The sequence below is a fragment of the Protopterus annectens genome, chromosome 3.part1 (assembly GCF_019279795.1).
Source record: "Protopterus annectens isolate FY-2018-M chromosome 3.part1, PAN1.0, whole genome shotgun sequence".
NCBI classification, from domain to species: Eukaryota; Metazoa; Chordata; order Ceratodontiformes; family Protopteridae; genus Protopterus; species Protopterus annectens.
The window spans coordinates 542,844,253-542,916,341 of NC_056732.1; positions in this window are offsets into that span (position 1 = coordinate 542,844,253).

The window sequence follows — 72,089 nt, forward strand, 5'->3', positions numbered from 1 at the left end:
AGCATTGTTGAGGTGGTTGCCACCCACACAATGGATGAAAAGTGCGCAGCTAAGGTCCCAGGGCACAATAGTAGACGACTGTCGTTTATCCATCTTCATCTGTAAAGTATCTACATGCATATGTCTGATAAGATAGTCTATTGCTGCAATGTAGTAATGAACAGATTTGCATAATCTCTAGTATTGTAAGTTTGTACTGTTGATGTACTGAAATGCTGCTCCCACCCTGTACCGATGCCACAGGTGTGGCTACTGACATTACATCTCTCACACATCTATGTAGGTCCCTCTGGTATACAACTGGGACAGCAGCATGTAGCTGGTGAATATGGAGTTGTTTTGTTCAGGTTTGCCAATACTCCGGCCATGTTATGGCCATGGTATTTGCCATGCATACATTTAACACACCTACCCATAATGCATGCTGTACATCTTCATTTATTGTTGCTGTTAACTGCACTGCATCGCAGTGGTCACCATGGTGGCATATCTGAAGGGCATGTAAGAGTCCTGCAGTATACCTAACAATCTGTCAATGCAAGATGTGTGGCCAGAGATGAACATAATGGTGGGACAAATGGCCTACAGTAGGGAGATGTCTGAAACATTACCCTCATACAGTGGCTGCAACAGTGTATACACCACTGTTACAATGGCAACTGTTCCTGATCTAAACAACGGCTATCACAATACCATATTCCACACCTTTTCCACCCTGTAATGTGATCCTAACATGAGCAATGAATGTGTAATATGGAATCCTATGTTAGGACAACAAATATGGGAAATACATACCTTAACAAACCACACACAAGCAGCTAATACTCCAAAAACTCCAACCAATATGAAAAAAATGAAGCAGCAGCTTAGGAAAATACCAAACTTTAATAGCACCAGCAGTAAGCACTTTCGTCTCTCCACTTATTCATTCAACAGAGACTTCTTAGGGCCAGCAGATGCAACCGCGGCTTGCACACATCTTACAAACCATGGAATGGATCCCATATCTAAAAGTTAGCACTCAGGAGTGGGAGAAGTAGCCTTACCTCACCATTGCATATACCATGGCAAACAGTGCAGACAGTCATGTATATGTGTATGAAGTATGGGACAACATTAATGTAGAAAATAAACAGATGCCCATCCAAGACAGATGACAACACATGTTGCAAACTGGTCATGGAGGCAGTCCAGAAACATGCAGCAACACTGAGGGACTTGCAGGTATGTCTAGCAAGTACGGCCTGTGCAGTACCTGTGTCGACAATCACCTGGATCTGCATAAGTGTAGCCTATGGGTTAGGGTAATCAGACAGAAGAGTTGTTCCACAGGAAACATCATCCAGGGCTCTCTACAGGTAGCATATTCATAGCATCAAGTCTCCCAAAGGCATGTGTTGTGATGTGTAATGTACTGAGACCAAGGCTGAAACCTACAGACAGTATTAATAAAGATATGTGTGGTGCACAGGCAACACCTCAAGCGACCTCAGGCCCACCATCCCCATTTTTACCTTGCTGGTGCCAGTGTACACCTTTAGGTTTGCTGTTCATTAGCAGGAACTAGGCTGGTAGACATGGCATTCTGAATTTGGAACACTGAAAAATAACACTCATGTGTGGCCCATGGTTGTCAACCATCTGCAGTAAGGCTGAGGATGGGGAGGGTTGTCATTCTGAAACACAATAGTGAACTGAAGCATACATCCAAAGCTCAATAAGAATGGCTGTATCTGAACACAGTCAAGGTCATAAATTGTGCCAGACATAACGCTGACTCCACAGCAATAGTGAAGGCACTCTGTGACCTCCAAGGGCTGTGCACATGAGCTGACCTTGCAATCCGGCAGAGTTGGAGGGACATTTGTAGGGCGGAGTGACCAAATAATGGGAAGCGAAGATGGGCCATGCTAGTATACCCCTTCCAGGAATAGTGACTGCTGTAGTTCACTTAACAGGTGCTGCAAGAAACCATTGTGTTAAGGGTGTGCACACTTATGCAACCCACAAATTGTATGCATCTCATTCAGCATCTGCATGACTGACACATTTGTTTGATACTGCATTTGATTGCATAGGTCATATGTCACATATCAGGTGTGTGTAATGTTAACATATGCAGTATTGTGGTCCCATTGCATATCATGGAAGAGGCTGGCATGTCAACAAGGGTGTGCACACTCCTCATATCCACATTAAGGTTTGAAGGTTGTCAGTGTAATCGGATTTTATTGCTCATACATGCACTGCTGATGAGATCTGCAAATCAGAGGTCAGGCATTAGCTAATGACATCATCAGTCCTCATATCATCCCAGGTATGTGTCAGTCAAATACATACGGGTTGTGAGCATCAGGCTAAACATAACTGCCAGACATAAACACATTCTGCAATGGTGTGTACACTTGTCTGGTATGGTGCACAGTACATGCCAGGGTGCAGTACAGGTGCACAGCAATAATGTGTACATGGGTGTAGTGTGTTCCAGGGGAAGGGGCATCACCTACTAACACAATTCATGCATTACAGAGATGTATAATGTTGGTAACAAGGATTGAGTATAGCTGTAGTACATGCTGTTGAGTGCCATATGTCATGCATGTTGACTGTTGGGTAATGAGAGGTCTGCGTAATATCTTTGTGTCACCTCACCTGTAAGTGTGTGTGTGTGTGTGTGTGTGTGTGTGTGTGTGTGTGTGTGTGTGTGTGTGTGTGTGTGAGTGTGTGTAGAGGTAAGCAATAATGTACAGGTCTTAAATTACTTTTGTTTTCCCCTCATAGGTGGTGAGGTGGGTCAGGGTCCCTCCTGCAGGCAAACTGATGTCACCGTCCATGACTCTGACAATGATGAAAGGTATGGTGAGGCACAGGCAGGGTTGTCTGGGGCTAAAGCTGTGCCATCAGTTGACATCCCATTTTTATCCACCCCATCCCCGCACACAGTCACAATGCCCATACATACCCTATCACCAGTGGCCATAGATGAGGGACACTTGATGGGTGGTGGCATGGGACAGGACAGTGTGGGAACTATGGCAAGTGTGTCTATACACAGTAGCCATAGCCAGATGACCAGCAAGGAACCACACAGGCAGATGTACATGGGTAGTCGTAGAAGGGCTGCTGGCCATCATGTCCCTGGCAGAAGTGCCACAGCAGGTGTCACCAGCCGCATGTTTTGGGACATCATGGAGGCACAGGCATATATGGAATGTTACACCAGACAGAGTCTGAGGCTCCAGAAGGCTACTCATTCTGCTGTACTTGGCAACATCCATTATATTGCAGGTGCCCACTGTTATTTTGCAGAGGTCCTGGATAGATGGTTGGGTGAGATGGTGGGAATCCTTGACCGTGTGGTGTCTGTGTTAGAGCATGTGGTGGGAGTAGGGCATCAGCCATGTGGACTTAGGTCAGCAACACCAACAGGTGGAGGTCTACGTGGACGTGCAACAATTCACAGCCACTCCCGTAGTGGCAGTACCAGTACCAGCACTGCAGGGGGGGCTGCTGTCCACACCACAATGCAGCATGCCATGTGCACGTGGTCCTGGCTGGTCCCAACAGGGATGCGGATCCAGTGGACAATTTTCATCATCATGGAAGAAGACCATATCTGGGCTTATACCTGGTAGTGCCTGTGGAACCCCTGGCAATCACAGTTCCCATGTCCATGGCTGGACACAATGAACTGTAAACCTTGCCCTGTATGGTCTGCAGCTGTTCAACAAACTTCTCTATAGGGCAGCCACATGGCAGAATTGTGTGCATATAGACACACAGACACACACACACACACACACACACACACACACACACACACACACACACACACACACACACACACACACACACACACACACACATATCACCAACACAGCTAGGGCACCTCCATACCTACACACATCACATCTGCACAGCCCAATTGATAAAGAACCCCCTAACACACACACACACATGATGTCAACCAAACAGCTCAGCCTAGACCTCTGGCAAACCCACAACACACCCTGTGCATATGATGATACCTGTGTCACATCCCTGTCATCCATACCATCGATGCAGGCACATGCTAATATGGTTCTGATGCACAGGGTGAATGTACTAAGGTTTAGCAATGTAATGCTGTTTAACGTGTTTTCAGCTGGAATGTTTAATGCTTACATGTCAGGGTGAGTAGCTGTCCAGCCATGATGCGTTACAGCTGTTATTAACACTGACTGATTGTGGTCTGCATAATACATTAATTTTGTGTTGTAGGTGTCTGATGTGTCAGCAGGATGTTGGTCTACTGACCTTTCCTACAAAGGGTATGGTGCTGTGGTGACACACTGACTGTCATATCCTGGGTAATGCTGAACACAAGTAACAGGTCTGTATGACAGTTACTGCATGTGCCACATGGCTGATAGGTCTGAAGGGTGTATACAGGTGAGTGAATGGTGGCTGATGTCAGCATCTCTTCTACAGTGGACAATGGTAAATGTACTGGGTGGCACACACCAAACATTTATGAATAACACACACACACAGAGGCTTTGGTATTGATGCAATACACAGAGAATACTGTACACATGGATGCACTTAATTTTGCAGTGAACTCATTTTGGCCTATGTAATTCCACCAAGACCAAATAACCAAAACATCACATCAGTAAATAATCAGTCTGCCAGTTCAATGTCATTGACATGGTGCTGGCAGGGTATATGTCCTCTTCCCCAATGTAGTGCAGTCCTGGAGTTGGTAAACATAGGTGTGCTGGTGTGGGTGGCACAGACCCCCACTCTGGAGGGTGCTGAGTGGGGTAGTACCACACATAGTGTGATTAACAACTACTTAACCTGTTAACATAAACTGTACAGTATAGCAGCAGACTAAGTTGGGGGATATGCACAACAATTACCCCAATGTGGGTGGCTGTGCCCACAACAACCATACCCAACTATATATACCAACTTCAGTATCGCTGAATACCGCTGAACTAACCAGATTGTGTCAGACTGTCCATGTTTATTGGTCATATTTCTGCTGTATTCCACAGGATCATTACTGTGATTTGTGTTATACTTTACTATGATGATCTTATAATGTCTGTCAGTAATTGATGGCGTACATGTCATTATCAGAAGTGACTTCCTACACATGTCTGTTGACACAACCCCTGTTACTGTAGCAACATTCTACATTTATACCTGCAATACTTACATTACATTCCCTTGCACTAAGAGGTTGTGACTTATGGTGCTGAGGTATGACTCCATTACATGTTATGGGCATACGTTATATATAGTGCAGTTATCGTACACTGGGAAAGGGGGCATTTACATATCCACTACTAGTTTTGATGGAATGAATTTCCACATGATTATTCCTTTGAAATGTTACCTTTTGTCAGTTACATCTTGGATAAATGATCTCCTGGGACATGTGTTTTCTAAAACTGAAGTAGATCTCTTCACATACACACACACTTACTTGGCAACACTGAGAGTAGAACCCCTACCTAGGTACTTATTGCTACAAATGTGTTTGGCCTTAATTGCACACAACACAGAACTTTTAGGATGAGGTGTGTCCAGAGTTTCTTGTTAAGTGAAGAGCATCACCAGGCCTTGTACAGTATGGTAATAGGGGATGTACTGACATACACATTGACAAACACATAACAGTCATAGGCACATCTGACAGACCTGGGTTTAGCAGAGCTAACAATCTTGTCAGTGAGTCCATTCTGTTACAGAGAATTTGCACACAGCACATGCATCATTGGGCTGGATAGTGTAATCAGTTACCTGTATGGTTGATGGTGACAGCGGTCCTCATACAGTGGAACTTGGGATATGTACTGTGGGTACCATGGTGTAAAGACAGTATACCCAGCATCCACACCCCACATTGGATATTGTACTCACTGAAACCCATGATAATGCTCTGACATACCCATAATCACACATTGACCAGGACTGCAATACAATCCCTTGTCTATCTAATCAGTGCTACTACAGGGATATGCAATTATTGCACATGCCACAGGGATAGTAGGGTAAGGGTTTGTCATGACTCTCCTAATGTCAGCAACATCACTATCCCTTATAATGTATGGCAAGGTTTATTGTATTTGGAGAATGTGACCTCAGAATGCTGTCTCCCACAAATATACTCACTCACACATATACACATACTTGCTAGGGCTCAGAGGGTAACCCACGCCTATCTACCCATTTGTAGAACAGTGCTATGCTGGTACTGCAAGCTCCACATAGCCCATAGGATGAAGAATGTAACAAGGTACATTTAACGTCGATTACTGCAGCAGCCATTTCTAAGTATGGCAATGGGAGGTGTAGTGGGTGAAAAGGCCTTCAGGGTATTGTCAACTACAAGTTTACAAACACATAGACACTGTTATTTTCAGTAATACACACTGACACATTTGTCAGTACTGTTGTCCATAGGCGCAGGTGTTCCTAGGTGTGGACCAGGCTAATGTCCATGGAGAGATGAGAAGAGTAGGGCATGTGGGTACACTGGTATCATGCCACCTGACATTTGTCAGCAGGCCATCTGTCAACCGATACCACTTGAGTGATCCCCAGGGTGACAGTTAAATTCAACATCCAGTCATCTGGTTTTCTCTTGCAGAGGGCCAGTGAGGTGCTACAATTGACATGTCTTCTTCTTCTTCTTTCGGCTTTTCCCGGTTAGGGGTCGCCACAGCGGATCACCTCTCTGCTCATGATTGGCAGTGGAGTTTTACAATGTCGAATTGCCAGCCCGGCGCCCAACCTTCCATGGAAGGCACACACACACACTCACACCTAGGGCCAATTTAGAGTGTCCAATCCACCTGCAGCATGTCTTTGGGATGTGGGAGGAAACCGGAGCACCCGGAGGAAACCCACGCAACCACAGGGAGGACATGCACCCCAGCTGAGGATCGAACCAGAGAACCTCTTGCTGTGAGGCGATAATGCTAACCACTGCACCACCATGGCTGCCCCTACAATTGATGTGTATGCAACATATATTACATAACATGGCCAGTGTCTGGGTTAGAGACCTGTACCCAAACATGTTCTGTTGACTGTGGTAGTTTGCTTGAGGTATCCATGGCATGTGGTGCATACAGGGTGGGTTTCCTAGCTGTGGCATTCATAACACAGCTGGGCAGACATGTCAGTGTCAGTGATTCATAGATTGCCTGTAAGCAGCCAAGATGGAATCCTGACATCTGCACATCTGTACAGAGGGCAGGCAGAAATCAGCTAGCCAACAGGTTATGCATTAGGATGAATGTTTTGACAGATAGACATCTGACACTGATAGGTATGCCATTACTACATGACAGCAGCCCTCAATGACATGTCCTAAACACATAGTAGTCTACAGTTAATATCCACATATCAGATCAATATCCAGTAGCAGATACTTAATAACATACAGCTCACACACTAAAACACGATAGCCAGTACTCAGAGTCCAGTTTTGCATGCAGGGGTGTATAGTTCCAGTACTACAATCTGCAATCTACTCTTACTTGGAAAAGCACTGTTAAAAGTAGTAAAGTAGTGATACAATACATGCAAGTGTGACTGCATATAACCTGGGATAATACCCATGTGTGAAATGCATACAAAGAGAAAAGATTGTTGTACTAGCCATGTATGCTCAGCTGTCCCATACAGTATACACACACCCCTTGCTACTGTAATGACAGCACATAGAAGCATGTTATGTACATGGAATTAAATACACTTATTAAATATGTCATTATCCTGCTATTTTATGAGACTGGAATGTGATCACTGGTTACCAGGGCTGAGCTATGCTTAGCAGGTGTAAGCATTGCTTAAATGTAAATGCTAAGCACATTTTCGCACTGGTAAGAGAAGCCTACACGGTGTAAGCGCTTATTTGTTTAACAGTACATTAGCAGCACTTCCCATTGCGCAAACCCACACAAACCCGCTTAAAGCTGCTCAAAACTGCCTTAACCACTCTGTATCCAACAGTCTTTGTTCTGCCTGTAACAAAATAAACAGCCCTTGCAGTTCTTGAACCCAGGACCTTGTGCACTATAGTCACAGCAGTTAACCTCTAAGCCATCAGAGCTGTGAAGATGTTGGTTATTTTTTCAAATATATCCTTCAGTATGCATACTGAATAGAAGTGAACAACTGCTTTGACTACTACAATTGTTTAGTAGTTGTAAGTGAAAATTGTGTTGAATCAGTCATGTTTTTATATCTAAATATACGCATATCAGATAAATATGGTGGGATACATCTGGGAAGGTATATACAACACTCATGTTTACACATAACAAGGATGTATATATATATATATATATATATATATATATATATATATATATAAATAACAAAAAACGGAAAAAAACAAATGATAAAAACTTGTATAAATTAGAAAACTTCCCCAATGTGATGCAGCAAACTGTGAGCAAATTCTTCAATTCTTCAGCTATCATTCAATAAGAAACAAATAATCCAACAGCGAACTAATAAAACACAAGTATTTAATGAATGTAAGCTTTCACGGATTCAGTGTTCCGCTTCATCAGACATCAAGAACAGAAAGTCAGTATGTTTAAATACCTTCTCACTTAGTTCATAGTCAGTCAAACAATTAAACAATTAAGTACTGAATTAATTAAGAAGTTGCTTACCAAATACTAACCAGTCAATATATAAAGCTATAAAACACTATTAAATGCTTTTAAAGTTAAAAGTTGAAAAGAGTTAAAAATTATTTCATACATACAGTTTCAAATACATGAGTTATACTACAAATAATCATTTAAGTCTTCTCTTGAGAATAGGTTGGAGAGAGACAGTTTCATTTAAGCCTCTCCCTCGATGAGCTCCCAATCTAAGAATCCAATGTACTTCCATTCTCTCAGTCTCAGTGCTGATGTCTCCTTGTGTTAAGTTGTCATGGACAACCTGTAAAATCTGAAATAAAAATGTATGTTCCTTTCCCATATTTAAAGTGTGTTTTGCTATAGCACTATAATCATCCTTTCTATTAGTGCAATAAATATGGTCTCTGATCCTCTCTCTAAGGGATCTATTGGTCTTACCAATGTAATATTTAAAACAAGTTTGACAGTGTGCTACATAAACTATGTTTCTAGTATGGCAATTACCCGTATCTCTCAATGTCCATAAATTACCTGTATCTGGGTGTTTAAAGAAACGTGAAGAATCAATATACATGCATTGAGCACAAGTGCCACATTTCTTAGTACCCATATTGGTAATATCAACAGTATTATGTGTGTATTGTTTATTGCAAAGTCGTTGTTTAAGGGACTGTTTATTACTGTATACAAATCTAGGGTGACAGCCCAATAAATCTTTAGTTTGTTGGTCAACCAATAATATGTGCCAATTGTGTGACACTGCTTCCTCAACTGTATGCACGTTCATAGAGTATGGAAGGATGATATTTATATTGTTATGATGATATGCATCTTCCTTTCTGTGGTCTTCACCACTACCTCTGTGTGAGAAATATGGTTTCGCATGGGTTGACCGTAGGGCTAAGGCTTGGGAACATGAATAGTCAAGTTCCTCTTTACAGTAGCCTCTTTGCATAAAATCATGTTTAAGGGTTTCGATCTCACCTAGTAGCGTCTGTTCATCACAACATAATCTGGAAAGTCGCATTGCCTGTCCCTTTACAATATTTCTAAAAAGATTATCATTATGCATACTGTCTCTATGTAGGAATGATGGTTTATAGCAGGGCTTCCTATAAATCTTTGTTTGCCATTTACCATCATTCAAAGAGATAGTAACATCCAGAAAATTTATGGATGAAAAAGATATTTCATGAGTAAACTTTAAGAAAGTAGATGTAGAGTTGATGTATGTTAAAAACTGTTGTAATTCATCATTGTTATCCTTCCATACAATAAGAAGATCATCCACAAATCGTCTGTAGAATAATATCTGCAGATGATTACAGAGATATTCCTGTTCCCAAGCCACCATGACCAAGTTGGCATAAGTATTTGCACAACTGGTGCCCATGGCGACTCCATTCCTCTGCCTATATATTTTATCCATAAATGTGAATACATTGTTTTCTAGTACCAATTCAAAAAGAAAACACAGTAGATCCACTTTGATATAGTTGTTATTGTTCTCTAGAAGTAATCCCTTGACCATTGAAATCCCCCTGTCATTAGGAATACTGGTAAACAAGGACTTAACATCCATTGTTAGCAGTATCAAATCATCAGAGTTATCAAGTTGTGTTGTAAAAGCATACAAATCTTTCAAAAAGTGCTCAGTATCCCTGAGCACATATTTATAACAGGATAGGATGTTTTTCAACTCATGGTCTAAGTAGATAGAGATGGGTTCTGTAACCCATCCCGCTCCAGCCACAATCGGTCTAAATTTAGGCTGCAGGGGGTCCTTGTGGATCTTTGGTAGGCCATGTATCCTCGGTAAAGAGGGAGACTTAACCAAAAAATAATGTAGCAACTCTTTAGTAATAATGCCCATGTTAAAACATTCATTTAAATTAGAAAAAACTTGATTTTGTATATCTGTTATCACATTTAGGTCAATCAATTCATACTCATAGGTTTGTAACATATCAGACATAGTAAGCACATAATAGTTAGTGTCCAGTATAACAACAGGGCCACCCTTATCTGCTGGTCATATCGTAATGGCCTCATTCCGTTGCAAACTAGTCAAAGCTGCCCTCTCATTCTTAGTTAGATTAAAGTCTTTGTTCGATCTATCATATAAGTCATCATATAGACTGTTCTCAAATGCTTTTAAGAAGACATCCAAATGTGAAGGCATTTGTGGGGTAAATAAACTTTTCCTCTTGTACTGTTCATTAACAGTCACATTCTGGTTGCCTAACATTAATTTCAAAGACAAGTTCCGAAAAACATTCTAATTGCCAAATCAGCTTCACCATAATCAATATTAGTTGTGGGGATAAATGTCAACCCCTTATTAAGTACTTTGAGTTCATCGTCAGTCAAAACATATTGAGATATGTTCCAAATTAAATTCCCTGTTGCCACATCTTTTTTATAGTACGTACCTGCATCTGATCTGGACCCTCTTTCCTTTTTTGTCCTTTCTGGACTTCTAGATCTACCGATTTCTTCCTCCCCATTCTTATCGGGAGTGGTACCGCTGGAAAAACCTGCGGTTTGAGTTTATCTAGTTGTATTTTTCCCTTAAACAACGACTTTGCAATAAACAATACACACATAATACTGTTGATATTACCAATATGGGTACTAAGAAATGTGGCACTTGTGCTCAATGCATGTATATTGATTCTTCACGTTACTTTAAACACCCGGATATGGGTTATTTATGCACATTGAGAGATACGGGTAATTGCCATACTAGAAACATAGTTTATGTAGCACACTGTCAAACTTGTTTTAAATATTACGTTGGTAAGACCAATAGATCCTTAGAGAGGATCAGAGACCATATTTATTGCACTAATAGAAAGGATGATTATAGTGCTACAGCCGAAACACACTTTAAATATGGGAAAGGAACATACATTTTTATTTCAGATTTTACAGGTTGTCCATGACAACTTAACACAAGGAGACATCAGCACTGAGACTGAGAGAATGGAAGTACATTGGATTCTTAGATTGGGAGCTCATCGTGGGGAGGGCTAAAATGAAACTGTCTCTCCCTATTCTCAAGAAGAGAAGACTTAAATGATTATTTGTAGTATATATATTTATATAGATATATATATATATATATATATATATATATATATATAGATATATATAGATATATATATATAGATATATATATATTATATAACATATACCCATAATATGCCACCTCTTAGTGCAAGGGAATGTAATGTAAGTATTGCAGGTATAAATTTTGAATGTTGCTACAGTAACAGGGGTTGTGTCAACAGACATGTGTAGGAAGTCAATTCTGATAATAACATGTATGGCATCAGTTACTAACAGACATTATAAGATCATCATAGTGAAGTATCACACAAATCATAGTAGTGATCCCGTGGAATACAGCAGAAATATGACCAATAAATGTGGACAGTCTGACACAATCTGATCAGTCCAGAGGAATACACAGAACTCCTTAGTGCAAGATGTGTGGACCAAGCCTGACAAAGGGGATGTTTACAGCCATGAAAATGGGGATATCACACAAATACCGGAATAGATAAGCTCACACAGTTGATGCATTCACACACTCCTGTCTGTCTTAACACATATTAACTGTAGGAGCAGAGGTCCCAAGCCCACATACTTCCCATTAGTTAGTGACATACATCTTTGTGCATCCTACTGCTTTTTCAGAAATACACAACACATATGGTGGCCAGGCAACATTACATCTGACAAATATCTGGACATAACATCACACTAGGTAAATACACTGAGCTGCTAGGCATGTCACAAAGCACTGTACAAACTACAGGCAGACTGCCACAACACTGACTCAAGTTTCCTATGGGAGAATACACATGTACTTGAAAATATAGCAGGCACTACAGGCATGTTACAGAATGGAGTAACAGACACCAGTGTGAAAGTGCATACTCAGAACCTATCTCAACACAGTCACAGCCACATTATGGTAAGCCTAATTAATAGTACAGTATATGGACTGTGTGAACAAAACCATCCTCATATTTCCACTCACACACTAACCCTACATATACTGGCCCAATACACAGTGTGTTCTGATGACTGACTGTGGTATTTGACATGTCTCAATCTGGCCCTACAAACATATACACTGATTGGGTACCAGAAACTGGAGGAGCATGCAATGTCAGATAGAACAGGACCAAGAACACTGACATCTACCACAGTCTGTACACAGGCCAAGTAACATGTTCACAATACACTGCTACACAATACTGACACTCTGTCAACAATCACCTTAAGTGCACAGACCTCACTACTGTACAGACTACAACAGAATATCCAGGTTTTGTCCTCAAATATAAGGTCTACTATACATAACATGTCTAGCAGTCTGATATCTCACTGGCTTGTTATCAGGTATGATGTCAGTAAATAATGATATACTGTACATATGCACCTCTTACTGCATGACATATGGACAAAGGGTGACAGACTTGGGGGACAGTGGCACAAACACAGGGCCAATATTGAAATATTGTTGTGATAAACTGAGAAAATTCCTGGTGTAACAGGGTTTGTTGTGACATATCTCTTTTGAGGGATATGAAGTCAGTAACTTACATGGATGTCACCATGTACTGACTGCATTCAGAGTATGCTACTGCATTTCTAAAGATAGGAAATGTGTGAGTAATGCACCACATCTAAGACTCCAAACTCTGGCCAGTCTACACATAGCCCTACAAGTGAGAATTTCCTCAACCACATAACACTGTCATGCCAGATGTCAAATCATGTAGAACAGCCATATCCACACAAACCCTGTTAAACCAACATTACTTCAAATGTAGAAGAGCAATACTTACATACTGTCCCCATGTCTGGAACATTCCCCTCCTTTTTGTTGACCTGTCTCCACAGTATATATTGTAAGAGGTATTTCCAACTACCCTCTGTGGTGCTGTTTGTCAGACACCCACATGAAGTCCTGCTTACAGTGAAGGAAAAGGGCCAACACCCACATGAAGTGCTTAGTTATATGAGTGTGTTTCCATGCAATTGGCTGTAGGAATGATACCATAACTGTTCCGCATTCAATTAGCAAGTGGGGGACTGCAGTTCGTGCACAGGCCATCAGCTGATCATGAGCATTACTTATAAAACTCAAGATGCTGCCTATGCAAAACATATGTACTTTTCCACATCCACCAGAGAGCGAGAGAGAGAGAGAGAGAGACAGAGACAAAGTAAGAGAGGAAGGGAGTAAGAGCCAAGCGTGTTTGTGTATGATTTGTGGGTGGAGAGTGGTATCTGGGTATTATAATGGTTGCCTATATTGTTTACTAATCCATGCTGTCAATTAGTAATTGCACACAGCTGTACACATTTGTGGCTGGGAATTGTCAACAACAACCTCTACAGTGTTTGAAAACTGTTGGCCTCATAATGTGGACATTGGAACATATAGTTCCTCAATATAATGATGTAGCAAAACCCACACTGCAATGGATCCTGTCATTATACAATCACCCCAACACCCACACAGGATACTGATGACACACACACACACACACACACTTACCAGTACTGAGTTTCAATCCCCTACCTGACTATGTATTGCTATTACAGTGTTACGCAGTTATTGCACATGGCACAGAGCTTACATGTTGTAAAGCTGTCCAAAGGTATCTTTGAAGGTGTGTGACATCAGCAACAGTGCTAAAGGAGGGGTAAGGGAAGTGTAGTAAGTGTGAATGTGAACCTATAAAACATGCTGGAGGGATAGGTTCCTGACCCAGAGACTCCCCATACTCTGGAAGAGACTGCCCATACATGTCAAGCAGACCGACTCCTTGGTCCTCTTCAGAAGGAACCTTGATTATTGGATGGGAGATAGGAAATTCACCCCGGGGATCATGTCAGTAGCCCTGCTAGACAGGGGTCCAGGGAAGAAAATATTGTGGGAAGAAATATCAAGGGAATTGTTATGGCTAGGCTTGTATAAGCCCTAGAGCCGATAGCCTAGTACCAACCTATGAACCAATGAACCTATGAATGTCCACAAAATCAGGTATCAACAAAGACACACACACACACTCTCAGAGAAACACACACATTATCACAGTTGGCAGGATCAGGATTAAAACTCCTACCTAACTAGTTTTCTACAGTACAGTATTACACACGTATCACAAGCGCCACGCAGCTTATAGGGCTGTAACATGGCCAGAGGCTTATTTCAAGGTAACTGACATCAGCAGGAGTGCTAACATGGGCAATGGGAAGTGCAGTGTGTGTGAATGGGCCATAAACCATTCCTCCGGAAACACACACACACACACACACACACACACACTCAGTCACACACAACGTTACATTTGACAGGACTGGGTATACAAATGCTAGATGAATACTGATTTGTACTATCGTGTTACACAGTTATCACAAGCACCACAGACACTATAGTGCTGAGGGCTACCAAAAGCAATGTCTACAGTGATTGACATCAGCACATCATGTGATATTGGCCAATTGGATGTGTGGTGGGTGGGACAGGCCTCATGACGGAAATCTCTCTGTCACTGTATGTTTCTCTCTTCCCCACATTTCTGTGTATGTATGTTTGACATATTTTAGTGTGTTGGCCTTGGATATGTGTGAGTATTCCTATCCAATGTGTATGCAAAGCATGAATGGTGTACAATGTGGCGTGTGTGCACAGACATCTGCGACTGACAGATATGTATAGTCCACTGTGTTGTCAGACATGGGCTTCATTTCTCTAAGTGTAGGAGCATGCCCAGTATGACCTTCTGTAGTGAGTGTGTGAATCCATTCCAGGTATGTAGTGCTCCAGTCCAGGATTTGGTGTTCTATACCTACAGCTAGCAACCTGTTTCTGCAGGATAGCTGTAGATAGATTGACAATATGGGGTCACAATGGGTGACAGATAGTGGGATACTGTAACTACTGTGTCTGTGCTGCTTGTGTTACATGGTTGGTGTTAGCAGAGATATTCAGACATATGTACTGTTTTACACTGTGATGTATTATGTCATCAGCTACTGACAGATATACTCATTTGCTCACACTTATTTCCTGGGAAATACAAGATGAATGAACCTGTGTCCAGTTTTGTGGTCTGCAGCCTACATATTCTTGCACACTCATGCCATTCTGGAGGGGTAGCTGCAGACACTTGCTGATGGGTCTGTGTAAATGGTCCAGCATATTGGTACTGTGGTGGCTGAGGATCCCCTGCTTGTACATATATTGACATAACAGAATGGCAGAATTCTGCTGTGGCCATACCTCTCATCTGTACAGATTCACCCAGGCTACCCAGAGGCAGGGCTCATATATCTGGTCAGTTCCCCTTCACATTGTGGTTTACAAGCAGGTTCGTAGCCACCCATTACTGGGTTTGCAGGCAAGGGTAGTATGGGCACACATCAGAGTTTCAGACTTCACACACTCCATGACGTCCATGCTTCTATACCCCCCACTCTGTTATTCTATCCTCTTCCTAACATTATGTGAGCGATATCTGAGAAGTATCCCTATAGTTGTGCAGTCATCCCAGTGGTATTTAGGGGATGGTCCACACTTCATGCAGTAGGACTTGGTGGGCATGCTACTGTGATTTGTCAACATGGCCTTGCATGTGTGTTCTTTTGACTGTGTTATGTTGTTAGTTGGGACCCCATGAGATAACATACATTGGCAGTACAGGTGAGGCACAGATCTTTGACAGAGGACTGTAGGGCATTTGGTAGTGATGCAGGCCAGTGCATTCTGTCACTCCTACATTCCCAGGCTGCGAGCCACTGGATTCCCATGGGGTGACAGGGTAAGTGGGTGAGGTGTTAATGGCAAAAGTCCCTGTCCATATTAATCCATTGGTCTGGATGCTGGCAGGGTGGTACTTACAGCTAGGGACACACCTGCATGGGACACCTCTTCAGCACACTGCATTCTGTGGGTATTCCCATACAGAAGTGGGGGGGGGGTCATACTGTACTTATCCCCAACAGCAGGGATATGACCTGTGCTAAACCTGTGGCTGATGGTCTGATGAGCTGAGTGCATTTGTGAAATGGAAGCTTCTTGCAGCTGACTCACTGATATACCTGGGACATTCCCCTTAAGCTGCCTTGTGCTGGGACATAGGCAGTCTCTCATTGCTTCATAACTGTGCCTTTTGTGGTCTGCCACTGATTGGCCAGACTGCATCAGTATTCCATACTGCACAGACAACTAATGTGCTGCTAACCTGTATGTACCATTCCAAAGGTGTGTGCAGTTGACAGTTACATTTTATGTAGAGTTGGGAGGCTGGCTTGATGGTTAAGATGTTTGCCTTACAAAGACAAGGTGCAGGGTTTGAGTCTCACAAGGGATAATTGGCTAGGCTTAAAAATGGCTCACAAGGGCAGTTAGCTTAGTACTAAACTACGAACTATGAACCCGTCTAGGGTACTTCCACCTGTGTACTGTGTGTATGTCTGGGCCCACATTCATGGCATGACCATCTTTCAGACAGTGACAGATATTGACATCGAGACAGTGAGTATGGACGACTGCTGACATGGGTATTGCTGAGATGCATTGTGGTTGGCACTGCAGTTGTTGGAACATGGCCCTGTCATCAACAGTACTGGCCATAGGCCACCTAGACACAACACTCCATGCCTACATACTGACCACTTCCAGACAATATTGAGCACACAACAACCTAACACATGGACCCCTGCATATTGTACGCATGCAACAATCTATCCTGTAAATTGGGCCAGCTGTGGTAATCTGTGCTCCACTGTTATTAAACCCACACGTACATGTTACTGTATTTCTACATAGGATTGTGGGGGGGGGGGGGCAAACCTGACAATTGTAAACATTTCCTATGACTGTACTGGTATTTCAGGTACTCTGTTGGCTTCCATTTTTTTTGTATTCTGACCTATCATGCAGACTAGAGGCATATCAGTAGAGTACAGATCTTAGGTTTTATTGACCTACATTTCAGTTTCAGACTTCTTACCCTTCAGAACTAACATACAACTACCTGACCTGTTGTAGTCTGTCTGTGTAGGTCTGCAGGGGGCTGCTCACCATTGCCATCAATTGGAGGCCTTAGCAAAGCCTTTATTTGTGGTCATCTACACTGGCTGAGGCTGGTGTTGGCTATGTGAGTCTCAGTGACATGCATGTCTTTGTCCTATGGACACACATTTGGGCCAATACATGTCTTGCAGTGGGATTTGACACCTTGTCTAGTACTGCCTACTTTGTTGACACCAGTATTTGTCATGGATTTCATGCTGCCCATATAGGTGTCCACTATCTGCTGCCATCCCATTCAAACACCCGATTCCCTTACATGCTCACATCCATACCATAGATACAACTAGCAGAACATACTACTCCATTCAGCAATTGATAGGAAGAGTGACTTACCATGTGGCTGTACCAGTATTGAGGATGGTGCTGGAGGGCTGACTATGTCAGATGCACATAGTACATTCCCTATACATGGTAAAGCACAGGTAGTATCATGTTTGGCATCCCTTTTACTGTATGTGCAAGTCAGAGAGATGTGTCATTCCCTGGGTCCCTACCATGTCAGTGTATGTGCTATGCGTTGCCTCTTTGCTAAAGCCTGGGAATACTGGGCACGCCTCCTTCTGCCAACATGGGCAGGCTCAGGTTGTTCCTCTGTGCCTGTGATGGCCTTGGCAATGGCGGGAGGGGGGGCTGTGTGGCCTTTCCCTGTGCTGTTCATGCTGCAGCTGTTTCCACATAATCATATTGTGTAGTATGGCACATACAATGAACATTTGTGTACATGTAGCTGGAGAGAACAGCAAGGCTCCACCGGATATGTCCAGGCAGTGGAACCATGACTTGAGAATTCCAAACACACACTCTATTATGATTCTGGTTTGTGCGTGTGCCTTATTTTGGAGTTCTTGTTCGGGTGTATGTGCATTTCTGATGGGTGTCATCAGCCACGGCTCCAGTGTGTAACCAGCATCCCCCACTAGGTGGCCATATGGGATGTCCCCACTGGCAAATGTCTGGTACAGCTGTGTCATATGCCAGATGTGGGAGTCGTGATAGCTTCCAGGGCTGCCAGCACACACATTCAAGATAATGCCCCAGGCATCACACATGACCTGACAGTTGATAAAGGGGAAGCCCTTGTGGTTTATGTAGACCCTACCCCGCTCGCTGGGTGGTGCTTTGATGTGTATGTGCATGCAGTCTATAGCACCCACTACCTCAGGGTATTCTGCTATTTGGTGGAAGAGATGCATATTGCTGGTCAATGTCTCACAGGTGTTGAGGAAATATATGTGCTCACCGGCATGTGCTGACATGGCATCCAGGAACTGGTGGAGTATCCTGGATGCTGATGCCTGTGAGATCCCCATGATATCCTCAGTTTGCCTTTGGAAGGTACCTGTGGCTACTATTCTTAAGCCTACACATACCTTGGTATCTACTGGAATGGGTTCTTCTCTATTGGTTCTGTGTGTGAGGCATGGCCGGCACAGCTCAACAATTTGCTGGAGAATTTCCCTGTCCACTCTATAGCACTCCACTATCTCCCGCTCATGTAGCCCCCTGGTAAGTTACCCTTGGCAGAAAAAATACAGAAAATCCACCCAAGGATGGCAATCAACGAAATCCACAAGTGTTCCAATTAAAATGTAGTCCTTTAATACGAATAAAACTTTGACTTGAAAATAAAATGAAAAATAAAAAAGCTCAAAACTGTCCCTTGAAGATATCCGATAAGTGCTTTCGACTGTTGTCTTCCTCAGATCGTATGATTTTATTTTTCATTTTATTTTCAAGTCAAAGTTTTATTCGTATTAAAGGACTACATTTTAATTGGAACACTTGTGGATTTCGTTGATTGGCCATCCTTGGGTGGATTTTCTTTTTTCTGCCACAATTGACTGTTTTTGTGACAGACCACCTTTAGCGTTTGGGAGTTATTTATTCATTCACTGGTAAGTTACCCTGGGTCTGTACACTCTTTTCCTCCTCCTCACTGTGGATTGGTCATCAACATTCACATCCTCACCACCCTCAGTCTCTTACACATATTGATGTAGGAGAACAACAGCAGCCGCTAACATTTTGTTAGTTTTGTCAGGTAAAATTTCCCCGTCTGTGTACACCAGTGGTGTAGAGTTTGTGGGAAAAAACAGAGTGAAAGGTGTTTGCATAGTTTATAGTAGTGTGTTGAGCTGGGCTGCTGCCTGTGTAATTGGCTGATTCTGATACATTTCACCTGCCAGCTATGCTGGCTCTTCTTGATTGCCTTCCTACTGCTGTTTTCTCTTCCCATTACCTTCCTGTTTAAGCCCCGAGGTGTGCCGCACATACCCAGTTCTCAGATGTGAACAGAGTTGCTATTTCCTGTGTTTTTTTTTTTTTTGTTTAAAACACTGTGCACACACCCGTTTAGACAATGTAATCACTGATAGTCAGCCTCAGGCACACCCCCTTTCTTAGCTGTGCTTAGCTAAGGGCAAACACGGGCCACAGAGCTCCAATAAGCTTACAGCATGCATGACACTCCCCCTTATGAGGTCATTTACCTGCTATACTTATACCATGGTGTTGCTGCACCTACACCATTGGGTGTAAGCTAACACTGAGAGGAATTCTGTGATTCAGTATCAATCCCCTCATTTGCATAAAACAGAATGCTAATTCATAGTTACCATACTCACACTGAGCCGTCACCCTTAGCAACCACTATTCCCTGGTATTGTTGTCTTATGCATGCCATTGACTATCATGGCAAAATGCTGATTTGGGTTTAAAAGCTTATTTCCAACTTTTTTTCATATTTTCAGGCCTATTCTGTTTGCGCACCGCTGCCCGATGCTTAAACGGCCGAAATCGGCCAAAAAAAATAAAAGTTATTTTTTATAATTTTGCAACTATTTCCCATGCCAATAGCCATATATTTGGCCATTGGCATGCCTACTACATTGTATACTTGCTTTCTTTGGAACTGTCATGCCTCCGTTTTGTAATTTGCAGAAATGTATTCGGTTAGTAACCGAATACATTTCTGCAGGTTACACTATTCCTGCACAGACCTCTGCCTGCTTCCTGGATCGCTAATTCACCTCATTTGTATGGTTTTCACCAGCAAATGGAGTAATTAGCATATAGCAGTGGTGTCCATGCAGGAATAGTGTAGGAGCCCTCATGCACTTCCCGGGAGCTCGTTCCTGGATTGCTCGTCTGCCATATTGCCTGCAGCAGCTCTTACACTATTCCTGCAGTCCGTGCAGAGCTTGCTGAATCCTTGCTGAATCCCGGGGTGTGTGTGTTTTCCTTAGATTTTATAGTTTATTTAACATTTCAATACATATAATACCATCATCATTCAAAAACATCAAAACATTTTTTTCTTTATGTTGTCAAACTTTGTTTTTACAATAATATAGAAGTACACTTTATATAACAGTGCTTAGCATAAGATTCCTTTTTATAAACATATCACATCCATTTCATTTCAACACTATAATATTAATTCATACTTTTGTTTCCCACAGCCTCTACCCTCCTTTAAGTGATATTACCATGCATTTTCTTTTATATACTCTGGTAACAGTGCATCTACTTTAAGGAACCATAAGACATAAATTGTAGCAACAGCTCTATCCCCTAAAAACTGACATAATCTATTTATAAATTTTATTAATATGATTATCAAATATATCTGCCCATACTTTCCCATTTCTTCCTCCTTTTTCCTATTTTTCTTATCTCCCTGACTTGCCAGTACGTGCCTGTTGTGTCTACAAATTGGTGATCACCATTATCTCTTCGCTTCAAGTAATCAGACACTTCCAGTCATTAGCTATAAGACTCCTTACCTATCCTGCCAGATGCAGTAATTGTGCTTCTTCCTGCTGTCTTCACCTATCCTCTGCACAGATTCAGGCACCTAAGCAGTGAGGCATTTCCCTATGGTACATTTGGCTGCGGGTCATGTGACTGAAGTGACTTTCAGTTGCAGAGAAATATGACTGTTGTGAATTCCTTATGGGCAAAGAGAAGAATGTGGTTCCATGCCCACAACTTCAATAACCAAATGCACAGGAGGAAAATAACATCCATGGTTCCTATGGCAACATGAGACAGAAGGCATTATGGGAGGTGTAAGCAGCAAACTGGCCAGTGGGCATGACAGTGGCAGTAAACATGCAGGGCACAATGGACAGTGCCTTTATAATTAGTGTGTGTGGACCACGACCCTTTCATAGTGTCTAGACAACATTACCTAAAATGCATATTAGAGCATAAATGTGGTTACAGTAGCATGCAATATTTCTTCCATGCTGTAGCAAACTTCTACATACTGTACTTACATAAGCATGTACCATACACTGAGAACAGCATTCATTACTTCTTCTGCCCCCATGCACATTGTTATTAAAGCTGTGGGCATGGCAGTGTGTGCTTCTCTTTGCCCACAGGGAATTTACAACAGCCATATTTCTCTGCAGCTGAATGTTACTTCAGCCATGTGCCCCCAACCAAAATGTACCACAGGGAAATGTCTCACTGCTTAGGGGCACAGTTAGAATATGAATTTCAAACATTTTGGCACTCAAATCTCATACTCTCATTTTACATTCCACTTTGGTGTGAATGACTTGAGATGTACTTCTCTGTATTATATGAAGAGAGACATGATTGAGCTCACTTAATATTTGTTCCAGACAGGTATGCCTCAATACAAATAGAAAATGATTGACTTTAACAACTGGCTTAGTTTCTGGTGTCATTCCAAGGGGATCCAGTACCTGACAGCCTGGGAGACATGATTGACTGACCACAATGCTTTGCCAGAGATGGGCTTCATCTGTCTCCCCATGACTTCAGGCTTCTGGCAAGGCTTTTGCCTCTCCCATAGTGCCTTTTTTAGGCAAAGTCATGAAAACAAAATTAACAACATGAAAAATTCTTCTAAATGAAATTTGAAGGTCATGCTGCTAAATGCTAGAGGAGTCTTAGCATGAAACTGTACTCATTCCAAGCATTCCTCACCCTGGAGATGCTGACATTTGTTCAGTCACTGAAACCTGGTTCAAAGCTGCAGAAAGCATCCCAGCCTTACCAGGTTACTCATCCTACCATACTTTCAGACCCCAAACAGAGGGCTACAAAGCTAAAGGAGGTTGAGTTTTAATATTTATCAAAGACTTACACACTTCCAGGCTGGTCAAACAGTATGATATACAGGAGACACTGTAAGTGCAGTTAACCGTTGATAAAACACCTGTTAAAATCATAGCTAGCTACAGACCCCCAACCATGACTCAGGACACCCACTACACCTATCTGGACTCACTTAAATCCATCAAGATTCAACCTTCTACCCTGATCTTGGGTGACATTCACCACCCAACCATTCAGTGGAAGACCTATTCTAGCCCAAAAACAAACACTCAGAGATACCTCAACTTCATCAGTGCCAATGCATTGGATCAGCTGGTCAACACCCCCACAAAAGGTGAAAATATCCTGAACCTGGTACTAACCAACATGAGAAGGCACTGCAGTACCCCTGCATTGTCACCCTTGGTAAGATCCGACCATAAAGCAATCACTTTCAAAGTCACAACCCCCCCCCCACACACACTTGTCAGGATCAATCAAAAAGCTTTTCCAAAGCTGACTACAATCTCCTGAGAGCAGGTAGAAGTGGCTTCACAGTCACCATCATGTCAGTTGGAATTAGCACTAATGTCTAAGCCTACACCAAAAAACTATATGAGCACCTACATAGCTGCATGGAGTCAGCAATACCTGACAGGACCAAATCATCTTCTTCAAGGAACAGTAAGCCTGTCTGGTGGACAGCAGCAATAAACAAACTATATAATAAAAGGAAAAAATTGCTGTCCAGGAAAAAGAAGGATCAGGTACCAAGTTGGAACCAACCTCTCCTTTGGCTGAACAAGCAAATAAGGTCACTGGTGAAATCCTGTAAGGCTAACTTTGAGTACAAATTGGCCACATCCACTAAGGACAATCACAAGGCCTTCTTCACATATGTCTGCAATCTCAAAGGTAACACCCAAATCTGGTCTGCACTTCTGTTCAGGAACACCACACACACAAACACCGTAGATATAGCCAACTTGCTGGCAGAGAGATTCAGTGAAAACTTCATCCCCCGTCCCCCATCAGTAAACCAGGATATCCCCAGCACCTGCCCCCCTCCACTCATCAATGGCAAAAAATACAGTCTCCATGGGACCTGACAACATCTCTGGCTGCATCCTACATAAACTCAGGCATGAGCTCTCGGCACCATTAGGCACCCTATTCAAACACAGCCTGAGCACCGGCTTCATCCCAGCTGAATGGAGAACTGCCACTATCATCCCTTTACACAAAGGTGCAGTGTCCACTGACCCAGGCAATTATAGGCCCATCAGCCTAACTAGCCTGATCTGCAATGCCATGGAATGCATTATCATGGATGCAGCACAACTGACCTGATGTTTGCAGTGAGACAGATACTTAAGAAGAAGCTAGAGATGAGGAGAGAGTCCAACTGGGCATTCCTAGACTTGGAGAAATCATACGACAAGGTCCCAAGAAAGCTGATCTGGGCAGTACTGTGGTGGTTTGATGTCCCAGAAACATTGGTAGAATTAGTGCAGGCTATTTACAAGGACCCAATGACTCAATTATGAACAGTGTTTGGCCTCACAGAGGGGTTCCCACTGGGAGTGGATGTACACCAGGGTTCAGCTCTGAGCCCACTGCTTTCATACTGGTGATGGACTACATTAGCAAACTGGTCAAAGGGAACAGATCAACAAAGTTGCTGTATGCAGACGATGTCGTATTACAGACAGACTCTGAGCTAGTACTTCAGCAAAGTGTAGGAGAATGGAACGCAAAACTGAAGGCACTTGGGATGAAACTAGGCACAGATAAGACAGTGGTAATGGCAGCAAATTGGGGAAATCAGAAGAGGCTGAGAATAGAGATAGAAGGGAAGATAGTGGAACAGGTAAACAGCTTCAAGTATCTGGGAGGGGTGGTTGAGGAGAAGGGAAGTCTGACTGAAGAGGTCAAAGCTAGAATCATAGGGGCTGGAGCCAAATGGCATAGAGTGTCGGGTGTAGTCTATGACAGAAGAATACCAAAGAAGGTGAAAAGTAAGGTGTACATGACAGCGGTGTGACCAGTACTACAGTATGGTACAGAAACCTGGGCAGTAAAGGCAGAACAGCTGGAAGAAGCTAGAAGTAATGGAAATGAAGTGCCTGAGAAGGGTGGTAGGATGCACACTGTGGTACAGACGAAGAAATGAGGGTATAAGAGCAGAAGCCAAAGTACCTTCAATGCAGAAAAGATCAAAGAGAACAGACTACAGTTGTTTAGACACTTACAGAAAAGCAGAAGACAATCTGGTGAGGAAGATTTGTGACTGACAGGAAGAAGGTAAGACAAAGCGAGGACATACAGCAAAGAGGTGAATGGATTGTGTGAAAGAAGATCTGCGACAGTGAGGCATGAATGTTCATAGGTTCATAGGTTGCTACTAGGCTATCTGCCCTAGGGCCTATACAACCATAACAATTCCCTGGCTATTTCTTCCCACACTATTTACTTCTCTGGAAAGTTGAAGAAGGCAGGAGTGTGGCACTGAATCGAGAGAGATGGTGACATTTAACAAGATAACCTGACCCCATGTAGAAAAAATGGGAAAAAGGGAGCTGATAATGATTATAAACAAGGACACTGGCAACCTCCAAATTCTTGATCCCACATAGTTTGGTTTTGTCAAAGGGAGATCATGCCTGTTAAACTTGGTTGACTTCTTCAAAACAGTCACCAAAGCCATGAATGAGGGTAAGACGGTGCACACTGCCTACCTTGACCTAGCCAAAGCTTCGACACTATTCCCCACTCAGGCATAATAGATAAACTCTCCCAGCTAGGGATCAACCTGTATGTTACCAGATGGGCAGCTAACTGGCTCACTGATAGAACCTACTCAGTCAAAATAGGGGAAGCCACCTCTAGTAGTAGACCCATAACAAGAGGCATACCCCAAGGATCAGTTCTGGGGACTCTATTGTTTGGGATATTCTTTTCTGAGGTGCAAGCCAAAACCAGTGGTCTGTGGCTGACAAAATTTGCAGATGACTGCAAACTGTGCACTGACTTAAATTCCCCTAGTGATGTGAATATCCTCCAAGAGGCTCTTACCCAAACTAATGACTGGTGCCAGAAGCATGGCCTCAAACTGAATGCCAAAAATGCATCATTATCCCCTTTGGGGAAAATGGCGTCCACACTAATTATCACATTAATGACAATATACTAAGCATGCAATCAGTCCTGAGGGACTTGGGCACACAGGCTGATAACAACCTGACTTTTGACCACCACGTTGCCTCTGTTGTACAGAAGACTTTCTACATGGCCCACCTCCTAAGTAAGGGTATTTCATCCAGGAACAAGGAGGTCATAACATCTCTGTACTCCTCCCTTATCAGACCCATTATCGAGTACAATGCCCCTTTGGCATGTACCTTGGCAAGCAAATGCAGCAGCTGGAGAGACCACAGAGGTTCCTGATCAGGAAAATACAGGGTCTCAAACACCTATCTTATACAGATAGACTAAAAGCCCTGTGCCTCTATCCAATCTCATACAGACTGCTCTGAGCTGACCTATGTCACCCACACAAGGCCACCTCAGACCCAGCCATGATGGAGTTGCTGCATATCCATAAGTCAAACTCCACTTGTACAACCCACACACAAGGGCTCAACCTGGTCTGTGACATTAATAGAACTTGTTGGCAGGATAGATTTGTGTATCAAAGACTCCCCCATCTGTGGAACAGACTCCCTCTCCATGTCAAGCAGAGTACCTCACTAGCCCTCTTTAAGTGGAACCTGGACAACTAGATTGGAAACAGAAAATACACCTCTAGGATCCCATCTGTGTCCCTGCTGGGCAGGAGAAACAGGTGCTGACCTTGTAGAAACATGGGTAAAATTCTTGGCTAGGCTTAAGGGGTTCCGGGCCAATAGCCTAGTATCATCCTATGAACCTATGAACCTATGAACAATCACACGAGATCCAATCCAATGATTTCAAACTCATCTCTCTCAGCTGTTCTGTACAACTTCTCATAAACCTCCCTAATGAATTGGGGGAAGTCTTCTTTAAGACTGTTAATATCACCAGTCTTCTAGCTTTACTGGATAGTCTGTCTTTAGGTCAGAGGACCAAGATAGATGGGACATCTGACCATGGAAGTATTACTGAGTATGCACTACTTTGCCTAAGTGTTTCTCCCTGCTTAATTTCCTAAGTAATGTTATGTTCCACATATATAAATCCAACCATATATTTGTCTATGTTTAACCACATATTTATCTATATTCAAGTGTTTAATGTCTTGTTCTATTTGATACTATTATGATATATGTATATTTTTGTTTTTGCATTTTTATCCTATAAATGTGTTAACACTCTTTTTTTGTCAAATTTGTTTATAGTTTCTATTATTTGTTGTGATAATTTGTATGTAAGTTTAGACTGGAGCTTTTCTCCCTGGTCCTCCACTGAAAATGGGGACTGTCCCAGTCAGACCATCCCAATAAACAAATGTAAAATAAATAAACATAAATAAATAAATAAATAAATAAATAAATGTCACTGCTTAAGTCCTCATACAGTGAGGTACACTATGGTGGAAAACAAAAACAAAATGGATAGAATGCCCCCAGTCTTCTCTGTCAAAGTCCTCTTTAAGCAAGAAAGTTGGGGGGGGGGGCACAGGAAAATCTTTGCTGGTTTTGTTTGACCAGTCTGGTAATCAATACAGTAAATTGGCATCCCCAATCACTTTACAGACTCAGAATCAATATGCTGCTATGGCTGCGGACAACAGTACCCTGATGACAGATTTTTCTTGGGGTCATAAGTTGTTACTAGGCTAATGGCCATTTGAGCCCTTATCAGCCTAGCCACACATCTCAAACTATTTCGGTCCTGAGTATCACGGGTTTCTATGGTATGGGGGGTATGCTAGTAAGGAAATAAATAAGGATTTGTAGGGGAGAGGTGTTAGGATAATACTTTTCATTGACATCCTCTTTCCATAAGAGACATGGGTGCCAGACTGAGAGTAAATTTCTGATTTATCATCCAGTTGTCAAGGTTTCATATCCTCTGACAACACATCTCAGTTTAAAACCTACTCAGGAACTTCTTCAAAAATAAATAGCTTTGTCCTTGCACTACTCCTGACTAAATCCTACTTGTAGACTCAATTTACCAATACCCAGTTACCCCACTTAATACCATAATATTCCTTCTCACACTCTCTCCATCTTATACTTTCCTACACCCACTCATCCCCCTTTTTTTCCTAAACTAACTCACATACCTTTACTTCTCAACTCCTCTCCTAACTCTCATTACCCTGCTTCACTATCTACTCTAACTCCTCCTACTGACCATTCCCCTACCTGAATTTATTCCTACATCCTGTCCTTTTCCATCTGTGTATTGTACCATCACTTAATAACTCCACTATCAAACAATATACTATACTGGTTTCTATATGTAATCTATGAACACATCAACTTATGTCTGAAACTATATATGTTACTGTATTAATTTTAATCTGCTGTTTCTTACTCTTCTGTACCAAATGTCATGCATATGTAGATTGTATTTCTCTACATGTAGCCAGAGCAAATTTTTTTGGTACTTCCTTATTATAGCGGCCTGGCTGATATAAAAACATAAGTAGTGATCAGCATGATTACAGCAACTTTGCCGTAGCAGTTTCAGCAAGGGCGCTATAATAAGGAGGTAAAATTAGCTAATTGATGACCATTGAATGATGTACCTAGACAATCGTCTCTATGTCTGACTGTGTATACTAACTGTAATTTGTAAACTGATATAACTTCTTCACAATATATGTGTTCACTGAGTATGTAGTACTTGCAGTCTGTTGTGCGCTATTAGTGTATATAAATACATAGCGTAATATGGTCATTTAGATACTTAATGTACAAATTATTAGACTATCCCACTGGCCCATCTAAGAATAGTTCTGGCCCAGCAGGGTTAATCTAGTCAATAAAATAAAAATATATAACACAAAGAAATAAATCAATAGAAAGTGGTTATTGTTAGATAACTGTATTTTTCAATATTCCTTTGATTGGCAGCTTTCTTTTACTGTTAGATAGAATGTTTCCTCACTGTAGAGATCACAGTGAGGCCACTATAATAAGGAAGTACAATTTTTTCTGCATAATTTTAACTGTATTGCATGTAAATATTTCTGTAAGCAATTGTGGAGCTGTTCTCTCCAGTCCTCCACTGAAAATGGGCTCTGTCCCAGGTGGACTTTCCCAGTAAACAAATGTTAAATGATAAATAAAAGAAATGTTGATCATTTCCATATTGCACCAAGAACTCTGCTCAGATTATTCTTTGTTTACCATACTTTCTCTCCCTTGAAGTTAACAAGTGACAAGCTCTCAATTCCTATTAACTTCTTTGTAAAACAGACCCAGTCTGCCATCTTTGTTTTAACAGAACCCAAACAGTCAGTCAACTCCTTCTTCACCATCAGACACTTTATTCACCCTTGTTTATTCATCTTCTTGCCTTATCTTCCAATGTTACCAGCTGGTGATCAATTTAAAATAAAGTCTGGACTGCTTTGCTGTGCACCTCATATGAGTTTTCCTTTGCTAGCAAGATGGTGTCATGTTAGTAAAAAAAATCAGAATCAATAAATTTGAGGAGTTCCACTTTTCTAGCACTATCAGCTCTGATCAATGCCTTAAATTATGTAGGACACCTAGCAAAATTCCATTATCCTTAATATTATGTCATAATAATACTTTCTTGCCATTACCACCATGTTTATATAAAGTGGTACTTTCTTAGCTGAATTCACACTCTTTCTTAATCCCGAATCATGCTTTTTTCCTTTCTCCACCAATTTTTCTGTTACAGTGATATGCAGGAAATTATAATACACCAGTACCATAAAAACTTACTTTGAGTGAATAGTTTTATATTAAAAAGCACTGTAATTTAAGCTTGCAAATTTAACAATCAGAGGAAACATTAAACCACAGAAAACACCATGAGATTCTCTCAAGAAACAGACTTTATTTATAGTGTTAATACTGCTGAAGAAATTTTAACTTGTCTGTTTCATATATGTTTGTAAGACTTTCTCAGTTTCTGAACGTTTCAGAATCCATGAAGATCACTGCTTTTCTTTTGAAAATATTCCAAGACTTTTGGAATAAAATCTCTAAGAATTTATATTTTCAGACACCAGTTGATGCAGATTAGCTGCAGTTTTTTTTGATAAGGATAATCCTTACATGGACTTTAATTTAAAATTAAATATTGTAACATTAATGTTTTCTGTAGCTTCTGATGCCCCCAGTACTCTCAATTCCTGCAGGTACCTTGCCTTTACTATGATAGCAGCATTGTCGGGCATGTATTGTAAGACGTTAAAAGGATTTATATCTTATATCTATTGACACTAAGAACTCATAAATATTTAGTTCATTTTATCTTATTAAAATTCTGGTTTTGCTCAGATGCTAGAAAATGCAATTAGCTAAACCGATGCAGTCAGGGACGATGCCAAAGATGCTAGGACTGGTATAGTCTGTAATAGATGTGCTTTGAATGAGTACTGGGAATACTGCACAAAATCATTATGTGATTCATGGCTATAACCTTTTGATGAAAGTATTTCTTTAGCACCTTGTTTACTTTATTGGTTAGCAGTTAATGAAATCATTCAATGTATCACCATCTGCATTGGTAGTTTGCTACTATATCTTCATATCTTATGTGCTGTTAGGATTTACTCATTAAAAAAGTTAGCACATGCATTCAGTATAATTTATATAATTTTTATAGTTGTTCTTTTAGTATATATATTTGTTTATCTTCACCATCTGCCAGTGAGACTGTTGGGGAATCTACATAAATATTTTAATTACTGTTAGATCTTTCAGAAGTCACTGTAACAGTAAAACTACCATTCAAAAATCTTTTAGTTATTTACTTGCAGATTTGTGTGCTTCTTACAAATAATTCACAGCAGTTTCTTAAACTGCCCTGTCTCCAATTTGTTAAAATTATCTAGCGGAAGTGATAAATTGTAATTTTCATTTATTCCTGACCAAACTAGTCACAGACTATTATTTAAACATCTCATACATATTTTAATCTGTGCAGTATATATTTTCATAGAGTGTCTAAATAATTAGAAACCTTTTAAGGTTTATTATTACTATTATTGTTATTTCTATAACTATACTATGTTACATACTTCTTTGTTTTCAGTTTATCGAAACAAACACGAATCTGCCTTAGAGGCAAGTTTATCATCATCCTTATAAAGAACTGTTTACAGAATTAGTTTCTTATGGTCAGAGAATACATTATCATTACAATCTTCAGATTCTATATTCTATGCCTTCTTTTTTTTTTCCTCCAGCCATCTTTATTTAATTTTCACATATGACAAAGGCAAACTTACATTTATATTAATGAAAAACATACAAAATGATAGCACTTTAGTTGTAAACAGTTTACAGCACAGACACAATTGAGACAGCTGTAGTTGCAAACTTTATACATCATTTATAAACCATCCAGTAATTGTCAGTTAAGCATTATATGGCTCATTCAAATCCTGCTTCTTAAACCTTGTTCCTGCTCTGCATATATTGTTCCCACAGTTCTCATTTTTCCTCTGTAGTTTGCTCCTTCTCTTTTCTAAAGATCCCAATTCCAGTTGTTTTATCTCTATTACTATATTCACTATTTCTAGTAAAGTTGGTCTAGACTTTGATTTCCATTTTCCAGTAATTGCTTTTTTTGGCAGCCACCATAATTAGAATGAACAAAGCTTTACTGTGTCTAGGCAATTTTGAATCTGTAGCATAACACAAAAAAATAATTTCCCCAGTCAGTCCAATCTGCTCACCTAGCATCTCTGACAGAGTGGTCTGCAGGGAATCCCAAAAATCTGACCGCTCATTACACTCCCAAAAATATGTTCCCAGCTACCTCTTTCTTGCCTGTCACACTTCCAACATCTGCTATCTCCCTGAAGAAAAATTCTTTGGAGTCTACTTGGAATATAAAAATACCTATTTAAACATTTCCAGGCAAAGATCCTAAATCTTCTAGACTTTGTTGCATATTTGGAAGATATACATATATCCCCCTAATGTCTCTTCATGAATAGCTTACCCAAACTTTATTCCCAGTCCTTTCCAAGCTCCTCTGATTGGTTCTTATCATTATCATGCAATATTTTAAAAGCTTTACTAATTATTCCTTTTTAACGGCAGCTTCTGTGTTGATTCTATTAAAAACTCTAACAGTGCTGGTCTTTCATTTAGGAGCCCCCTATTTCTTTCTCTTTGACTATACTCTGATATCAATTCTTGATTGGAAAGGCAATCTCTAACCTGCAGTCCAAATAAATTCTTGGCCTCTTCTCATTCTATTACCTTTCCTTTTCTAGTTATTTGTTCCCAATACCTTGGTTCCTTTGCCAGTTTTCTCCAATATATTCCATTCCCTTCTTGCCTATTATCTGTATCCCTGACAATAGTCGTCCCTATTGGCAAATTTGTTTTCTCCATTCTCGTGCTGGTTTGGTTCTTAGAACACTCCCTGCTTTTTTATGAATATAATACTCTGTATGATTTTGGTTGTTCCCCCTAAGAGTCTGCATCCAAAATCCCAATCTCTGCTTATTTCTTGAGCTTCTTCCTTGTGTCAGCATCATTCCTTTCCACTTTGAATTATAGTTTTGTGCTTATGCTATGTATGAGTCTTAACTGTGTTGCTTTAAAATACCCCCTAAAATTAGGTAATCCTAGTCTGCCTTGTTCTATTGGTAGAATCAGTTTATCCTGCTTGACCTTTTCTGTCTTCCCTTCCCAGAGAAAATCCTTCAACTCTTTTTTAATTGCTATCCACAACTTCTCCTCTGGCTGATAAAAGTATGCCTGACATGTGTATAAGGGACTAAAAACATTTTAATGGCTTGTATCTTAGTATCCATATTCATATAACAAAACTTCCAATATTTTTGTATGATTGCAATAAATGCTATACAACTGATCTTTTTTTAACTCCAACACAATGCCAGTACTAGAGTAAAATTCAATTATATTCTATGTATACATGTAAAATCACAATCATTCTGCTTGTAAAAACATAAACTAACATTCTAAAGTTTCGCTCCAGAAATGGCTCAGGCATACAGACCATTTAGAAGGGAACAAAACAAACTGTTTTCAGTGTGGGAATAAGCATTCTTCAGTATAATTTACAAAGACGTGATTGCCAGTTCATTATAATTATCATCATCATCATCCTCAATCCCCATTTTTTTATTTTCCACATGAAGTCAGGGTGTTGAATCCACTGTTATCTACTCTCTCTGTTCATTTCAACTTTCTTACCTTCTTAGACAGTCATTCCTGACTGTCACATGTCTTCCCTCACACAATCCATCCATCTCTTTGCTGGATCCCTTTGTTTCCTGTTGCCTACTTCCTACCTGCCCCAGGTCTTCTTCACCTGATTGCCATCTGCTTTTCTGCACTTGTCTGGACCACTGACATTTGTTCTCTTTGACCTTCTCTGCAATTTGAGCTACTTGGCCTTCTCCTCTTTTGTCCTTATTTCTCCATCTGTCATACAGTGTGCATCCTAGCATCTATCTCAGACACTTCATCTCTATCGCCTCTAATGTCCTCAACTGCTCTGCCTTCACTGCTAAGGTTTCTGCATCGTACAGTAATACTGGTCATGCCACAGTTTTGTACACCTTACTTTTCAGCTTCTTGACATGTTCTGTCATACACTAGCCCAAAAGACTGTGCCAGTTGGTTACAGCTTCTTTGATTCTAGCTGTGACCTCCACAATCAGACTTCCTTTCTCCTCAACCGCCCCTCCCAGGTAACTGAAACTGCTAACCTGATCCACTATTTTCCCTTCTATCTAATTTCTCAGCGCCTTCTGATTTCTTCATTTGCAGCCATTGCAGCAGTCTTATGTAAACTCAGTTTCATCCTATGTGCCTTCAGATTTGCGTTCCATTACCCTACCCTTTTAAGAAGTTCTTGTTTAGAGTCTGCTTGTAATGCCACATCTTCTGCATACAGCAACTTTGTTCATCTGTCCCTTTTGACCTGTTTGCTAATGTAGTCCATCATCAGTTTGAACAGCTATAGGCTCAGAGCAGAACCCTGTTGCAAACCCACTTCCACTGGGAACCCCTTTGTGAGTCCAAGCACTGTTCATACTTGTAGTCACTGGGTCTTTGTACATAGCCTGCACTAATTCAACCAATGCTTCTGGGACTTTGAACCATCACTGGAGTGCCTGAATCATCTTTGTTTGGAATTTTGTCATATGTTTTCTAAATGTCTAGGAATGGCCAGGTGTGCTCTTTTCTCATGCTTCTTCTTAACTATCTGTCTCACTGCAAACATCAGGATGGTTGTGCTACATCCTGATATGAACCCAAGCTGCCCATCTCCAGTCTTACTTTCTACTAGTCTGCCTAATCATTTACCAATCACTGTCTCCAGAGCTGTCATGGAGTGTGACAGGAGTTTGATGCCGCTATACTACCTACGGTTATGAAAGCTGTCTGTTTTTGTACATGGACGCTAGTATGTTTATTCTCCAAGTGTCTGGGCTGCATCTTTCTCTCCTTACTCTTATGAATGCCCTCAGGAGCCATTTCATCCTTAACTCACCCAGTATCATATCTGATGTGGCCTCATCTCAGCCTGCTACCTTTCCTGACATCATTTTCCTTAGTGTTGTTCTTACTTCTTCCAGGACAGGCTCTTTTCCTTCTTTCATCACGGGCTGTATCTGTGGTAGTACAGCTTCTGTGAGGTTTTCCGTACATGACCTGGTCATTTTTTTCATGTTGGAGTGGGCAATTTCACAATCTCATCCCACTTGTATATGCAATACAAAATGGTGGTATTATCAAATATCCTTGAAAGCAGGGAAAACATAACTGCATAATGAAATTCTTCCATTCTCTCATACGGAACGGCACCTACATAGCAGAACAAACTGCTGCTGTTCAGTCAGTGGCTCCCTGAACTTTCATCACTGACCCATGGAGCTGCCATCTGCCCCTCAGTGGCTGAATACAGTATCTGCATAGGGCAGAAGGGCATGAGGAACTCCTTCAGGTAGCAAGAACCCAGGCCATGAATGGACAAATGCACTAATAATAAAAGTTAATCCTATAGCAAATAGGAAGCCGGTGGTTCTCTGTTCTTCCCAAGTCTTAATCCTTGACATTAAAAGTTTTCCTGATTTATTCCTTTTTACATGTACTTCAAGTTATTGAACTTGGTGATGTATTTCAGACATTCCTGCTCTGGATATGCTGGACATTATGATCTTCTAACCAGCTCTCATGGCTTCTGATTCATGGTCTTGGGGATGCTGAAATATAACAATATCCTTGCAGATGTTTTCCATGGCGACATCTGATTGTCTGTCTTTGTTTGCCAGCATCCTCTGAGTCTTAGTTCTTTAGAACATCTTAGTCACACCCCACACTGGGACCAAATTAGTAAGCTCCCACTTCCTGCTTCAGTCTATAAGGTAAGTGTTCCACTAGCCTGACCCTCACTGTTTTACATATATTGACATAATCCTTTGCCCATTGCTACCAAGTTTGGGCAAAAGCATAGGGTTTGAGCATACAATGTCTGTTTAAAAAATCTCATAAGTGTTTTCAAGTCCATTTAACTACATAGCAAGCTATGCAAGAGCAAAACAAAATCGCTTATTATGCAGAAATGATGGGTCAGGAAGTAGAATGTTTTCTCCAGCAACAAAACATCACAAGGCTGACTAACCTATGAGCCATGTATAGTAAAGCAGGACTCTGTAACACATATTTTTTGCTCCTGAATGGAGGGATTCTTTCCAATGAATCTGGCTGCAGCATATTCCAATATTTTTCCGTCGTTAATTGGAACAAAGGAAAATGAGCACAGCATTCTTCCACTTTGACAAAGATCTTTCAGTGTGGAGGTTTGGTAAAATATACTGCCCCCAAGGACAAAATGAAACCTTTCCTGGGGGCATTTATCACCTTTTGAACTGGTGGTAAATGGCACACCACTCACTGACCAGGTTGACATAGCAAAACTGCTGGCTGATAAATATTCTACAGTAACTTCACCCTCCCTCACCCCCACTATCCCTGTGAAATCCTTTCTACCATACCCCCCTCCCCCCAACAGAAAGTGGGTCCTGGAGGTGCTCAATAAGATCAAAAACACTACTTCAGTGGGCCTTGACAATATCCTCGGTTGACTCCTAAAGAGCAGGCTAATTTGACCTAGCAGGATTATTTGAGGTACTGTTCAACTACTGCCTCAAAGCAGATTACATGACAGCTGAACTGAGGGCAGTAATCGTTATACCTCTTTATAAGGGTAGATCAGCAACTGACCCCAGGAACTGCAGACCCAACAGTCTAACAAGTCTGGTATGCAAACCATGCAATGAAGTATCATGTAAATGGTCACCAAGGACATTGGCAACCTACAGTCACTGGCCCCATCCCAGTTTGACTTTGTTAGGGGAAAGTTTTGCCTACTCAAACTGGTAGACTTCTTGGAGAGGCTCACCAGGGGTATGGATGAGGGGAAAATCGATATACCACCTACCTTGACCTGGCCATGTTGTACAACACCCCCACTCAGGTGTTGTTGACAAACTCTGGATATCTTCTTGTTACATAACTTACTTTGGATTTAATCCAGGTTCCACAACACAATTTTTGGATACATATTGTTGACAAACTCAAAACTAGGCATAAATCTATATATAACCTGCTGGATTGCCACCTGGCTCACAGATAAGACCTGACAGGCCCAACGCCATTAGAGTACCACAGGGCTCTGTGTTGGGCCTGCTCCTGTTTGGCATCTACTTCTTAGACGTGAAGACTAATGTTAATGGCCTCTGGCTCATCAGGTTTGCAGATGATTGTAAACTGGGAGCTATTATAGATTCACCTCCCGACACCAGCATTCTACAAGAGGGACTAACACAAACACATGACTGTTGTGAAAGCCACTGATTAAAACTCAGTGCAAAGAAATGCATTATAATGCCCTTTGGGAAAGCTTCCACTGAAGTAAATTACTTCATTAATCAAACACCCCTAAGAGTTGACCCAATATAAGGATCTGGAAACATATATAGACAGTAATCTGGCATTTGACCAACATGTAGCCAATTGAGTAAGAAAATAATTCTACGTTGCCCAACTCATAAGCAAGACTATGATATCCGGGTCCAAGGAAGTAATAGTACCCCTCTACTCGGCCATTATCTGACCCATCACTGAGTACAATGCCCCCTTTGGCGTGTACCTAGCTAAGCACTTGCAACAGTTGGAATGTCTTCAAAGGTTCTTTACCGGGAACATCCAGGGTATAAATGCCATGCCCTACACAGGTTGCCTGAAAGTCCTATCTCTGCACTCGGTCTACTACAGGTTACTGAGAGGTGATTTATTCCTACCATATAAGGTGTCCTCAATACAGCTCTAATGGATCTCTTGCACATCTGAAAGACAAACAACACCAGAAACATTAGATTCAAGGATCTGTTCTTTGTCTGCAACATAAATAGAGCCTGCTGGAGGGACCAATATGTTTCTCAAAGGATTTCCATGTTATGGAATAAGCTCCCCATCTACATGAAGCAGAGTTCAGCCCTGACCCGTATTCAAAAGAAACCTTAATCACTGGATGGGAAATCTGAAATTCACCCCAGCCTGGGCCCCATGACTGCTGGAAAGAGGTCGACAGTAAGTAAGTAAATTAATCTGCAACTAAACTATCACACCCCTTCACATAACCCTTAACTACTTATTTACTAACATATCCCACCACATGAGCATTCAAGGAACACAGGCACAAAACTTGGTTAAGTTGCACAGCTAGGCTTATAAAGACCCTGGTGTTCATTAGCCTGGTATGAAACTAGGAACTTATGAAATAAACTGCCGCAAACATTTGCCCTTAATGAGAAAATATATCAAAATATCTATACAGTACACCAGGTGGTATCTGTTAAACTCTGTATAACTTCTTTGATTCAACTGGTAGTAATGCCTCCACTGTATACCAACATTCCATACCCTGTCTTCTATGACATAAATTTCAGCAATGTAGACCTTAGTCTGTTAATACTGATCAGAAACTTACATGTTAGGCCAGAGTGGTGAAACACAGTAAAATGTTGCAGATGTGTAATGAGTAATAGGTAGGAGTATGTAATTGTATAAGATGTGTTTCATGTAATTTCAATAATGAATGAGTAATGAGTAATAGGTAGGAGTATGTAATAGCATAAGATGTGTTTCATGTAATTTCAGTAACGAATGAGTAATGAGTAATAGGTAGGATTATGTAATAGCATAAGATGTGTTTCATGTAATTTCAGTAACGAATGAGTAATGAGTAATAGGTAGGAGTATGTAATAGTATAAGATGGGTTTTCATGTGATGTAATAGCATAAGATGTGTTTCATGTAATTTCAGTAACGAATGAGTAATGAGTAATAGGTAGGAGTATGTAATAGTATAAGATGGGTTTTCATGTGATTTCAGGAATGAATAATTGCCAGGAGTATAAAAGAGTATAAGATGGGTTTTGATGTGATTTCAGGAATGAATGAGTAAAGAGTACTAGGCAGGGGTATGTAATAGCATAAGATGTGTTTTTATGTGATTTCAGTAGGTCTGTAGGTTCCACTTCATATCACCAAATTTCATTTCATCGAATTTCAAAACATCGAGACCAAATTGTCGAAAACCCAAATCGTCGAAAACCCATATCATTGAATCTGAAATCATTGAAAACTAGAAAGTAACTAGAAATAACATTCCACAGAGTTAGTACTGCAATTATGCAGGGGGGCAAGTCCCCCTGCACACCCGCCGTAAATAAATATACCAACTCCAATGTTGCACTACAGTGGGGGGAAAAGGTAATTTCCTAACCCCACTGTAATGCGACCTTGGAGTTGATATATTTAATTACGGGGGTGTGTGTGTGTGGGGCGGAGCCCCCCACATGGAGGTGCAGGGGAGCTTGCCCACCTGCATAAATGTAGTAAACAGTGCCTGGGATGTTATTTCTAGTTGCTTTCTAGTTTTCAATGATTTGAGATTCGATGATATGGGTTTTCGATGATTTGGTCTCGATGTTTTGAAATTCGATGACATGAAATTCGATGATATGAAGAGGAACCGGTCCATAAGTAGTTTAAGAAATCTGTGAGCAGGCAGCAGGACTTTTTTGTCATGGGAAGTCAGCACCAGCAGATGACTAGTATCATTTAACAAATCATCTGACTGGGAAGAAAGTACTTGAATGCCACAATTATTGCAAGGATAAATGCATTTATTTATTTAATCATTCATTAATTTATTATTCATCTAATTAGTCAGTTAGCTATGTCAGCCATACTAAACAAAGCACATTTACAGAGGGAGTATGGGGAGAAAAGCTCTCAAAAGGGGACATTGAAAGATAGTTATAGAGACAAGTTGCATTCATATTAAATGCAAACTTCTGCTTCAGGTTACTATAATTCAAAATGAATAAGTAAAACATGACAGAGATAAAAATGAAATAATGATGATAAAATGTGTATAGCATGAAGGCACAATAGTAAATGTCAGATGAGGTGTCCTGAGCAGGTATAAACAGAAATGTGCTTTGGAAAGAGGCAGAATCAGAGGTGATTTGTACAGAAGTGAACACTGATACCTCAGTTCTTGATTGCTTTGAGGTAAAAAATACTCTTGGTAATGTTTATTATGTGGAAATTGTTATGATAAAATGTACATACAGTGCTGAAATACAGGAACTCCATAAATCTTATGTCATTTAAGGTTAAAAGATTAGCTGTACAAATCTCAAAGTAAGTAAAAACAAGGAGCAGGACATTTTCAATCATTTCATTTAATAGTCATCTTGTCAGATAAAAATAATTCAGAAAAAATTTGTTCAAAGCAACTTTTAGAAAATTCAAAAATCATTTTATTAAATGATAAATGACAATTCTGACTGGTTACCTTGACCTGGCCAAGGCGTTTGCTACAATTCTTTACTCGGGGATTGTTGACCATCTCATGAGGTTAGGCATAAACCCTTATCTGACCCAGTGGAGAGCCAGCTGGCTCACAGACAAGACCCAGGTAGTTAGAATTGGGGAGTCCACCTCTACAAAGAAGCCATTCTCAAGTGGAGTCCCTCAGGGATCGGTACTGGAACCATTTCTTTTTGGCATTTAATTCTCTGAAGTCAAGGCCAGTGTCATGGGCCTCGGGTTGACTAATCCTGCAGCTGATTAAAAAATTATAAGCAGCCATAGAATTCCTACTGACACAAATGTTCTCCAGGAAGGACTGATGCAGACAAATAACTTGTGTCAAAGCCATGGACTAAAATTAAATTTCAAGAAATTCATAATAGTACCCTTTGTGAAGTCATCCACCTCCATTAGCTATCATATTGACAACATACCCCTAAGAGTAAACCTAGTAGGCAAGGACTTGGGGACACACATAGAAAGTAATCTAGCCTTTCACCATCACATGTCTACAGTAGTGAGGAAATCATTCTATGTTGTGCAACTTATAAACAAAGTTATGGCATCTAGATACAAGGAGATAATTTTTCCGTTGTATTCAGCATTTGTCAAACCTATAATTGAGTACAATGCTTTCTTTGGTATGAACCTAACTAGGCACATGCAACAATTGTAACTTCCACAGAGGTTCCGCACTAAAAGAATACATGGCATAATTAACGTGTCCTATGCAGACTGCCTCAAAGCTCTATCTCAGTATTCTGTCTCTTACAGGTTGTTGAGTAGAGATCTATGCCTAGCATACAAGGCATTGTCAGACCTCACCCTATTGAACTTCCTGTATATCAGCAAAACAAACAGCACTGGAGTTACCCATTCTACGCAATTAACCTTGCCTGTGATATAAGTAGGACCTGCTGGAGACTCAGGCATGTATCTCAGAGACAACCGCTTCTCTAGAGCAAGCTCCTATTTCATGAGATGCAACTTGGGCAATTGAATGACAAACAGGAAATTCATCTCTGGTCTGGCACCTATGTCGCTAATGCACCCAGGCAGCCTGTTAATGGTTCATCTCCTAGGTCTTTGCTTGAAAATGTTTCATCTCCCTAGCCCCTGTTTACACTATTGAAGAAAGTGACTATGAAATTAAGCTTTCAGGGGCATTCCTTTGCTCTGAGAGTTTAAAGGAGTATGTTAAAGTATTAAAAAGTAATAAACTTAGAGCCTTTATCACACATTGTAGTAAATGCTTTTATAATTCAAATGAATTTTAGGGCTGAGGATCATCATTTTTTACTAGTTCTGTGGTATGACAGGAGAATGGCTAGATGATATTTGTTGGCACAAATTAAAAATGATCTGGCTGCACAGAATCCAAGTCACAAAGTGTGTGCAGACAGATCGTTTCTGACTTTTTATTGCTTGGCAGTTACCGGAGTGTGCACCGGACTACTGATTGCTGTAAGCTTGTTTTACTCAGCTATTAAACCTTGTTGGACTTTGCAGTGTACGCTCGTCTTGTCTTGTGCCTATTAGTTTTTGGACATTTTTAGATGATATTTGTTCTCTTTTAACAGTTTGGAAGTGAAAACATGCTGATTTCTTCATGGTACTCTATGATCAAACATCAGCAAGCTAAGTTTTACAAGGGTTTCACAGTGATGGCTAACCGAAAGTAAAACGAGCAGCAAACATTACAGTTGTACTGTGCATACTAGTAAGCTTATCCATCAAGTAGTTTGACATAGTACCCGTCACAGAATTATAATGTTAGAGGTTTTGGAAAAGTAATGCACATGCTAGCACCATCTTTATCTCTGCACTCCAAAATGGTTCAATTGTCTCAAGTATGTTAACTACATACTGAAACTGAGCTCTCTATCTCAAAAATTCCAAATCCTTTCATTATACAGCTTACTGTATTGGAGGACAATGGTTATGCCACATTACATTCATAGGTTCATAGGTTCATAGGTTCATACTAGGCTATCTGCCCTAGGGCATTTATAAGCCTAGCCAGAGTGTGTTTGGCTTTCGCCACCCATTTTAAATTAATTTTGCTATTCCCTTTTTCGAGGTTAGTATACTGTGCCTCTGCCTAACAGTGACACAGAAGTGATACCCGGGATAAACCTATGATCTCCCATCCACTCATCAAGATTTCTCTTGAAGAGAGTCAATGAGGGACTCTGCCTAACCTGGACTGGGATTTTATTCCAGAGTGAAGGGAGCCTCTGGGTTATGAATCTGTCCCTCCAGCATGTCCTATTTATTTCAGAGCTGTGGTTCAAGTCTCTCGAGCACGTAGCTCAATGGGATTTGAATTTTCTGGGGTGCAGCATGTCCATTAATTCCAGGTTGGCCATGGCTTTATACGTCAGGCACAGATCGCCTCTGAGCAGGCGGTATATCACTGAGTAGAGCTGGAGTTTCTTTAACCGGGCAGCATATGGCATCTGTTTGAGCCCTTGGATCCTCTTGGTGAAGTACTTTTGGGATCTTTCCAGTTGCTGCAGGTGTCTGGTAAGGTACATCCCAAAAGGGGCATTGTACTCAATTATGGGCCTGATGAGGGATGAGTAAAGAGGCACGATGACCTCCCCTGATCTAGATGTGAATCCCTTCATGATTAGATGGGCTAAATAAAATGTTTTTCTAACCACTTTGGCCACGTGGATTTTCAAATGAGAGATTGCTATCAACTTGGGTCCCCAGGTCCCTAATTACTTCTTCCGTACTTAATGGATTACCACCTATGTGGTAATTTGTGGGCACTTTGTTTTTCCCAAAGGGGATAACTATACACATTTTGGCATTTAGCTTGAGGCCATGGCTCTGGCACCAGTTGTCTGTTTCTATGAGGCCCTTTTAGAGGATGCTTGTGTCGGCTGGAGTGTCGATTATGGTGCCTAGTTTGCAGTCATCTGCGAACTTGGTCAGCCACAGACCTTCCATGTTGGCCTATACCGCTGAGAAATATATACTGAACAAGAGAGGTCCCAGGACTGAGCCTTGTGGGACGCCACTTGTAACTGATTTGGAGTCTGACATGGCTCCAGAAATTCTAACCATGTGGGTTTTGTCCTTGAGCCAGTTTGCAACCCATCTAGTGACATAGGGGTTTATATTTAAGCTGGTGAGCTTATCCATAATGCCCGAGTGGGGTATTGTATCGAAGTCTTTTGCGAGGTCCAGGTAGGCTGTGTGGACCACCTTCCCCTCATCAATGGCCTTGGTGACTGTTTCAAAGAAATAGACCAGGTTTAAGAGGCAGGATCTGCCCTTAACAAAGCCAAACTGGGTAGGATCCAGTGTCTGTAGGTCCCCAATATCTTTATTTATGAGGTCCATGATGATCCTTTCCATAGCTTTGCAGACCAAGCCAGTCAGGCTTATGGGGCGATAGATTCCAGGATCCGTTGAGGCACCACCTTTGTGGAGAGGGACCACTGTTGCTGTACGCCACTCTTTGGGTACATATTCTGTAGTAAGGCTGAGATTGAACAGTAGTTTTATGTTTGGGTTTAGCTCTTCTTGGAGTTCATGTAGGACGCAGCCCGGGACACCATCTTGTCCCATTGATGCTGTGTTTTTGCTTTGGAGGGCGGCTCTTACCTGAGCATCTGAGATGTCAGGGGCAGAACTCTGCTGGGATAGATATTTGCCCTTTTGGTGGGGGCTTTTGTGCTGAACCTGTCAGCTAGGATGTTGGCAATGTCTGTGGGTTTGGTGTGTTTTTGTCATTTTGGACTAATTCTGAGTATATCTAGGAATTCCCACCCAGGTTCCTAACATAACTAAAGAAAGCCTTGTGATTATCCTTAGTGTCCTGTGCAATTTTTCTCTCGAAGCTGGCCTTAGACGATTTTATGAGTGCCCATAGTTTTTGTTAATACTGATCATGATGCCTTCCTTTTTTGGGATTTTGCTCTATCATGTAGTAGCTTCTTCCTTCTATTGTATAGTTTGTTTATGGCTGGGGTCCACCAGACAGGGCACCTGCCTTTGGAGTATTGGGTCTTGGTTTTATTTGGGATTGCATGATCCATGCATTCCTGAAGGTGTTCATAGAATGCGTTTATAAAGGATTCTGTGGTCTGGGCCATATTTTCCACAGGCCCAGGGGCTTTGAAGGATTCCACCTCAGTTTTGAGGAGTGTGAAATTTGCTTTAGAGAAGTTTTTCACTGTGGTTTTCTGGGCAGGGGGTGGGGTCAGGATGTGAATAGCCAGTGAGATTAGTTTATGGTCTGATCTTACCAGTGAGGGATACACTTCTGGTCTGGAGCATACAGCCCCCATGTTGGTGATGATCAGGTCCAATATGTTTTCCTCTCTTGTGGGAGTGGTAACAAGTTGTTCCATAGCATTTGAGTTTATAAATTCTAGGAACCTTTGGGCTAGGGTGTTGGAGCTAGAGTAATGCTCCCAGTCTATGTTTGGGTAGTTGAAGTCAACCAATATAATGGTGTTTGGAGAGACCTTCATATTTTCCAGTGTTCTCAGGAAGGCTGAGTGGGGTTCCTGGGTTTGGGAGGGTGGTCTGTAGCAGGCAATAAACTGGAAGGCAGTTTTACCCACTGTTAGTTGCACATGGATAGTCTCTGATTCTTCGTGCTGTGCCACCATCCTGGAGGTGTGGGTATCTTTGACGAATATTGATACTCCCCCTCCTTTTGTTGTTCAGTCCAAGTTTTGGGGAAAAGCATGGTATGAGGTATAACCTGGTAGTGTTGGGGTGTTCTCAGGAGCCTTGAACCAGGTTTCTGTTACTGCACAGATATCGATGTTCTCCATGCTAAGGAGAGTTTCGAGTGCGTGCATCTTGAGATTTAGACTTCTGGCATTGAGTAGCATTACTCTTAGTTTCTTATCCCTTGCGATACCTATGGAGGTGGGTTTGTCTTTTGAGCCTTGCCTAAAAAAGGCACTATGGGGGTGGCAAGAGCCTTTGCCAATATCCAAAAGCCCAGGGGTGACAGGTGCAAGCCGCCCCAAGCGAAGCATCATGGCTTGTCGAGCATGTCATCCCAGGCTAACAGGCATTGGATCCCCTTTGAATGATACCAATACTTAAGCCAATTGTTGAAATTGATCATCTTGTCTTCATATTGTGGCATCATTCTTGGTGAGGGTAAGATGCTACTCAAGGTCAGGGTCATACTGGCCTGGGCTACATGATCAGAGAGCTCCTCTATGTCTCTTTTCATGTAGTCCAGGTACGTCTCATGTCATTCACACCAGCATGGATGATGACTGAATCATATTTGTACTTGCCTTGGAGTGACCTGAGTGCTTGTGTTATGTGGCGGATCCTAGCACCCGACAGGCAGCTCACCGTGACCTTCTCCTCGTTCAGCCTGGTGAGCGGGACTTCAGTGTGCCTGACGATAGAGTCACCTATTATAAATGTATCAGGTGTGTTGTTTAGCCTTAAGAGCTGTCACTGTTCAGCACACTGGCTTTGTGAGCTATGTGTTGCACGTGTTTTGTTTTGGGGTAGCGGTTGCTTGGATGTTTGCTTTGGAGGTCTCTGCTGCTTAGGCAGATTTTTATTTAGAGCCTCCGAGTATGTTTTTGTGTGTTAATGTGTTTGGTTTGCTGTCATGGTAGGTCTATGTGAGACTGGAATTGTAGTGAGTGTGGTTTCCTTCTCCTCCTGACTGTTTAAGCCAGTACTGAGTGGAGAGAGCTTAGCCTCCAGTTTGGCTATATGGTTGCATCTCTCACGTGTTGGAATTTGTTGGGAGGAGGAGAGGGTTGTCTGTGTACATGAGGCAGTTGTAACATTGCCTCAAGATTCCCAGATTCACCAGCTGGACTGGAGAGGAGATTGACAACTGACCTTTGGACATGCTAGAATAGTATTGGGAATTCCTTTCTAATTGAAAAAAAGGGCCAATGGGGAACAAGGTACTCAAGGCGAGTTTGTGAGGGTGTAGTGCTTTCAATTTGTTACTTCTTGTAATTCTTAGTGGCTAATGTAAGTATCAGAGCTCAGCTTGTACAATTTATGTCAAAATAGATAATCTTTTTTTTTCATTTTAAGTGATCCTCTTAAGTTTTCTGGGCTTTCATAGTAACTACAACTCCTAGCTTAGATTAATCTTTCCTGACAACATTTTCATTTTGTGCTGGTGCATCTCATTGGTGTATATAGAACATAAGTAGCAGACATAACACTGATTTCTAAAAATTAGGTCAGGAAATAACTTACAACAAAGTTAATCTAAGTTTGTGAATGATAATGTTGTGGTCAGGAAGATCCCAAGACTGCCCTAATTTTTTTTTGATCCAGGGAATCTTGATCTTTTTAACCTGATCTGGTTTTATGGTGAAGGTCTGTCAAGAACATCCAAACAGAATGTTATTAAATGTATTCTACACCAGTGTGTTTGCCTTTTTTTCTCTTTATATGAGTAGTTTGATCATGAATTTGTAAGAAACCAAGAAACAACTGCAAATGGCATCATTTTGGCTGTCTGAGTCTAAGTGAATATTGTAGTGTCCTTGTGATAAAAATACTCCAGCTATATTATCCAATAGCTTGCTTACAATGGATGATAGTAACTTGCAGGTTAAGTCGTAGAGTTGATATCAATGCATACAAACATTCAGGGCCTTTTGGTGTCCTGCTTTCTTTGAAATTAGAAGGGTCTCTCTTTAGTTTAATTAAAAGGGCTTCCCACTAAATGAAGTCTAAGATTATTGTGGACAAAGATTGCAACTCTTCCTCTCTCTTTACCAGTGTGTTCGTTTCAGTATATAACATACACAGGAATATTAATTTCAGAGTTAAATATGTAAGATTTCAACCATGTTCAGAACCTGTTACTACCTGAGTGTGAAAACTTGAGATCCAGGCTTGCAATCAAATGGATTGTATTACAGAGACTCTGCATTTAGATGAACTTGTACACTTAAAAGTCAGCAGATACAGTCTAATGATGTATGACTAACATAGGAAAGAGAGTCTTCTGGATGAGTTTCTGTTTCACCAGAACACAGAAAACATAGATAGAACTAGTGGAATACAATCATAGGGAACCTTTTGGATGTTGAGATATTAAATAAGAATGACCAAGTTGTTTCTTTTGGTGATTTGTGAGCATTCAGGCAGACTATATTAATGGTCAATAATAAGATGTAATGTTAGCTGAAGTGTTATTAGATGGATTAATCCTAGACATGTACTTGTAACAGTAAGGGTAGTAGTCACAGTAAATATGCTTAAACATAGTGGGTATTTTTGTATACTGCAAACAAGCACAACCCAGGCTCATTTCAGAGACAATAACTGCATTAAATGAAGCAGTTATGGAATGATGAGAAAGGCTCACCCAGACTCTGCTACACTTTGCTGTGAGGGAAAGGTTAGTTTGCGTTTTATTTATTGTATTGCTTTATTGCTTTTTCTGTTTTGAATACTGTGATTTGTTTTATTTACCTTGTGTTTTTACTTGTATTCTGCTTTTAACTGCATATTAAAACTTGAAAAGAGACCACAGCTCTGTCTCTTGTGAATCAGGCAGAAATGTTTTTCCCCACCCGGTTACTGTAATGTTCTGAAACACCACTGCCTTTCTAGATGCCTTCCCCTTAAGTTAATTTGACCATATATCTCATTTCCTCTCTGTTTTTACTGGCTTGTGTGAGTAAGCACAAAATTATCATTTTGTGAAATCACTCCCCTTAACTATTTAAATTTATTGGCCATCCTACTGTATTCCATAGTACCAGAATAGAAAAGTGACCACCCCCTTTCAATCTATCTTGCTGTTTTAAAAATAGTGACCCTCCACTAAAACTTAACTTTTTAGACAGGTAACATTTAAGTTACCTACGTTCACATCTAACTCCTCTAATGCACACTGCAGTGTATAGGATAAACCATTTTATTCATCTTACCTTTAAGCATCCCTGTGACTAGCACATGCTTTAAAACCAGTTGTAAAGCACTAGGAAGTCTTAAACTGATACAAGCACTCAACACTCCTAGTTAATAAGGAAAAAATAATCGTAGGCACTATACAGCCTATAATTGCAAAATACCTTGCTAAGGTAAGGGAAAACAGCTCTTGTACTTTACAAAAAAAAAAAAGCACCAAACCAGGCATGTCCAAGGGTCAGCTTCCAGTGATTTCTCCTGTCCACCTGGTGAATCTGGGTATACTGCAGCAATGCAGCAATTGCCTCATGTACACAGACAACCCTCTCCTCCTACCACCCAACACTACAACCTGTGAGAGATGCACTTACATAGCCAAACTGGAAGCAAAGCTCTCTCCACCCAAGTTTGTGCTAGACAGTCAAGAGGAGAAGGTTAACACCCACACTACACCTGAAGCAACACATAGCCCTTCTAAAACCGCACCACCAGCACCCACACATAGCAACACTAAACCCACATATGTGGAGGCCCTTAAGAGTAACCTGCCCAAGCAACAAGGACCTCCAAAGCTGAAATGTAAACAAACACCAATCACAAACAAAGTGTCACATAGCTCACAACACCAGTGAACTACCCAACAACAGCCCCTAAGGCAAGACAACGTACCCAACACTTTAGTCATAGGTGACTCTATAGTCAGGCATATGGATGTCCAACTCACCAGGCTGAACAAGGAGAAAATTACAGTCAGCTGCCTGTCAGGTGCCAGGATCCGCCACATAACACATGCACTCAAGTCACTCCACAACAATTAAAAATATGAGTCTGTCATTGTCCATGTTGGAGTGAATGACTTGAGATGTACCTCCTTGGACTACATGAAAAGAGACATGGAAGAGCACTTGGATCATGGTTCCCAGGCAGGTATGACCCTATGTCTGAGTAGCATCCTGCCTTTACCCAGAATGATACCAGAGTATAAGGACAAAATGATTGACTTCAGCAATTGGCTAAGCTTCTGGTGTCATATAAAGGGGATCCAGTATCTGTCTGTCTGGGACAACATGATCGACAGACCATGACGCTTTGCCAGAGATGGTCTGCACCTGTCACCCCTGGGATTCAGGTTACTGGCTAAGTCTCTTGCCACCCCTATAGTGCCTTTTTTAGGCAAAGTTCAAAGGACAAAACCACCACCGTAACAGGTACAAGCATGCAAAATCTGAAGGTAATGCTACTCAATGCTAGAAGTCTAAACCTCAAAATGCACTCTCTCGAGGCACTCCTAAAAATGGAAAACATCGATATCTGTGCAGTAACTGAGACCTGGTTCAAGGCTCCAGAGAGCACGCCTGCAATACCAGGCTACAACTCTTACCACACTTTTTGGCCACCAAACCAGGATCAAAACATTAAACGTGGAGGAGTATCCATATTCACCAAGGATATTCACAACACCAGGCTAGTTGCCCAACACAATGCATTTGAAATTCTCCAGGTGCAACTAACACTAGGTAAGACTGCAATCCAAATTGTAGCTTGCTACAGATCCCCCACCATGCCCCAAGATTCTCACTACACCTTTCTAAACATACTGGAAAATATTAAGACACAACCAAACACCCTAATGCTGGGTGATTTCAACTACCCTGCCATTAACTGGGAAAACTACTCATGCACCAACACCTTTGCCCAGTGGTTCTTGGAATTTATAAATTCCAACACCCTGGATCAACTAATCCTTAGTCCCACCAGGGGCTCCAATATCCTAGACCTGGTCATTACCAACATGGGAAAGCGTTGCTCCACACCTATGGTCACCCCCTCGTTGGTCAGGTCTGACCATAAGCTAATCACCCTTGACATCCAGATCCCAACCCCCAGTAAGGAAACATCCGTAAAAAACTTCTCCAAAGCCAACTGCATGCTACTCAAGTCAGAAGTGGCAAACTTCATGACACCCATGCAGACAGGAACTGAAAGTTCGACTGCTGAATCCTACATTAAGGCACTGTATGAGCACATCCACTCATGCATGAATTGTGCCATCTCCTATAGAACCAATACACTCTCTTCCAAAAAAGGAAGCTAATCTGGTGGTCCCTTGCCATAAACACACTTTACAACAAAAGGAAAAAACTGTTGCAGAAAAGAGGAAAATCCCAGGATGCAAAAAACGCCCTTACTAGCCTCAATAAAAATCTGTGATCCCTCATAAAATCCTCCAAAGCTAGTTACAAAAATAAAATTGCCACAGATTCCAAAGACAACCCCAAGGCATTCTATAGCTATGTCAAGAATCTAAATGGCAATGCTCAGATCTGCTCTGATCTACAGCAGAATGGCATTAACTATACTGATCCTAAGGCTATTGCCAATTTCCTAGCAGATCGATTCAGTGCAAACTTCACCCCCCTCTCATCCCCTAAAGGGCCCATCTCAATAGCGAAAGATTGCCAAATTCCAGTAATAATGGCCACACAGGTAAAAAACACACTCTCCAAAACTAAGAATACAGCATCCATGGGACCAGACAACATCCCAGGCTGTGTACTACATGAACTATAAAATGAACTGGCATCTCACCTAAGTGTCATGTTTAATCATTGCCTCACCTCAGGCTTTGTAACCACTGAGTGGCACACAGCTACAGTTATTCCACTCCAGAAGGGGGTATCCACCTTGGATCCTGGGAACTACTGGCCTATCAGTCTGACGAGCCTGATCTGCAAGGCCATGGAATGTATTATCATGGAATTTATAAACAAAGACATTGGCAACCTTCAAACACTGGACTCCACTCAGTTTGGGTTTGTGAAGGGCTGATCTTGTCTCGTTAACCTGATTGACTTCTTTGAATCAGTCTCCAGAGCTGTGGACAAGGGTAAGGTGGTCCACACAGCATATCTGGACCTTGCAAAGGCCTTTGACACCATCCCCTACTCTGGAATCATAGATAAACTTACTAAGCTGGGCATTAATCCCTACATCACTCTATGGGTTGCCAACTGGCTTACTGACAGAACCCACACTGTAAAAGTAGCCGACTCCAAATCCAGCTCCAGACAAGTGACAAGTGAAGTACCTCATGGTTCAGTCCTGGGACCACTCTTGTTTGCCATCTACTTCTCTGAAGTACAGGCCAACACTAAGGGTCTCTTGCTAACAAAGTTTGCAGATGACTGCAAACTGGGAGCCATTATTGAATCCCCAAATGATGTGGATATTCTACAAAAGGGCCTTACAGAAACAGATGCTTGGTGCCAGATCCATGGGCTCAAGCTCAATGCCAAGAAATGTATAGTTATCCCGTTTGAGAAAAAACATGTACCCATGAATTACCACATAGGTGGCAGTACACTAAACACTGAAAGTGTGATAAGAGACTTAGGGACACAAGTGGACAGTGGTCTCACCTTCGATAACCACATTGCCACAACAGTCAGGAAATCCTTCTATGTGGCACACCTCATCACTAAGGGCTTTTCATCCAGAAAAAAGGAGTTCATTGTCCCACTGTACTCATCCCTCATTAGACCCATTATAGAATACAGCACCCCGTTAGGTATGTACCTCTCAGGATATCTGCAATAACTTGAAAGGCCACAGAAATACCTTACTAAAAGAATCACAGTCCTAAAGCAGATGCCCTATGCTGACCATCTAAAAAAACTCCACGTATACTCTGTCGCATATCATCTACTCAGAGGCGATCTCTGCTTAACATACAAGGCCATGTCAAACCCAGAGCTGTTGGACATGCTACACTTAAACAAATTCTAATCCTTCAGAGACACATGCTCCAGGGATCTAAACCTTGTCATCACAATGAACAAAACATGCTGGAGGGATAGGTTTCTGACCCAGAGACTCCCCAGACTCTGGAATGGACTGCCCATACATGTCAAGCAGAGCACCTCTTTGGCCCTCTTAAAAAGGAATAATCCAACAAAGCAGTACATTGGTATGTAAAAACGTAACAAAATGGATTTTAAAGCAATTAGAGAGTTTATTCCAACAAATAGATGCACTATACACACATAAATGCATTTAAAAACCAGTGTTTTCGTCCCATCAATAAAAACTTCATCAGATAACTAAAAATATTCTGTTTACCATTTATATAACCTCTAATATTTAAAATAAACCAATCAGACCCATGCAAACTTGCAAGGAATAAATAATTAATGATACAGTTAAAAACCATCTCACACTTTCCTACTTTAAATAATCTAAAATGTTAAAATTCACTTATGTTGAAACATGTTGTAAATAATATTGTGAGCATAATATAGAAAGAGTCAAAGCATAAAAAATGTTACTTTTACTATTAGTTTATAAAGTAAAAACTTTTACCATCTTATACAAAAAATAAATAATTAAAACGTTCTCCTTCATAATACTTGGCTATGTTTGATTCTAATTCACCCTCTAGTGGACAAAGTAGATAATGACATCCATAGGACACATTATAACTTGGCAGATCTCATTTTTAATAGTGGTACTATGGATATGTTGTCATTTAAACCTGAGGTGCTTGCTGCCTCAAGAGTGATCTGCCACCATAATTCTCTAAACTCAATTCTCTCTTCCAATAATCCACCCCTGGTTTCTCTTTTCACCTGTTCTACTACAAAAAACATGAAATCTGCCTTATGACATTCTTTTGTGTGTTTATATAGAGCATTGTTCTCCTTTTTATTCAAAATATCATATTTATGTTCATAGATCCTTCTTTCTAACTTGCATTCAGTCTTTCCAGTATAGAAGGATCTACATTTTATACATGTTGCAAGATAAATTACCCCCATAGAGTCACAATTATAGTAGTTAGATCCTACAACCCACTTGTTCCTACTTTCAATAAAAACATTGTCCACATTTGCAATATTCCCAGATTGGGAACAGTGGCCACATTTATATGTTCCTTCCCTTCTTTTGTTTATCCCTTGATTCTTACCATCACTCTCCAGAATGTTTTTCAAACTCTGCAAATTTTTATATACAAACTTCAAGGGTTCTTTTGGTATGACATTTTGAATAAAAAGGAGAACAATGCTCTATATAAACACACAAAAGAATGTCATAAGGCAGAGTTCATGTTTTTTGTAGTGGAACAGGTGAAAAGAGAAACCAGGGGTGGATTATGGGAAGAGAGAATTGAGTTTAGAGAATTATGGTGGCAGACCGTTTAAATGACAACATATCCATAGTACCACTATTAAAAATGAGATCGGCCAAGTTATAATGTGTCCTATGGCTGTCATTATCTACATTGTCCACTAGAACCTTTTAGTTATTTATTTTTTGCGTAAGATGGTAAAAGTTTCTACTTTTTAAACTAATAGCAAAGGTAACATTTTTTATGCTTTGACTCTTTTTATATTTTGCTCATAATATTATTTACAACATGTTTCAACATAAGTGAATTTTAACGTTTTAGATTAAAGTAGAAAAGTGTGAGATGGTTTTAACTGTATCATTAATTATTTATTTATTGCAAGTTTGCATAGGTCTGATTGGTTTATTTTAAATGTTAGAGGTTATATAAATCATAAACAGAATATTTTTAGTCATCTGATGAAGTCCTTATTGATGGGACGGAAACACTGGTGTTTAAATGCGTTTATAGGTATATTGTGTGTCTATTTGTTGGAATAAACTCTCTGTTTAAAATCCACTTTGTTAAGTTTTTACATACCAAGGTACTGTTTTATTGGATTATTGGTCACTTTTCAGTACCCTGCTCGTATTTTCTTGCTTTACCTCTTCAAAAGGAACCTTGATGATTCGATTGGAGATAGGAAATTCATCCTGGGGGTCAGTCGCCCTGCTAGTAAATACTTTGGTAAGAAATAGCCAGGGAATTGTTATGGCTAGGCTTGTATAGGCCCAAGGGCCGATAGCCTAGTACAAACCTATGAACCTATGAACCTATAAAAGAGGAATGTGTGAAAAACGTGTGCCTTTGTTATATAAATGAGGCACTCTTCCCCGTTTATGAGAGCCATAATTGCTGCTTGATGCATATCTGCTCTGTGCACAGATTATAAAAAATGATCTTGCTCCTTTTCTATCCACTTTGCATCTCATGAAGATGATTGATTTAGCTACAAGCCTAGTTGTTTTCTGTTGTAAGTTGCTGATTTTGTTCATGCCAAATGCCGGGGAGCCCAGGAAAATAAGGCATGGGCAAAGGATAACTCACCTCATCTTTGCTCAGCAGGAATTACTAGACAGGTTTAGAGTGGACAGGGATATAACAAGAGCTTTGCTGAATTTGTGTGGCCCACAAATGGGAAGTGGGGGAATGCATAGCCTTCCTATTCCTATGGTTACCTATGTATGTATACCCCTCAATACACTTGCCATGAACACCTTTCAGAGACAAACAGGGGACATGTTGGGATTTTTGGACACAGCAGTAGTTCTTTGATATGATCATGCCATGTGTGGACGAGTATATCTAATTCTTACTGTCACCACAGGACCAAGCCAATGCCATGTGTGCCCTTTGTGTTCTCAGTGTCTCCACAAGACCAAGTCAGTACCATGTGTGCCCCCTGTGCAATGGCATTCTTTTTTTGGTACATGTTGTGATAGATTGCATCCATGTTGCTGGAAGGGCCTGAACTGAGCCACAGGTAGAGGAATACTGGAACAAGAAGGGCTACCATTCTGTCAACCTACAGGTAATGTGTGATATATGGGGTGAATCACCAATGTGTCAGCCCAGCATCCTGGCAGTGTCCATAAGGGAATGCCCGTGATTCTTACATGTGCCATATAAGCTAACTGTACTATCTTTTCCTGCATAGCACGATACCTCTCTGTCATTTAGTTACTAAGCGCAAACTGTTCTATTGTTGTTAACCACAATTGTTTTTTTACCTATATAGTGGCAGAGGTAGTACTGAGCAATCAGCTCCTGTTTTGTTGAGTGTTCCTTCTCTGTTTTGTTTTCCAGCCAATGCAGGCTACCCACTCAGACTCTGGTTATTGACACCAGTTCATAAGCCTCAGGTGGTTGCTGGGGATGGGTTTAACACCATTGTGTCCTGGACACGGATAGTCATTAAGAACGTGTTTGGCCTGTTCAAAACCCATTCCTATTGCCTAGATGAGATGGAGGGTTCTTTTAGTATGAGCCTGTTATGACATGCAGAATGTTTACAGTCTGCTGGTGTCTGCCTAACATGATCATGTATCGATCTTGTGCACAACTGCCACAGCCAGTGACTGATTGGCAGTACAGTTTCCTATGTCATTTGTTGCATCAGGGGCAATACCAATGTTGGCCAGCCAATGGCAATATCATACCAAATCCTTTGGCAGGTTTGTGCATGGTATATGGCTACACAAGTGAAGAGAGGTCATCTTGTCCACAACTGTGGCCATAACATTCACACATGCATGCATACATGACAGTGAGAAGTTACACATATAAACTTGATGCATACAGTGTTACTTGTGAGCTATGCTGAACAGTGCAAGGTAAACTTACATTGTACATCAGACATTTCTCCACATATCATACATGAATGTGTTGGTCATATAGTATTTTCCCTCCCTGTTTGTACAGTGTTCAGTGGTTAGTGGTACAACTGCTAGTTATACTGGCAGATCACCTGAATTGTTAAAGAGCAGGTATTATGAAATAAGTTCATAGGTTCATAGGTATGTACTAGGCTATTGGCCCTAGGGCCTGTACAAGCCTAGCCAAAAAGGTACCCTGGCTTTCGCCACACAAGAAAATTATTTTCCTGTGTCCCTGTTGAACAGAGCCACAGAGGTGATCCCCGGAGTGAATTTCCTAATTCCCATCCAATCATGAAGATTTTTCTTAAAGAGTGCTAATGAGGAGCTTTGTTTGATATAGATAGGTAGTTTGTTCCAGAGTATGGGAAGTCTCTGGAATAGGAATTAATCCCTCCAGCATGTTCTGTTTATTGTGGTGACAAGGTTTAGGTCCCTAGAGTGTGTAGCTCGAAGGGATTGAGATTTCTTTAAGCGGAGCATGCCCAGCAGCTCTGAGTTTGACATAGCTTTGTATGTTAGGCAGAGATCACCTCTGAGTAGGCGATATGTGACGGAGTAAAGCTGGAGTGTTTTGAGACAGTCTGCATAGGGCATGTGTTTGAGGCCAGTAATCCTCTTTCCTATTGTAAGTTGCTCATTTTGTTCATGCCAAATGCCGGTGAGCCCAGGAAAATAAGGCATGGGTATTTCTGCGGCCTTTCCAGTTGTTGTAGATGTCTTGTGAAGCACATACCAAAAGGGGCATTGTACTTTATAATAGGTCTAATGAGTGACAAGTAGAGGGGAGCAATGACCTCTTTTTTTCCTGGAAGAAAAACCTTTTGTGATGAGGTGTGCCACATAGAAGGATTTCCTGACTACTGTAGCAATGTGATTATCAAAGGAGAGACTACTGTCCACCTGTGCCACAAGGTCTCTTATCAAACTTTCGGTGTTAAGTAGACTACCACCTATGTGGTAGCTCATGGGTACAAAGTGTTTACCAAAGGGAATGACAATGCACTTTTTGGCATTGAGCTTGATGCCATGGCTTTGACACCAGGCATCTGTCTCAGTGAGGCCCTTTTGTAGGATGTCCACATCGTTAGGAGTTTCAATTATGGCTCCTAGTTTTCAGTCATCTGCAAACATAGTTAGCCAAAGACCTTCTGTATTAGCCTGTACTTCAGAAAAGTAGATACCAAACAGAAGAGGACCCAGGACTGAACACTGTGGTACTCCACTTGTCACTGGTCTGAAGTCGGATTTAGAGTATGCAACTTTCACAGTGTGGGTCCTGTCAGTGAACCAGTTGGTAACCAATCTTGTGACATAGGGATTTATACCTAGTTTAGTGAGTTTATCTATAATTCCAGAGTGGGGGATGGTGTCAAAAACCTTGGCAAAATCTAGATAGGCAGTGTGAACCACCTTACCCTCATCTACGGCTTTGGTGACTGCTTCAAAGAAGTCAATCAGGTTTAGGAGACATGATCTGTCTTTTACAAACCCAAACTGGGTGGGGTCCAGGGTTTGGATATTACCAATGTCTTTGTTTATAAGTTCCATGATGATACATTCCATGGCCTTGCAGACCAGGCTCATTAGGCTAATGGGGCAGTAGTTCCCCGGGTCCATGGTGACTCCCCCTTTGTGGAGTGGGATAACTGTCACTGTGCAACATTCAGTGGGCACAAAGCCTGAGGTGAGGCTATGACTGAACATGGTGCTTAAGTGGGGTGCCAGTTCATTCTGTAGGTCATGTAGAATGCAGCCTGGGATGTTGTCAGGTCCCATGGATGCTGCGTTCTTGGCTTAGGAGAGTGTGGTTTTTACCTGTGCAGCCGTGATTACAGGAACTTTGCATTCTTCCGGTATAGAGATGGGCCCATGGGGGGGGGGGGGTAAAGTTAGCACTGAACCTATCTGCCAGGATGTTGGCAATATCAGTTGGTTCTGTATATTTAGTGCCATTGTGCTGTAACTCAGAGCAGATCTGAGTGTTGCCATTGAGATTCTTGACATAGCTATAGAATGCTTTGTGGTTGTCTTTAGAATCAGTGGCAATTTTGTTTTCATAACTAGCTTTGGAGGATTTTATGAGGGATCTCAGCTTCTTACTGAGGCTGACCAGGGAGTTCTTCCAGTCATGGGATTTTACTCTTTTTTTGCAACAGTTTCTTTCTTCTGTTGTAGAGTTTGTTTATGGCAGGGGACTGCCAGATTGGCTTCCTTTTTTTTGGAGAATAGCATCTTGATTCTGTTAGGGATAGCATGATCCATGCACTCGTGTAAGTGCTTATAAAGTGCATTTGTGTAGGATTCAGCAGTTGTACCTCTATTGTCCATCTGCATGGGTGTTGTGAAGTTTGCCACTTCTGTGTTAAGAAGCATGAAGTTGGCTTTGGAGAAATTTTTTACGATGGTTTCCCTAATGGGGGGAGAGGGCTGGATGTGGATGTCTAGGCTGATTAGCTTGTGGTGGGATCTGACTAGCGAGGAATTGACCTCTGGTGTGGAACACTGGTCACCCATGTTAGTAATGACCAGGTCTAGGATATTGCTGCCCCTGGTGGGGGTGTGGATAAGTTGATCCAAGGCGCTGGAATTTAAGTATTCCAGAAAACGGTGGTACATGAGTAGTTTTTCCAGTTAATGGTGGGGTAGTTGAAATTGCCCATTATTAGGGTGTTGAGTTGTACCATAATATTTTCCAGTGTATCAAGAAATGAGGAGTGGGAATCCTGGGGCATGGTGGGGGATCTGTAGTAAGTTACAATATGGATTGCAGTCTTGCCCAGAGTTAGTTGCACTTGGATAATCTCAGATGCATTATGCTGAGCAACTAACCTGGAGGTGTGGATATCCTTAATGAATATGGACACGCCTCCACCTTCAATATTTCGGTCCAGGTTAGGTGGCTGAAAGGTGTGATATGAATTATAGCCTGGTAATGCAGGGGTGTTCTCTGGAGCCTTGAACCAGGTCTCAGTTACTGCACAGATATAGATGTTCTCCATTTTTAGGAGTGCCTCGAGAGAGTGCATTTTGAGGTTTAGACTTCTAGCATTGAGTAGCATTACCCTCAGATTTTGCATGTTTGTGTCTGTCACGTTGGTGCTTTTGTCATTTGAACCTTGCATAAAAAGGCACTATAGGGGTGGCAAGAGCCTTAGCCAGTAATCTAAATCCCAGGGGCGACAGGTGCAGACCATCTCTGGCAAAGTATTGTGGTTTGTCGATCATGTCGTTCCAGGCAGACAGATACTGGATCCCCTTTGAATGACACTGGAAGCATAGCCAATTGTTGAAGTCAATCATTTTGTCCTTATACTGTGGTATCATTCTGGACGAAGGCAGGATGCTACTCAGGGCTAGGGTCATACCTGCCTGGGTCACAAGGTCCATGAGCTCTTCCATGTCTCTTTTCATGTAGTCCAGGGAGGTATGTCTCAAGTCATTCACTCCAACATGAACAATGACAGGGTTGTATTTGTACTTGTTGTGGAGTGACTTGAGTGCATGCGTTATGTGGCGGATCCTGGCACCTGACAGGCAGCTGACCTTAACTTTCTCCTTGTTCAGTCTGGTAAGTGGGACATCAGTGTGCCTGACTATAGAGTCACCTGTGACTAAAGTGTTTGGTATGTTGTCTTCCTTTGGGGGTTTTTGGGTGGCACACTGCTATTGTGAGCTATGTGTTGCTTGGGTTGTGATTGGTGTTTGTTTGCGCTTCAGCTTCGGAGAGCCTCATTGCTTGGGTAGGTTAATGCTTAGGGTCTCCGCATATGTGGGTTTCATGTTGCTATGTGTGGGTGTTAATGGTGTGGGTTTTGTAGGGCTATTTGTTGCTTGAAGTGTTGTGCAGATGTTTACCTTCTCCTCTTGACTGTCTAGCAAAGTCTTGGTTGGAGAGAGCTTTGCTTCCAGTTTGGCTATGTACTTGTATCTCTAGTAGTTTGTAGTGTTTGGTGGTAGGAGGAGAGGGTTATCTGTGTGAATGAGGCAATTTTTGCATTGCTCCAATATGCCCAGATTCACCAGGTGGACAGGAGAAATCACCGGAAGCTGACCCTTGGATATGCCTGGTTAGGTGCTTTTTAGTAAAGTGCAAGAGCTGTTTTTCCTTACCTTGGCAAGGTACTTTGCAATTTTAGGTTGTTTAGTGCCTACGATTAATTCCCTTATTGACAGGGAGGATTTTAGTGCTTGTATTCATTTACGGTTTCTTAGTACTTTTTAGCAGTTCTAGAGCAAGTGCTAGTCACAGGGATTCAGATCTTTAGGGCTATAATCTTGAGTGTTTCACTGCGGTGTTACTTATGAAGTGGTATTTATCTAGTAAAAGAAATGTATTTGGTTTTCAGTCATGAAATGTGTCCTTGCTGCTATTCTTTTTTTTCCCCTCTGGTCTTGTCTCCAGTATTAAGGTTTCATTTGTATTATGAATGCAGAAACTCTGTCTTTTCAAAGTAAATTTTTGATGGGTAACTTCTTTGTTAATAATGGTCAAAATTTAACTTATATTTGGAAGGTGTCATATACAATGTCCCCCAAAGACAGTGTGGGTGATGGTCCCTGAGATCATGAACAAGTGCTGGTATGTGAGATTGATGATGAGTCACCTGATGATGGGATCTACTGGATGTAGAGTAGCCTCTTGACATTGACATAGTGTTATGGGGCCTAGACCTTGAATGAGATCATCCTCCATGTGTTGTGGAAGTCTGATGAGTCATGAATGCCTTCTTCTTAGGGGAAGCCATATAAATGCCTGCATCACTTTTTTGGCATACATGCAGTGTAAAGCCTACCCCTCCACTATGCATGTGGAGACCCCCTCATTCTTCTCCAGCTATAATCCCAGTGTGTGTCTTCTAAGTCTTTACTAGTGTGTGGACGGAAGCTGATATGTGTGATCCATATGAGGATCATCATTGCATTGCACTGTCCCTGGCCTTCACAATTCATACATACTGATGGATTTCATCAAATATTTCCTGTAGTACTCTAGCTAAGCTTAGATGAAAGTATTGTAATTATATATGCTATAAGTTAGGTTCATTTTCGCAGAACTGTTCACTGCCCAGTGGTGGTTGCCAGTACCCTGTATAACAGTAAACCTGTAAAGCTAGTGTAGAATCCAAGTTTCTGCACACAACTTGGCGTAAATCCCTATCTCATCAGGTGGGTAGCCAACTGGCTCACCAATAGGACTACAAGGTCAAAATAGGTGCCTCTACCTCACTAGTGGTATTCCCCAGGGATCTGTCCTGGGACACCTACTGTTTGGCATCTATTTCTCAAAGGTCCAGGCAAAGACAAAAGGCTTGTGGCTGACCAAGTTTGTGGATGACTATAAGTTGGGTGGTGTCATTGACTCCCCAAATGATGTTGACATACTACAAGAGGGTCTCACAGCAACAGATGACTGGTGCCAAAGTCATGACCTTAAGTTAAAAGCAAAAAAATGTATTATCATACCATTCAGCAAAAACACGGCCCCTACTGTTTACCACATCAATGGTAACCCCTAAGCATACAACCTGTGGTGAGATACCTCAGTACACATGTTGACAAAAATCTCACATTCAACCATTATGTAGCGGCAGTGGACAGAAAAGTCTTTTACTTGGTTCATCTCATAAGTAAAGGGATTCCATCCAGAAAAAAGGAGGTTATTACCTCTCTGTACTCCTCCCTCATTAGGCCAATAATTGAGTGCAATGCCCCCTTTGGTATGTACCTCACCAAACACCTGCACCAAATGTTAAGACCATATAAATACCTCACAATGAGAATCCATGGCTTTCAACACCTGACCTATGTGGACAGGCTCAAATCACTATCACTCTACTTGGTATCGTACAGATTGCTCAGAGGTGAGCTATGTCTAGCCTACAAGGCAATCTCAGACCATGTCCTACTACAGATCTTCCATATCTGTAAGTATAATTCCTTATGCATTACCCATTTGAGAGGCCTAAATCTAATATGCAACATTAATAAAACCTGCTGGAGAGACAGGTTTGTCTCCCAGAGGCTGCCCCATTTCCGGAATAGACTGCTCATACATGTCAAAAAAAATACGTTGCTGACCCTTTTCAAGCGTAATCTTGATGAGTGGATGGGAAACCACAAATTTGTCCCAGGGGTTCCACCGGTGTCCCTCACTGACAGGGGTGACAGGTGCTGGTTCAGGTTTCTTTTTTGGGGATAAACTCTTGGCTAGGCTTGTAAGGGCCCTAGGGCCATTAGCCTAGTAACCTCCTATGATCCTATGATCCTATGAAAATAGCTCAAACCAAATACAGGTGCTGATAACATGGATTTTGTAATTTTGTAATGTCTGTGTGGCAGCTCAGTAAATATTGGCATCCTGAGACAATGTAGCAATTGTCTTATGTACTTAGACAATCTTTTAATCCTTAAAGCAACTAACACAGTATAACAGAGATGTAAATACATAACTCCCTTGGAGACAAAAGTCTCACTTACAAACAAGGTTGTCAAGAACACACACACTACATCCTTCACACATACTGCTCACCACACACCTAGACCATCTTATGCTAATGTACTTAAAAAAACCTCTCTAATCCGAAAGGCCTCCTAAGCCATCAAATGGCAGTACCTGTCTTCAGATATCACTAAAGCACACACCAAAAGCAGTACCTAACACTGCTCAGAATTTCTAATTTCCAGTTTCCGTCTGCCTATCTCAAGCTCACTATTGCTCCTATTTTTATCTACCTATCTTGAGCTTCCTTCATATATTTCATATATTTCATCATATTCCCTCCTTGTTTTCACCTCAGTATTACCTTAGCTATCACTGTTTAGAACAAGTAACACTAGCATAGCTGCAGTCAGCCATATTCTTGTTCATATACCTTACATGTATCTCATACATATTTACCACCAAAACCATTATATTGATTTACTGATCAGTCTTTTCCTATGATGGCATAAGCTATTTCATGCTAGTTTATTTGTCGGCTTTCTTTTTTTTTCCACTTTATATTACTCTCTAAATTTCTATTATTTATGTATAAACTATTTGCTACCTTTATTTACCAAATTTATGTGTTCTTGATTGTTATCAGTTACTTGTATTGTTTGAAATGTGTTTTTGTAATGAAACTTTTCTCCCTGGGCCTCAAATGAAAAAGGACCACTGGCCCAGTTGAATATCCCCGGTAAACAAATGTAAAATAAAAAAATAAACATAAGCTTACACCCAATGATCACCAGTAACAAAGCCTATAAGTCATGCAAGCACTTTACCGAGTACTCTTGTCAAAAGGGATTCTATTGCATAACATGCAGATGCTTCTCTCACCAGGCCAGACTGAAGAAGATAATGGTTAGTTGCCTATATGGAGCTAGGACTCACAATATCACACACACACTCAAGTCACTGCACTACGGGTACCAATGCAATTCTGTCACAGTCAACGTGGGTGAAAATTACCTGAGATGTACCTCACTGGACTATATGAAAACACATGGATCTTTCTTAAGATGTGTCACAGACAGGTGCATGCCTTGCATTGAGTAGCATTCTACCTTCTCGAAGGATGATGCCACAGTATGAGCAGAAAATGACTGATTTTTAATAATTGACTTAGTTTCTGGTGTCATTCCAGGGGAATCCAATATCTATCAGCATGGGAGACAAGGTTAACAGACAGCATTGCTTAGGATATTCTGATATTGGTTATCTCAGAGTATAGGCAAAGAGACAGAAATGGAGGGGGGTCCTAAATGAAAGACCAGCAGTAGTAGAGTTTTTTAATAGAATCTAGAGCAGAAGCTGCCACTAAAAAGAATGATTAGTATAGCATATAACATATTGCATGATAACTATAATAATCAGAGGAGGTTATAAAGGATTGGGAAGAGAGGTTGGATAAGCAATTCACAAAGAAACAATGGGAGGATATATGTATGCCTCCCAAACATACAACAAAATCTAAAATATTTAGGATTTTTGCCTAGAAATGTTTACATAGATATTTTTATACCCCAAGTAGACTCCAGAGAATGTTGGAGGGGTGAAGGGGAAAAAAGAGATAATTGGGAACATATTTTCTGGGAGTGTGGTGGGTTGGCGGACTTTAAGAATTCCCTGCAGGATGCACTGTGAGAGATGCTGGCTGGGCAGATTGGTTTGACAAGAGAGATGATTTTTCTGAGCTACGATAAAGAATTGGAATTGCCTAGACACGGTAAGGCCTTGCTGTGTCTAACAATGGTGGCTACCAAAAAAGCAATTACTAGAAAATGGAAATCAAAATCTAAACCAACTATACTGGAAGTAGTGAATATAGTAACAGAGATAAAACAACTGGAAATGAGATCTTTAGAAAAGGGGAGGAGCAAACTACATAGGAAAAATGGGAATTGTGAGAACAATACATGCAAGAAAGGAATGAGTTCTAAAAGGCAGCAGGACTTAAATGAGCTATGCAATGTTTGAGTGAGAGAGATTGGGTAGATTATAAGTGATGTACAATGTTTGCAACTGCGAGTGTGTCAGTATGGTTTTAGATGTAAAATTCTTGTAACTAGAAATGTGTCAGTGCGGTTTGTTTTTATTTATATAAAAGTATGATTGCCTATGTAGTAAGCAGGGGCGGCTCGTGTCATCGGGCTGCCGGACTGCAGCCCCCTCAAAATAAAAAATAGAAAGAAAAATAAAAAAAAATTTTTTGAATTTTCGCAGACTTCACGCATGCGCAGTAGTCCCAACTACTGTCGGTCTATGCACATGCTCAAGGCAGTCCCCATAGGGGGACACAAGGAGACATCTGTGCACTTTTAAAGTGCACAGACTCGCTAGGATTATGGGTCGCATCTGGACTGCAAGAGCAGCAGTCAGGACAGTCTCGTCATCAGGAAGGAGCATTGGGATCTCATCAGGCTTTCCTTGGGATCTCACAGGTCTTTGGAGTATTGCACAGGAAGGATGTACGTTAGCTGGATAGATTCAGGTAAGTGTATGGTGGTTTTTACCTTTATTTTACAATGTTTATACTGGATTGTGTGTGTATGGTGCTTATGCTTTACTGGAGTGAGTTTGTGCTTATGCTTTACTGGGGGGGAGGGTGTGTGTGTGTGTGAAAATGCCCCAGGGGCTTATGGTGGTGTGGTAGGGAATACCTCAGGCTTGAACCCTGTACCCTGTATGCAGGTGTTAAAGACTTGAGTTCCCTACCCACCACAATTTGTAAAAAAATTGCAGATTTTTGCCTCATATTCGATCTGATCTGTTCCTCATAATATCTGTGGTTTGTAAAGGCTGCAATGCTTGATATTTGATGGTGTAGTAGTAGCATTGTTGCCTCACAGCTGCAGGTTCTTGGGTTTGATTCTTGGCCGGGGTTCCTTCTTTGTGGGGTCTGTATCTTCTCCCTGTGTTTGTGTGGGTTTGCTTTTGTGTCCTCCCATGTTACAAAGACATGTCTGCATTATTTCTTCCTGGGCCTCTGCTGAAAATTGTTTATTTGTTCCAAGTCAGACTGTCCTGATTAAACAATGTTAAATAAAATTGACAGGCATTTGAATTTCAGACTTAAGGGTTTCTGAATGTTCAATTCCTTGCATATTTGATGGTGCAGTGGTAGTATTGTTGCCTCACAGCTATAGGTTTTCTGGTTTGATTCTTGGTTGGGGTCGCTTCTGTGTGGAGTCTGCATCTCCTCCATGTGTTTGTGTGGATTTGCTCTGGTGCCCTGCCATTTTACAAAGATGTGTCTGCGGTTTTAATCCCTGCTGAAAATTGGTTTTGTTCTGTCCGCAGTAAAATTGACAGGCATTTGAATTTCAGACTTCAGGTTTCTGAATGTTTAATTCTTTGCATAATTGATGGTGCAGTGGTAGTATTGTTGCCTCACAGCTATAGGTTTTCTGGTTTGATTCTTGGTTGGGGTGGCTTCTGTGTGGAGTCTGCATTTCCTCCCTGTGTTTGTGTGGATTTGCTGTGGTGCCCTGCCATTTTACAAAGACGTGTCTGCAGTTTTAATCCCTGCGTCTCTGTTGAAAATTGTTTTTGTTCTGTCCGCAGTAAAATTGACAGGCATTTGAATTTCAGACTTCAGGTTTCTGAATGTTTAATTCCTTGCATAATTGATGGTGCAGTGGTAGTATTGTTGCTTCACAGTTATAGGTTTTCTGGTTTGATTCTTGGTTGGGGTGCCTTCTGTGTGGAGTCTACATCTTCTCCCTGTGTTTGTGTGGATTTGCTCTGGTGCCCTGCCATTTTACAAAGACGTGTCTGCAGTTTTAATCCCTGCGTCTCTGCTGAAAATTGTTTTTGTTCTGTCCGCAGTAAAATTGACAGGCATTTGAATTTCAGACTTCAGGTTTCTGAATGTTTAATTCCTTGCATAATTGATGGTGCAGTGGTAGTATTGTTGCCTCACAACTATAGGTTTTCTGGTTTGATTCTTGGTTGGGGTGGCTTCTGTGTGGAGTCTGCATCTCCTCCCTGTGTTTGTGTGGATTTGCTCTGGTGCCCTGCCATTTTACAAAGACGTGTCTGCAGTTTTAATCCCTGCGTCTCTGCTGAAAATTGTTTTTGTTCTGTCCGCAGTAAAATTGACAGGCATTTGAATTTCAGACTTCAGGTTTCTGAATGTTTAATTCCTCCCATAATTGATGGTGCAGTGGTAGTATTATTGCCTCACAGCTTTAGGTTTTCTGGTTTGATTCTTGGTTGGGGTGGCTTCTGTGTGGAGTCTGCATCTCCTGCCTGTGTTTGTGTGGATTTGCTCTGGTGCCCTGCCATTTTACAAAGACGTGTCTGCAGTTTTAATCTCTGCATCTCTGCTGAAAATTGTTTTTGTTCTGTCCGCAGTAAAATTGACAGGCATTTGAATTTCAGACTTCAGGTTTCTGAATGTTTAACTCCTTACATAATTGATGGTGCAGTGGTAGTATTGTTGCCTCACAGCTATAGGTTTTCTGGTTTGATTCTTGGTTGAGGTGGCTTCTGTCTGCATCTCCTCTCTGTATTTGTGTGGATTTGCTCTGGTGCCCTGCCATTTTACAAAGACGTGTCTGCAGTATTAATCCCTGCGTCTCTGCTGAAAATTGTTTTTGTTCTGTCCGCAGTAAAATTGACCGGCATTTGAATTTCCAACTTCATGTTCTTCAGAATACATAGTAGCACAACCTTTTTTTTAGCAATTTTCTAAGTTTATAAGATGAATATTTTAAATTTGTCCCTATTTTTAGGACTGTATTCCCCCATTATTGGCTTCGTCCAGGTTTTTGTGCTAAGGTTGACAGCTATGGCAAGAACTGAATTCACTGAATATGTTTGAGGGCTGTATTCCCTCATTACTGGGTTTGTCCAGGTGTTTTGTACTAAGAGGTTGACAGCTATGGTGAGAACTGAATTCACTAAATGATAGCCATTTACGTTTCAGTCTTCCTCTCTTTTACAAAATAGCTGATGTGCCGTAGTGGTATGTTACTCTGACTGTTTTTTGTTCAGGGACCTTGGCAGTAAAATATATGGTGGCAACACAACATTTTATTCTAGCAACTTTCCAAGATTATACAAGCAATGTTTAATGTGTCCCTGTTTTTGGGCTTTTGACCCCCCCCCCAATACATTTTGGCTTTTTCCAGTTTTCTTGAGCTGCGAAGTTGAGATGCAGTTGAGTATTGAGTAGATTTTACAAGGAGCTGAGAGCTGCAGGGGAATAGAAGTTTAATGCTTTGCCAAGGTAATACTATAGCACAACAGGTTGTGTACTTGCTTTTGATGCAGAAGGCTGTGGGTTCTACTCCCACAAGGGGTGGATGCTGCTGTACTGAGAATGTTCTCCTTGGTGAAGATACTAACTATGAGTTTGTTATCAGTTTGCCATCCATTTCCTCTTGCAATATTATTACTAGCTTATCATTTTTTAATGTAATATAGGCAATTTATTCCTGAGGGGCAACAGACACTTTATTTTTCGATGAAACCATGAAATATAAAGGTGATTGCTAGCAGCAACCACTTCATTAGTTACAGATTTCTTTAATGTGGAATTATTTAGATGACTGACTTCAGAGATTGTGCATATTTACTGATAACGGACTGTAGAATTGTGCATATTTACTGATAAAGGTGGACTGTAGAATTGTGCATATTTACTGATAATGGTGGACTGTGGAATTGTGCATATTTACTAATAATGGTGGACTGTAGAATTGTGTATATTTACTAATAATGGTGGACTGTGGAAGTCTGAGTAGACTTTTTTATGATAAATGTTCTCAACTGGGCAGTTTTGCCATTATGGGTGGATATGGGTTGTTTCATTGCTTACTGGAAAAATGTTCAAAACAAATTTAAAACGCCTCTAACAAGTGTACTGTATTGTACAAGGAATATAATTTTAGTACAATGAGGAAGGTGTATCAAAGAGCACATGTATGTTTCATATGCAAGGAGCCTATAATTCGAAAACAGCCCAAAATTAATCTTTATCTGCCACTGGCAAAATGTATTTTCTTTGAATGTGGGTTTCAATGCTGTTTCAATGAATGTGAGTTTCAAGGGCAGAGAAGTTTTAATGCTAAGTTTTCATTGTGAGACTGCATTGCTTTGTTTAACAGATGACTTAGTGTTTGTGCTGTAAAATACAAAATAAAACTTTCAAATGAAGTCCAACTCATCATAGAAGTAAAGCAGTATGCACATTAGTGTTTATGGTAAATGGAGTGAAATAGCCAAGTATAGTGGTTCATTGGAATGGCAGCAGAGGCTCCATTCAACCATTATTTTGTCAGGGGGGGGGGCAGCAAACTCAGACAGGCCCATCTGAACTATACCTCCCAACTGTCCAGATTTTCAAAGAATGAATAGATTTTTGCTTCTTATTTTTGGTTTGTTGTTCATAAAATTTGTAGTTTTAATTCCTAAATGATTTGCCAGAAGTCACTCAATAATAAGTTTCAGACTTCATAACCTTCAGAAAAATGCATGTTAAAGTAAGAGCTGTTCTATCAACTGTCTCAATTTATACAAGAGCAATTTTTAGTACTGTTTATATGTGCTCCCAATATATTTGGCCTTGTTCAGATTTACTGCATTAACAGGTTGAGAGGTACATGCAAATAAATTGCTTTATAGAATTAGGCATAGCCAACCTCTCAACTGTCCCCAATTTTTGGCTCAAAATGTTGCTCTTCCCCCTTATAATCCCTCCACAAAATAGCAATTTTGGAAGAAAACATGGAGGGTTTACAATTAAGAAATAACTGTAATAATCAAAGTTATAGATTACTTGAAATGCATGTAGATTCTTTATATTTTGTCAGCTGCTCAAGGTAGCAGTACTAATATTAAAGTGTCCCTTCTTTGACAGGTAGCAGCTGTATTGTGTGTCTATTTTATATTTTTGCATCACATTTTTGGTCCATTTTTCATAAAATTGTATTTTTTGGCAAATTAGTGACAAATCACTAAAGACTGAAGTTAGAAAATGACAGACATTTGAGTTTCAGATTTTATACCCTTCAGAAAATTCATACTAATGCAAGACCTATTCTATTATCTTTCTAAGTTTATTAGAGCAATATTTAAAAATTATCCTTATTGTTGGGCCTTTGTCCCACTTCTGTGTATGGCTTTGTCCAGATTTCTTGCTCTTGAGGTTGAGAGGTATGACAAATGTGTCAGGGCCATCACAGTCAGCCAGAGAGATTTCAAATTGTGACATGCTTGTTGCACCCCACTCCCCATGTAGTGACTCTGGATGTGTCCAAGCAAGGCAAGGAGTAGTTGTATCTACCTTGGATGGGGAGGACACACTGCATAAGTACTACAGTGGCTTTTCATCTGTCCTTGATTTTGCAGAATGGTCTGGTTTCTGTCATATTTTGTACTGTTGATTTATGCTTATTACTCAGATTTATGCTTATTACTCAAAGTGCCTGTTGCTCTGTGTTTTTAAGTAGCAATGCTTTAATGACCATAAGGTAAGCTTGTCTGAGATTGTAAGATGCAAGTAAGCTTTAATAAGCATACTGTTAAAGAATTGCCAACATTGAAAGCCTTTCTGTTGTTGCCATGCAGAGAATACTTGACTAGATAATGTATAAGCCTTGGGTATTAAAGGACAGGATTCCATTATTTTAAAAAGCTCATTACACTTGTTGGAGACTTCCAGTCATCTCTACAGACTTTACCCGTAAACTAAACAGAATGCCAATCATGTGTGGTCCATAATCCTTTAAGCAATGTATCTTGAGCTTGTTTCTTGTTTGCTTTTCATTTTTTACTTTTATCATGTTTTCCCCATGAAACAAGTTGTCAGGCAGCAGGTCTTTTTGGATAAGAAACATTTTACAAGTGGGGGCATCACAGATTTCTACTTTCAGCATGTTACTTGGTACTTTAATAAAGCTGAATATATTATAATTAGGACTGCAGTGCAAGGAGAAGTGATTTGAGTTGAGTGCTTCTGGTTTTTCTTATACTTGATTTTGACTGGCATTCCAGTAATGTATTTAAAAAGTAATTTATTTTTTCATGCCTCACAACCTTTTGTTTCCATCTAGATATTAAGTAAGCTGTCATGCAGCCAATGCATTGAAATATTTTTATTCTTCTACACTTATTTTTGTCTTGATTGGACTTTCATAATGATGGTTTGCCACCCAGGGCAGCGTATTTAATTAAAAGTTAGTTTTTTGTGGTTTTGTGCATAGCTCCTCCCCTTTCTGGTTGACCACACCCCCTCCCCTTGACCCCACCCATTCAGCTGTCTCCTGCAACCCCCCTGTGATTTGAAGTCACCAGCCACCACTGGTAGTAAGTGATTGATTAATAAAGATATTTTTTGTTTAAAAAAAGGCAGGAATTTAATAATTTATGTAATATTGCATATGATATACAGCAATATATGTGAAATATAATGCTTGTTATGTTAATATTGTTTGATTACTTTTATATGAATGCAGATTTGCCTATGTCACAAGTGATAATTCAATAAAGGTATTTGAAAAAAAAAACTTCATATGCCCCTTTAGAGCCTTTTTAGGCAATGTAAAAATGACAAAACTACCAACATAGCAAAAAATAACTAACTAAATAAATAAATCAAAATAAATCAAAGCAGCCTTAAAGTATTACTGCTTAATGCTAGGAACCTAAACAAGAAACTCCACACCCCACACGCTCTCCTCACTGGAGAATGTCAATATCTGTGCTGTTGCTGAGAGTTGGTTTAAAGCTGTAGAAAGTACTCTGGCAGTGGAAGGCTACATTGCTTTCCACAGACTTAGGCCAATAGCAGCACAGGCAGGGGCTAAAGGTGCAGTTGTCCTGATCTACATTAGAAGCAAATACAACTCCTATTGCATTAAACAGGATGATGCCCTAGAGTTCATCCACATCCAAGTCTCCATAGACAAAGTTCCTTACCATATTATGGCCAGCTACATGTCACCTTCTATGACCTCGAAAGCTCACAACTCTTACCTAGGCCTACTAGAGGCAATAACCATCCAACCAAATGCCCTTTTCATGGGAGTCTTTAACTACCCCTCTAAGTCACAGACACAGCGTTTTCTGGACTTTATCATTACAAACACCCTGGACCAGATAGTGCACACACCAACCAGAGAATCAAATGTATTGGACCGAGTACTCACCAATATATGGTAGCATTTCACCCCCCCCCCACCCCCATGCCACATTCTCAATGGTGAGGTTGGACCATAAAGCTGTCTCCCTCAAAACTAAAGCCAACCTTGAAAACTCTATCAAACCCATAAGAGTTAGAAACTATTCTAAAGCCAACTCTGAGAACATAGCTACCTATGCAGAATTATTTACAGCAACTCTGTACAGACATGTAAATGGTTGCATTGAGGCTGCCATACCTACCAGAATTAAGCCCAGATGGAACACCAAAAACAAACCCAACTGGTGTAATCTTTACCTTAACAGGGTATATAACAAAAAATGTCATGGTTAAAATCAGAAAGAGAAACACTCAGAGAGACGAGCTCTCTGATTCAACTAAGCAAAAAACTAACAAGTCTAATAAACAAGGCCAATTACAAGGTCTGGATAGCCTCCCAGGTTAAGGGCAATCACAAGGCCTTTTTCAACTATGTCAGGAACCATAATGGTAACACTAAGCAGTGTGCAGAACTAATGGTAAATAGCACAACCATCACAGAGCAGGGTGACATGGCAAATCTAGTGGTTGATAAATTTAACTCTAACGTCACCACCCTATTAACCACTGTGAAATCCCTTCTATCATATTTCCCCAGCTATTGATAAGGAGCAGGGGTTAATGGCTATCACTAAGGCAAAAAACACTGCTTAAATGTGGCCCAGCAATATGCCTAGTTGCCTCCTAAATAGTCTAAAACATGACCTAGTAGAAGCACTTTAAGCACTCTTTAGCTACAACCTCAAAACAGATTACATGCCAGATAAATGAAGGGCCACAATGGTTATGCCTCTTCATAATGGTGGATCATCAACCGGCCCCGGGAGCTACAGACTCATCAGTCTGAAAAGTCCAATATGCAAAGCCATGAAATGAATTATCATGGACAACAAGGACATTGGCAACCTACAGACACTGGACCCATATCAGTTTGGCTCTGTTAAGGGTAGGTATTTCCTACTCAATCTGACAGACTTCTTTGAGAGCATCACCAAGGCTATGGATGATACCAAAACAAAGAACAAAGGCAGCAACCACCACTAAACATAAAATTCAA